The sequence below is a fragment of the Arachis stenosperma genome, chromosome 8, assembly GCF_014773155.1.
Source record: "Arachis stenosperma cultivar V10309 chromosome 8, arast.V10309.gnm1.PFL2, whole genome shotgun sequence".
NCBI classification, from domain to species: domain Eukaryota; kingdom Viridiplantae; phylum Streptophyta; class Magnoliopsida; order Fabales; family Fabaceae; genus Arachis; species Arachis stenosperma.
Genome location: NC_080384.1, coordinates 39,913,997 through 39,986,085, shown reverse-complemented (window position 1 = coordinate 39,986,085; position 72,089 = coordinate 39,913,997). Strand labels below are relative to the sequence as shown.

Sequence of the window (72,089 nt, the reverse complement as noted above, 5' to 3'; positions counted from 1 at the left end):
ACCTTGGGCGCTTTGCAGAAACCGAGGTCAAACATATAACTCGGGATCTGAACAGCAGAGCAGACGCCCTATCCGAGTTAGCAAGTACCAAACCAGGAGAGAACAACAGAAGTCTGATCCAAGAAACCCTCCAGGAACCCTCAGTAATAAAAGATAAACAAGAAGTACTTGAGGTAGTCGGTTTAAACCTCGGATGGATGAACCCCTTAGTTGAATACATGAAATTTGACATCCTCCCTAACGAGGAAAAAGAAGCTAAAAAGATCCGAAGGGAAGCACAACACTACACAATGATGAGAAATATCCTCTATAGAAGGGGGATATCAACACCATTGTTAAAGTGTGTACCGACCTCAAGAACCACCGAGGTACTGGAGGAAGTACATAGTGGGATCTGCGGAAACCATCTCGGAGCAAGGTCACTAGCCAGGAAAGTAATCCGAGCCGGATTCTATTGGCCGACCTTGCAGAAAGATGCCACAGAATTTGTAAAAAAATGTCAACCATGTCAAATGCATGCAAACTTCCACGTGGCTCCACCAGAAGAGCTTATCAGTATCACTTCTCCATGGCCTTTTGCAAAATGGGGAATGGATTTGTTAGGTCCTTTTCCCCAAGCGCCTGGACAAGTCAAATACCTGATCGTGGGAATAGATTATTTCACAAAGTGGATAGAAGCAGAAACATTGGCCACCATCACCGCTCAAAGAAGTCGGAGGTTCCTCTACAAAAATATCATCACAAGATATGGGATACCTTATTCCATCACTACGGATAATGGAACCCAATTCACCGATGCTACCTTCAGAAGCTTAGTAGCCAGTATGAAAATCAAACATCAGTTCACCTCGGTGGAGCACTCACAAGCCAATGGGCAAGCCGAGGCAGCCAACAAAATCATACTGGCAGGACTAAAGAAGAGACTGCAAGAAGCAAAAGGGGCTTGGGCTGAAGAGCTCCCTCAAGTGTTATGGGCTTACAGGACAACACCCCAATCCGCCACTGGAGAAATACCCTTCCGACTAGTCTACGGTGTGGAGGCAATGATACCAATAGAAATCAATGAGCAAAGCCCAAGGGTAATTCTCCACGACGAGATCGGAAACATACAGGGGCACAAAGAGGAGCTCGACCTGCTCCCCGAAGTCCGAGAAGATGCCCAGATAAGAGAAGCAGCGTTGAAGCAAAGGATGACTACAAGGTACAACAAAAAAGTCATTCGAAGAACATTTGCTCCAGATGATTTGATCTTAATCAGAAACGACATTGGAGTCAACAAATCAGGAGAAGGAAAGCTCGCCGCAAATTGGAAGGGACCATACAAAGTCAATGAAGTTTTAGGAAAAGGTTATTATAAAATAATCGACCTGAACGGCACTGAGCTCCCGAGGTCGTGGCATGCTTGTAACATGAAAAGGTACTATAGTTAAAAGCGAACTCTACTCCCTGATGTACTCTTTTCCCAACTTCATGATTTTTTTCCCAAAAAGGGTTTTTTCTGGAGAAGGGTTTTTAACGAGGCATCATAGTAGAGGCTAAGGGAAATAGATTATCAAGACCCTTAGTAGCAAAAAAGGTACCTCCCCGATTAATAAAGATCTTTTTTCATCTACGATATCTCTTATAAAATCCTTTTCATTTTTTATTTTTAAGTCTTTCTACGAAACGCGCCGACTTAAGCTCGACAAAACGTGAAAATCCCATGAACCGACCTAAAAGGTCGTCAGGATAAAACGACGAGGTACAAGTCGGTGTAAAGAGGTTATAAGAAGTCGATCGTTAAAACTCGGGAACAAATCCGACTCATAAGTCGAAACGAGATCCCGAGTAGAAAAGCTCGGAAATACTTCGATCCATAAATCGGAATGAAGGACCGAGTAGAAGAAAAACGCATCGCAAAAATAACCTAAGTCATAAGAACTCACCAAAACTAAGTTGAGTATGAGGGATAACGAAAAGAGATAGGAAAACCTAGGAAGAAGTTTAAAGGCTGTCCTAAAAGCCCTTAAACAAAAAAGCTCAGAAAAACGAACAAGCAAAAAGAAAGGTTTTTCAAGAAAAGGTCAAGGGGAATTCAGAAAATCATACACGCATAAGGTAACTTAAACCCTTATCCAAAAAAGGGTATTTATTTTGTTAAGTTAAAACCCTTATCAAAAAGGGCACGCATAAAATATTTTGTTTACGGCCTCAAAGGGCCAAAGAAAATTGTTCAAACCAGAAATAAATAAAGAGTTTAAAAAATGGGGGCCCACAGGCCGGACCCCAAATAGCCACAAGTCATTTTTTAGGAAGATCACCACCACCGGAATCAGGAGGAGCGCCACCAGAGGTATCCATGGGAGAGGAAGAGATAGGAGGAACTGCTGAAGAACGCGGAGCGTCTTTGGAATGAGGAGGAGACTCAATAATCCTCTGCCCCCGAGTCTTCAATTCTGACTCGGAAACAATTACGGGGGCAGGAGGATCCACGATGGCACCATCAATAACAACTTTGTCAGGATGTAAAGGAGAAAGATCCAAGTCGGGAGCAATCACCCTGACTTGCTCCAAGAAAATCCTCCAAGACTCCTCGGCGCCATCAGCAATTGAGTCCTCCAACTCATCATATGCCTTCCGAGAATTCAGCAGATCATTCTTCACAGACACAAGATCCTTGAATAAGCTTTGATAGCTGGCCTGCGCCGTTTTCCTCAACTCCATCTCCATGTTGTACTGGGCCTGCAAAGCCTTCCCTTTCTCCCGGAAGGTATCTCTCTCCTCCCTCAGCTTGGCAATCTCCTTCTTCAACTCTCCCTCATGCTCCTGATATGAGCGAAGCCTTCCCTCTAGCTCCTCGACCTTTGAGGTCGTCCCTAAAGAGCTGAGGGGAGCCTTCTCAAAGATATCCAAGAGCTTGCCAAAAATCCCCGCCGCCTTGAGACTCTCCTCGACCATCGTGGTAAGGTGGCCCCGAACAGACATATCATCCATGCCTATACGAACATGGGGATAGATATTCTTTCGGACAAACTCAATAGCATCCGCCTTAACCTCACCAGAAGCACCAGACTCCAAAGTCTTGCGCTTCTTTGGATCAGGGGAGGGTCGGACAACGGGGAGCGACTGAGGGGGAGCTGAAGAAGAAATTACGATAGGCTTGGAAAGAGTCCCAACATTCCGAGGAGGAGGAGGAGGAGAGATAACCCTGGCACCACCGGTCCGAGCGCGAGACTTGGCCTTGGCCTCCTGGACTCTTTGGAAAGATTCTTGAGCATTTGTCTTAGCCATTTCTGAAAAAGAAAAACAATAGCTAAAGAATCAAACAAGTCGGAATGATCAGTTGATAAGTCGGAAATTTAAAAACAAGAAAAAGCTACCTAGCTGCGCCTGGACAAAGGTCGGAGACCCTTGGAGAAACTTCTTAGTATCCAAATATGGGGCCCTCCCCCACACTTCTCGGAGGAACCCCACAATGGCAGCCTCTACTTCATCCAGGTCGTCCAGACCATATTTCTCACAAGGGGAGGCCTCCAGCCAATATAAGGGAAAGCGAGGAGAAGAGCTATCATCCAGAAAAAAGGAGTGGTGACCCTCTACAGCTTGCACTTTGAAAAAATAATTTTTGAAGTCATGGAAGAATTCGTCAAAAAGGGTGAAAATCCTCCGACCTTGTATGGCTCGGAAGGACACCCATTGCTGTTTGTTGTTTAGCCCACTAAAGGGCTTAGTCATGTGGAAAAGAAAAAAGAAAATCCTCAAAGAAGTCGGGAAGTCCAAAGCTTGACTAATAAATTGATAAATTTTCAGAAAACCCCAAGAGTTGGGGTGAAGTTGGGTAGGGGCAACTCGACAGTGGTGCAAAACAGACATTTCAAAATCCGAAAAAGGAAGGAAGACACCCAGACGGGTGATCATACATTCATACATAAAGAAAAAATGAGAAGACGCCTCATTGGCCCTCCCAAAGCAAACCCGGTCTTCTGGACCCGGGACTACCAACTCATACTTCGGCTCATCATCCTCAGAAACACAAATCCTGTGGTGAGTACGAAGATGAGTAATAAACTCCGCATCAACCAAAGGTTCCTCTCCTAGGACTGTGACATCAACCCATTGAGAAAGAGCCTCTACAGAAGACATTTTCTAAAAACACGACGAAAACCTACAAAGGAAAAAGGAAAAAGAATCAAAAACGAGAGTCCCTAAGGGGATACGAAAGCCTACAACGTCACTTCTCCCTCTCCAAAGAAAATAAAAGCATGCAATCACAAAGCATGTCATAAAAGTAAAAACGCTAACCTTTATCCGAAACCGAAGGTTGAAAGAAGCAGAGGTCTCCGAATGCAAGAATGAAGCACGAACAAAGCAAGAAGAAATTTGAAAAATTGCAAGAAACGAAAAAATGAAAGAGAGGGAAAGTATTTATAAACATACTAAGGGGCATAATGGTAAAAGCGGGGCAGTCATTAATGAGAATGCACCGTTACCAAAGTCTACGCACATCCCTAACGGACACGACGCTTGATTAGACGTAACTGTCAGAACCGAAGAGACACGAAAAGTCACGTCGGTTTCAGAAAATCACGTCGGTCCTCCAACAAGTCGACTACGATCCCGAGTAAAATACTTGAACCCAAGTCCTATAAAGATCTTGGGCTCAAGTAGGGGCACTGTTCATACCCTGGCCCAATAATAAAGGCCCAGGTCCAAATAAGAGGCCTAGTCCAGAGGATCGAGCCTTACTAAACACCAACCTTCACACTTAGAAGTCGGTGTCAAACCCGACTTACTCCCAAGAAGTCGGGACGGAGAATAGCTGGCAGATAAGCACTCATTCAAATGATTAACTGCCCCTAAAATCTCTCTAACTACTTTAATCAAGCCATATCCTAACCTCCCTAAGATAATGGGACGGTTAACACCTAAAAATATGGCACTACTCCAACGGTGGTTATTGGCTCACCACTACAAATACACTGACACCCCTCAGGTATCTCTAAGCCCAATACTCTCTAGACCTGCTCACACCCTTGCTAACTTAGGCATCGGAGTGTCTTTGCAGGTACCACCCCCCATTCACTCACGAGCACCAGTCGGAAGGAGGCTCCAACGTGCATACCAGCTCGGAAGCCACCATACGCGGACGATTGGGCCAACCAAAGCCATCCATCTTATTAATCTCTGGTTACCCATCGTAACAGATGGTAAGATTGTTGTTCTAGGAGGTGATTTTAGACAGATACTTCTGATGATTTTGAAAGAAAGTAGACACGATATATTGTATCTGCTATTAACTCATTCCATCTGTGGTCGTTTTGTAAGGTTTTGAAACTGCATACAAACATAAGGCTTCTAATGTCTTCTTTAGATCAAGATGAAGGTGAAATGAAGAGATTTACTAATTGGATACTTGATGTTAGAAATGGAAATATTGGTTCTGTTGTTGGGGATGAATCAGAAATTGAAATTCCAGATGATCTATTGATTACAACTACTGATGACCCTCTCTCTTATTTGGTGTACTTTGCATATCCAAATTTATTGCAAAATATGTCAGATTACAGGTATTTTTAGAGTAGGGCAATTCTTGCACCCACGCTTGAGAGTGTCGAGAAGGTAAACGATTTTGTCTTAACAATCTTTTCAGGGATGGAAAAGGAGTATTTGAGTTCTGACACAACATGTCAAGCTGATGAGAATGAAGATGTACAACAAGAGTGGTTTACACCAGAATTCCTAAATGACATCAAATATTCGGGACTACCCAACCACAAGTTGACTTTGAAGCCAGGAGTTGCTGTAATGCTACTGCGAAACATAGACCAGCCTTCAGGTTTATGCAACGGGACAAGATTAATAGTTAACGAACTTGGCAGCAACGTAATTAGAGCAACGATAATGACTGGTAGAAATATTGAAGATAAAGTGTACATTCCAAGAATGAACTTGATCCCTTTCAGATTCAGGGTTGCCATTTAAGTTCCAACGGAGACAATTTCTATTAACAGTATACTTTGCAATGACCATTAACAAGAGTCAGGGTCAATCATTATCACATGTAGGGCTTTACTTACCAATATCAGTATTCACCCATGGACAACTTTATGTTGCTTTGTCAAGAGTTAAGAGTCGCAGTGGCCTCAGGGTTTTAATTCTAGACGAAGACGGCAATCCAAAGTCATCAACAACAAATGTCGTGTTCAAAGAAGTTTTTAATAATATTTAGGTAAGAATAATATTATTTTCATTTTAATAGCATGTTATGATTTACACTTTTGTATAAATATATAACTAATTTATCTATAATTCTGTTTTCATATTTGAGATGAAATGTGTAACAAGAAGCACAACATCATATGCCAATTGGTTTTCTAATGAAGTTAGTAAGATACTAGGTTGTCGATAAAATTTTATTAGCCTTTTGATATAAAATTTAGTGTAAAATTGACTTACTATTATTACAGTTATATATGTTATTATTTTTTCATAGTCTCCCTCCTTATGGTTCAAGAATATTATAGACTTTAAACTCTTTTATTTGCTTTTTACTTTGAATAAAGATAAAACAACATATTCAATACGTTTATTATAAAACAACATATTCAGTACGTTTATTTAATAATGACGATAATCGTATTATACTAAATTCAAAAAATTTATAATTATAAAATATTATTTTTAATTTAACATGTCAAATTTAAATATAAGCCCATATATCGCACGAATTTAATACTAGTTTCTATAGATAAATTCAATTCTTTATATTGTATTCTTAGAAAGCAATCAAATTAATCATAGTGATATAAGAAAAAATAACCTTGCTTATTTTGGTCTTTATTTGAGATAGATGTAGATTCTCTCAACTGAAAGCAAAAGCTTGTGATAGGCAATAAAATTGGTTTGACTTGTATATTATATGGCTTAAGTTGTAGTAATAATTGATTCCTAATTAGACTAGAGACACTCGATTATTATAGTGGTTTTTCATTGGATGCACCTTCTGAGAACCAAAACCATGAATAGTGGATAATACAATACTTGGTTCCCATTCCCTCCGACATACACAATTTGAAGGGCTAATAGAAGAGCACACCAAATCACAAATGCACACGCCATCAATACCGCAACTTCGTTCAAATTAAAAGTGTACATGAAAATTTGAGAACCAATAGATTATCGACTTTACAATAATACTAATGCAATCATGGTTTCTTAGATGCGGTATCTTGCTATAATCTTCTTCCATTTTGATGTCAATGATTAGTGTTACTCTTTTTATGATTACTAATATTGTGCGACTTAGTTGACATTGTAGGTTGGATATATTTAGGATGCGTTCTTAATTGACCGATTCGAATCCTACTAAATATATTCATTGGGAGAAACGAAAAGTTTAAGATTTGAATTGTTGTTGAGAGAAATATTTACATTAATCAATTGTAATTTTAGTACGATTACTAGAGAGAATTTAGATATTCTAAAAGTGAGAAAATTGATAAAATAAAAGATTAATTACAATTGAATTTATAAGTTTGATCATATATGAGTTTTTCTATCTTAATTTAAAAATGATTAATCCCTCACTTGATCATTCTATTAACTTTTTTTTTATTTTAAATGATTTTAATTGATAATTTTAAGAGTTAGCTCGACACGAAGTTTTTTTTGAGTTTGTGTCTTTTTCATTATTGAGCCTCTCAAGTAAACCAAAAAAAAGGATCATAATTAAAATTTTTGTTAAGGTTAAATTATTTTATTAGTGTTTATAAATTTTTTTAATTTATAATTAGATTCTTATATTTTAAAAATTTTTAATTTAGCTTTTACACTAATTTTAAATTTGTAATTAGATTATTTTTGTTAACCGTTAACACATCTCATTAGAAGTTTGAAACGAAAAATAAGAGAGCAATTATTTAAAGAACCAAAATATTATTTCTTTTTTTCAAAGATCATTTTTTATATAAATTAAATCTTTTGGGGGATAAAATGGTAGTTTATTCAAATTAATATAATAATAGCTCAAGGCAACACAATTTAATCAAGTAATAGAATAAAAATGCAGCAATAAATGAATAATCAAAGAATTCAACGAAACAGTACACGAAATGACGGAAGTTATAAGGTGGTGGGTATATTCCCCTGTAATGCTCCTTCTCTCTCTCTTCCCCTGGATTACTCAGCCCAACTCCTCTCTCCTTATCAGCCTCTTTTGTTGGACTGTTTGTGTTAATAGGTTTACCTTTTTTTTTTGGCAGACATTTTCTTTTCCAAAGATTAGCAAATACATTTAGTCCCTAAACTTTTTAAAATCTTTCCATGATCCTAACGAAAAAGACTAATGTATCTCTGATTTGGCCGTTATGAAAGCACACATGACATTGATCTTTTTAAAATAGGACATATGCATCCTCCCACTCCAAAACGACACCGTTTTTACCAAGAGCCCTCCATACATACTCTAATCCTTCTATGTAATACCTATAACCCCATATCACTCAAAGATATACCAGAACCCTAAGAAAACAAACAATCAAATCCATGCCACGTGTGCTTCCGTAACGGCCAAGTTAGCACAACGGAAGCCATGTCCGACTTTTCTATTAGGTCCAACAGAATCACTGAGTAAATTTATCCAGGCTTTAAAGGAGTTAGGGACGTAAATGTATTTTTTAATTTTTAAAAACGAAAATGTCCACAAAAAAAAGGCCAATGACCTATTTATCCTTTTCTCTTTATTTTATTTTTCAGACGCACTATGTTTTAAATGTACCGCTGCTCCATGCTTCTCAGTCAACTTATCACATACAAGACTGTTCACTTCTCTATTCATAAATTTTATCCAGTTAGTCAGTTACACTGAAAATATAATGCTTACAGAATTATTGTGTTGCCTAACAAAGACGAATTTTCCGAGATACAAGATATATATACATACATAATGAGCATTTCCCACATTCTGCGTTATAAATTCATTTCAATATTACAAGGTCCCAGGCCCTGAACTCTACTCAACTCTCAAATCTGATTGAGCAAAGTCATTTTCTCCCAATGTTTTCAGATCACATGCATTCTAAATTAGTCCTGGTAAATATAAGAAAAAGGTTAATAAAAAGAAATTCCAGATAATCGGATGAAGGTAGACTATGTTCCAATAAAACCATATCTCTTGTATTTTAGCAAATTTAATTAATTATGGGCACATAAGAAGTATCAATTTATCACGTACCTCGATTGATTTCACTTCTGCAGGTACCTCGGACTCTGAGTTCCTTGCTTCTGATTTTTCATTTGAATAACTATTGAACGCAAACATTAATGTTAGAACAATTGCAAAGACTTTTACATGAATAAGAATGCAGGAGAAGCTGAAAATGTTTTACAATTATTTTAGATAGCTATGGTTAATCAGCCTCAGATAAACTACCAACACAGTTTCTCATGAACAAGCAGTGACAGAATAAAGGTGAATTTTCTGGGATTAAACTTTCAGACCTAACTGTTGGACCAATGAAGCGAACTTTAAAACAAGGCCAGAGGTATGAATATTTTGGGAAAATGATGTGGCAGGTACCACTAGTTCACTTCCACCATAATGCTTTTCATTATATCAATTGTAGCATATGGAAACTTCTATATAAAAAATATTCCCCTAAAATAAAATGGGAAAGAAGAAGTCTTTTTGAAGAGCACTCTAGAGCTTTCTTTGAGGATGCACAAGTGGAAGATTTTTATGGAAAAAAAAAGTTTCCAATGGCATTAAATTTAAGAAAACTTTAAAAATCTTCCACTTTTGCATCCTAAAGGAGTGCCCCCAACTAGTTAGCACTTAGCAAAACCAAAAAATCATCTTAGTGTCCTCAAATTTTGTCCTAACAACATTCATGAATGAAAATTAAAAAAATGCATGGCAGTAAAAATTGATGTTCAAATTTTAATAAATAATAATCAACTATTCAAATTAAATAGATGTCGACATACGTTGAAAGTATGGTCACCCAAATGAGCTCTACACAATCCACCCAAAGAAGTCTTTGCTCAACTGGAATTACACCATAAGTGATGAGATGAGCAAATGGCCACAGCTTCCACCCAGCCTTTGTAAGAAAATAAATTTAAGAATGAATTAGAACAAACATTGAAAAATCAAGTTTGTTATATTTCTAATTCCAAAGTTAGTAATCATAGCATGAACGGTTAGAATAAAAAATTAGTTCACCAAAATGAACATAAGAAATGTTTTCAATGCAACATATGAAAGATGAAAGAGGAGAAGTTTCTCTTACAGTCAGCATGGGGAAAAAGGTGGCCTTCAATTCGTTAAAAATGCTGATAGGAGAGTCAAGACGCAATAATGCAACTACAGTATAATAAATGCTGTTCCATACTGCAGACCACGCTGTTTGATCAAATGCAACTTTGGCAGGAACCACCCACCATTCTTTGTAAGGAAATAGCTCCTGGTTTGGATAAAAATGAGAATAGCCATTTATCAGTGTATCATTACCATGAAAGTTAGCAATTGAACCACCAAATCACAAATTACAAGATACGGCATCATGGTTTACCTCACAAAACTGATAATAGTAATGAGAAAGAGAGCCATGCAGAGTAAACCCAACAAGCCCTGATCTGAACATCCTAGCTCGGTCAAACTCAAAAATAGGTTTTCCTTCAAAGCACTACAATCATTGCCAAATGATTAAACCAACATTACCAAAAGGGTTGCCCCTTTGGCCAAATTAAGGCTCAAGTTTACATGAATTATACAGAGACTCACCTGTGCAATCCAGTCCCCAATGGAATAAACAACACCACTGATCACCATCTTTGCAAAAACTGGATTCGTCTTAAGAACTTCCTCATAAGCAGACCAATTATGCTGGGGTGCATACCGTAGTATCTCAAAAAGCGTCCATCCCTAAATGGCATCCAAAAACATGAGTCCAGGTAGAAAAAAAAAATCATTTCTTTGTTGTTCTTCACATCCAACAAGTCATTTTAATTCCGAAATTTCCACAAGAAGAAACCAAACTCATCCCAAAGTAAAACCTTCTGATCTCAATTGAAGGAGAACAACTGCTTCAAGTTATTTCTCCTAAACTTGTAGGACTTAGTAAACTTGAATCAACTAGTTAACTCGATCATTTGATGAACTTGGACTAATTCACTTGTTATATTCTCATCAAGTTTTCATTATAAAATCAAAAAGACAATCTAATTCTATTATTCTTCCAAATTTTCAACTTCACAAAACGCACATACTATACTAAGCATTAACAAACAAAAAACACTGAACTTTCAGCTTCAGCGTTTACTTACGTGCCAGTAATCATGATCAATGGTGAGGAGCTTGGTGATAGCGAAGGTTCCGGCGGCTAGGACAATAGTTGCATTGATGGTTCTATCCATAAGCTTCTCCATGCTCTCTTCAGTCTCATTCCCAATTGAAGAAGAAGTCGAAGCAGAAGAAAACCCTTCCAACGATAACAAACCCTCGCCCGTTCCGAATCCACTCACCTGAGTCGCCAACTCGCCGTCGCTGCCTCCGCCTTCCACCTCCGCCCTGCTCGCCGCAGCTGCTCCGCCCTCCTGCTGGTCCGTAATGTCGCCGCTCTGCACCGATATCACGTCTACTTCCTCCACCGACGAATTCACCGCCGCCAAAATCCTCCTTTTGTTTCCCGAGAAAATTGGATTCCCTGAGAATCTCGACGCCGGGAAGCTCTGCAGCTTGGTGCCGGCCAATGATTTCGATTTCGATTTGGAAACCGGTGAGAGGAAACTGCGGGTTGGGATGGCGCTGTGAACCGAAGCCATGGCTGAGTTGGGAGGCCGAGTCAACCGAGCTCAGCTCCAAGTTTCGCCGGCAACTTTCTTCTCCGAGTTCGGCGTACTGTGAAACGCGTGCGTTTAATAGTGTTTTTGGTGATCCTGTGTGTCGCCTGTTTAGGAGGTTTGGTGCGGATTTGAGAGTGTTGTGTCACTATTGGTTATTACTATGTTTCGTGCTTCGTGGTTTGAGTTGAAGTGTGTGATTGGTTGGGATTGAAGGGGTGTAGAATTATACAATGGGGGTGTGATTCATGAGAATTTATGTTCTGGTGATTGGAGAATACGTTGTTATTACTCATTGGTGAATGGCGTCCACATGAAAAAGGTGGATCCATTTGATATCAGAATAATTAATTAATATACCCTGCCAAAAACAAAACAAAAAGAAAAACAAAAAAACCGGCACAGTTGGGTGGGAAATTATTTTTCATATAGAAAGTGGTAGGGGTGGCAAACGGAGAAGCCGTCATGTCAAGCGGAAAATTCATTTTTTGGCAGGTTGGTCCGTTCTGTTTCGTCTAGTGAAACGGTTTTAAAATTTTACTCCATTTCGTTTAATTGTAGATTGATAGGTTAATGGGTTAAATTCGTCAAATCTCTTCTTTTTTTATTATTAATTATTAAATAATATATAATTTTATAATCATTTTAATAAATTTATAATTTTTAACAATATAAAAAAATTATAATTTTTATATTCACAAACATTAAAATTTTTGTAATTATAAATATCTAATAAACATAATTATAAACCAAGTTCTCATCCAAAACATAATTATAAATATTGTCTTAAAAGCAAAATAAACATAATTATAAATATTATCCCCAAAACAAAATAAACATAATCCAAAACATTCAATTTTCATCTTCATTTTTTTGTAAGTTGGGTTGGAGAAAATTGGGCTTTGGCAAAAAAATTGCAAAAATACTCTCTTGCCCAAAAAACACTAAGCCCCGCCCAACCAAAATCCATAGTTTAAGCAGTACGAATTAGGTGGATTTTTGCTATTTGGCGGTCCCAATTTCTAACCCGTTCCGTCTTTTTTGACGGGTTACGCGAGTCGATCCGGCGGATTTAGGTTCGTTTGCCACCCCTAGAAAGAGGAGTGGTATATTTGTCCAATATTAATAATTGGGGTGTTTTGCAGAGTAAAAAAACACTGACATAACATGCAGGAAATGTGTTACTGCAGCATCATCAAAGATTCGTCAAAGCGTAAAACAGGTGTCATTGTCAGAGCAACACGCAGGGGCGTATTTCACCTTTATGTGTGTAGTTGGGAGAATATTAGAGTATTCCCAAAAATGTTTAGATGGGAATATTTTATTTGTATGTTTGTTTTAAATATTAAAAATATATTCTTAAGTAATTTTTATTCGCTTGAATCAAAATTCCACCAATTTAATTCACATCTTCTCCCTAGTTATCTTTAATTCAACGAGAATGGAATGTGTATAACTAAAGAAAAAGATTAAATTATTCTTGTTAACCTAACCCTAACCCTTCCTCTTCAGGTTTTTTTATCTCATTTCATCTTCAAACCAAACTCTATCAAAGCCTTTTTTCCATGAAAACTAAATCCTAGCACAGTCTTTTTCTCCCAATTCATGGAGGCTCCACCGGCGTCAGCATCGCCTCGTCGTCGATTTGGATTTGTACGACCACTGAGCACCTCATTCTAGAAGGAAAATTCACTTTAATCGTTCGTGTTCGTGTTCATCATCATAGCTCATCTCCGTTCGTATTTGCATTTGTGTTCGTGCTCGCGTCTGGCCTCTCTACTCAATCTGAACTCAGTTGCTCGTGCATTTTTCGCCTCCGTGTCTGCTCGAGTGGTGATTCCTGTTCGTGTCGCCTCGTTCGCCTCTCTCCCTCCTCGCGTCTCAGCAATAACCATAAAAAAGAGTTTAATTTGTCTTTTGTAACTTTGTTCATTTTTTTCAAGTACAAAATCTTTTTCTTTAGATAAGAATTTTAAACTATTAGTGCTGCATGACTTTTTGTTAGAACTTGTTGTTTGATATTGTTTATGTTTAAATTTTTATTTTTTATTTTTTGTTTATATATTTTATTGTTGATTGGTTTGTGACACTAAATAAAACATGTGATTATATTAGATGCAAAGGAAGTGTTTGAGCATAAATTTTATATAATATTGGTCTATCTATATTGCTGTTAGTTTACATGATTTTTTTTCTTTTTTTGCACATTCTGATTTTTTAATTATTGTGGTGCATATAGTATCATAGAATATATTTGTTGGTTTGTTGTATACATTTTTTTTTAATTTGTTTGAAATTAGAATGTGATTTCATTTTCAGTTCTATCATGAAGAATGTTGTACTTGGTTGCATTTATACGTAATGAATTGAAATAAAGATTTGTTAAGAGAAAATGTGTATTATGTGTATTGATTATAGTTGCCATATATGATTATAGTTTAGGTAAAAAAAAAAAACTAAGAGTATTAAAAGAGTGCACTTATCTTGTGTATCTTGTGTTTGGGTTTCACGCTGAGTATCCATATATTATTCTGTTTTAATGTGTTGACCTCATTGTAGATTGTTATATCAGAAAAAAGGTATATTAGCTTCTCCATTACTCATGCTCTGGTTTTATACTTCACTTATATATCATGTGTTTCGAGATGTTTTTTTGGCTATTAATTTTATTTTTTAAATGATAGAAAAAATTTATATAAAATAAATAAATAATAAAGTCTTTTAATTAAATATTTTAATATTTTTTTTTTTTAATAGAATAGATTTTAAATACAAGATGAGAGTTATTGCCTGCTTAATTTTACATTTTAAATTAATGAATGACCTTATGATTAATTGTTGATGATTTACTATGTTTTGATTATATTGAAATTGAAAAAAAGAAAAGAAAATAAAATAATAATTACAATAAACAAGTAATAAGGGATATTAGTGTCGATAGGATTATTTATTTTCCTGATCTAATATGTATAGAAAACACAAAAAGGGTATTTGGAGTATTGAAAACAAGATGAAAAATTTTAAGGGGAATGTCATTTTATTCTACTAAGACTCAAGGAAGAGTTATAACTGCATGTTACTTTTTGCATAATCGCATTAGAAGAGTGATGGTTGTGGATCTTATTGATGAGATAGTAGAATAAAATATGTTTGGAGTATATGGTAGGATGATTCACCATATTGAGACGAGCAATGTTTGGGGTAGATAGAGGGATCAACTTGCACAAAAAATGTGAAACCAATAGAGGAGAAGACATCATGCTCTATAATTGTGTTAATTTTTTATGTATGAGGCTGTCTATTGTAACATTGATTTCATTTTATTGATGTGTTTGTGTTTTTGTACAAGAGTTGTGCATGTATGCCTGTTAGTAAGTTTTAACTTTTGCGACTTCTTTGTAACTTTAATTTAGATAATAGTAAAGTTTTTTAATACATATATGGTTAGAATCACTGAGATTTATTTTATGTAAGTTCAACTATGGATTATGAGACAAATTATGAATTATGAGATTTTTAGAAATTTAGATAAGTATTTTGTGTTAATTTTAATTGTAATAATGTTAATTTTAATTAAACATATTTATTATTAGGAGTATTTTAGTAAATTTAAAAAATTTAGAATTAATAATAATTTTAACTAAAGATATTTGATATTAGGAGTATTTTAATAAATTTTAAAAAATTTAGAATGAATAATAATTTAACTAAAGATATTTGATATTAGAGGTATTTTAGTAAATTTATTATTAGAGATATTTTTGTAAATTAAAAAAAAAACTCAAAGTTAAAAAGTAATAATATTTAATTAGGTTTATATTTAATTTTTAGTCATTAATATTTTAATTTAAATGATTAAGAATAATTTTAACATATTACATAATATGACCAAAAAATTTAAACTCAACTAAATAAAAATTTATTTATTATTAAAATTATTACATAATATTCCAAAACATTAAATTTTATAACTAAACATAAAAATCTTATATACTAAGTAATTTCATTCTTAAACATTATATTCCTAAAAATAATAATAAGAAAATTAATCTTTGAACCACATGCCCTTAGACTTTTGTAGAAATTTCTTAGAGTTTTAGCCATAAAGTAAAAATTTCAGCAACTTTTACAACACGAAAGACATATTGGTAGTGTTTACATGCAGGAACAGCTCCTTGTTTTGAGAATACATGATGCAGAATTACAAACTTTTTAAATTGAGCTCATCCCCCCTCCACCTCTTCTCCCTCCCTCCTTTTTTCTTGTATGTAGAGGTAGAGAGTGAAGAATGAGCATTGAGTGAGTTTAGAAGAGAGGAAGTGAACAAGAGGGAAGGATTCCAACAGTGAACAAGAGAGTTACTTATTTCTGAAAAAAGAAAAGTGGAAAATAGTTTTATACATAAAAAAATTATAAATTTATATTTATTAAAAATAATAGTTAATTATACAGTAGCAAAATAATATATTATCAATTATTTGAGTCCCTGTACATGTAAGTTTATTATTTTTGTTTATTTATTGTATTTAAAATTTATTAAATTAATTAATATTATTTTTAATGTTAATATGATATCATGATATAGTATTGTTATTTTAGCATTATTATTTTTATTTGTATTTAATATTATTATGTTATTTGAATTTTAATTATTAAATTTAATAAATAATATAAATATTAAACAGTAAGTTTTTTTGGATAATATTTTTATTTTTCTATTATAATATTATTTTATTTTATATTTATAATTAATAAAATAAAAAATTATATAAATATAAATATATGATTTTTTTGAATTTTTGTTATAATATTATTATTTCCTTATTAATAAATAATTTAAATATTAATAAATATATTTTTTCAAATTTTTGTTCTTATACTTTAATTTTTTGTCGCCATAATATGTTTTTATTTTAATTTGTATTTACTTAACTTAATGAATAATAAAAATATTAATAAATATTTGATATTTACGAAAATAAATAAATAATATAAATATCAAAAAAAAGTTTTCTTTGGTTGTTTGTTATAATAATTATTTGAGGATAATAGTATTACTATATTTTTTATCTTATTAAAAGTAATAAATAATATACATATTAATGAATAAATTTTTTATTTTAATTTTTATGTATTTAAACTAGTAAATAACTATTGTAATATAATACTTTTTGTTTTAATTTGTATTTATTTAAACTAATAAATATATTTAATTAATAAATATATTTTGTTGTACCAGCCTAACATAAATCTTATGGTTCGTAAACTTGAGGAGACGTGGAATTCGATGGTAGCTGACGCTTTACGAGCAATGAGATTCTACCACGTCTCGAAAATTGGAGAGATCAGAGGACATTCTTCCTTATTAGCTGCTCTCATGAAAAGGTGGAGGCCAGACACTCACATCTTTGTATTGTCAATGGATGAGGTTACCGTTATATTGAAAGACATGACACATATATTTGGCCTACCGATTGATAGAGAGGTTGTGAACAGTTCAACAAATAGTAGTCATGACTTCTTCATCAGCCAAAGCATTACGATTTTCGGTGCAAACCCGTTGTAAGTAGTTCTTCTAAATCTTATATAAAGTTGACATGGGTTCGTCATATCAGAGATAGAGAACCATTGGACACTTTAGACTCTATTTAGAAATATGCCAGGTTTCATATCTTCTGTTTGTTGGGTTTGACCCTCTTCGCAGATAAGTCGACAGCCTATGTCCATGCGAATAGTATCTATCACTGCTTTGCGATTTTCAGCGGATCCACACTTACAGTTGGGGACAGCATGTTACACGCATCTTTACAGTAAATTCTCACACGAAAATCTCACTCTCTCATGAGTATTTTGTATAATCTCACCATTGTGATACACTACCAAATTTAAAGTACCTTACATCACACCACAAATACACTCAAACAACTCTCCTCTTTACAACAAAATAATAATGAACTTCGCCTTATATAGAATGAGCACCCAACACGCAAGTTGCATGTTGTAATACTAACAAATCATTCTGATACACATGTACATCACCATGTGTTGGAAACACGCTTTTACATGCTGAGTCAGCATACTTCCACATGTTATTTTTGCCCTATTTGATATGTCTATTTATTTACAATTATATCAGATATTCTTCTATTTCCAACAAAAATACTAACAATATTTTTATATAAAAAAAATCATTCTAATTGGGTCTTCCAACCGCGATGAAAAAATGACGAATTTTTTCAAAATTTTATATAAAATTAATATTAAATTTCTAATTTTTACAAATTTTTTTATTTAGCTTTTTAGATATGAATCAAGATTATTTAGAGTGAAAAAATTGATAAAGTAATAAAGTGAAAATTTAATCATTTTTAAATTAAAATATTAAAACATATATTTCATAAAAATAATAAAATTAATGATAATTAACTTTTTATTTTACTATTTTATAATTTTTACTTTAAAAAATTTAAATTCTTTAGATATAATAAAATTATACAAATAAAGATAGTGTTGTAAAATAAATAAAAGATATACTACATATAAAATAGAAATGTATAAATAGAAGACTCTAGTATTAATATAATTAGTTCAATAAAATTATTCTTATATATATATGCAGTAATAAAAGAAAGAGAGAGAAAAACTATTAGTAGTGAATCAAGAGAGAAAAGAGTATTTTATTACTTCTATGTATCTTCCCTTTGTCTCAGTACATGTATTTATAGGCACATAAAGTTTACGTTTCAAACTTCTTCATTCTAAGAATTTATTTCTTTCGACATAGGGAAAATGTGCCACTCATAAATGGGCATCCATGATCCTTATCCATCCATGTCACAACACTTCCCCTTGGATGACCATTTAGAGTTATTGCCTTGTTAAAACCTTACTAAAGAAAAATCCAATGGGAAAAAATTTTAGTGAAGGAAAAAGAGTATAATATCCTTTGTGATGGGGACTGCCTTATTAAAAATCTTGTCAATAAAAATTCAATGGAAAAAAAATTTGACCAAAAAAAAAAGAGTACAGTCTCCCCCTCTTGCCGACATCATTTAATGTCTCGAAATTGGTGCATCCCAATCTCATGTACCAATTTTTCAAAAGAGGATTTTGGGAGTGACTTTGTAAATAAATCTGTTAGATTATCATTTGAGCAGATCTGTTGGATATCAATAGTCCCTTGATTTTGAAGATCATGAGTGAGGAAGAATTTGAGAGAAAAATGTTTTGTTCTATCACCTTTAATATATCCACATTTAAGTTGAGCAATGCATTATGTATTATCTTCAAACAGGACAGTTGGAGCTATCTTATGATCAATCAGTCCACATGATGACTGAATATATTGGATAAAACTCCTGAGCCAAAAACACTCGTGACTAGCTTCATGTATCGCTAGTATTTCGGCATGATTAGAGAATGTTGCAGCAATAGTCTATTTCGTGGACCTCCATGATATAGCTGTACCACCATATGTGAACAGGTATCCTGTTTGAGATCTCCCTTTGTGTGGATCAGACAAGTATCCAGCATCTGCATAGCCAACTAGTTGTGACTTGGATCCATATGGATAAAACAATCTCATATCAATCGTTCAATGAAAATATCGAAAGATTTGCTTGATTCCACTCCAATGTCTTCTAGTTGGAGAGGAACTATACCTTGCTAGTAAATTCACCGTGAATGATATGTCAGGTCGTGTATTATTAACAAGATACATTAGTGCTCCAATGGCACTAATATATGGTACTTCATGACCTAGGATATCTTCATTTTCTTCCTTAGGACGGAATTGATCCTTCTCCACATCCAAAGATCTTACGATCATTGGAGTACTCAAGGGATGTGACTTATCCATATAAAATCTTTTCAAGATCTTCTCTATGTATGTTATTTGATGAATAAAGATCCCATTTTTTATATGCTCGATTTGCAAGCCGAGGCAAAATTTAGTCCTTCCAAGATCTTTCATCTCAAACTCTTCTTTTAGAGTTTTTATAATTGTTGGAATCTCTTCAGGAGTTCCAATGATATTTAAATCATCAACGTACACAACAATTATAATGAATCCAGATGCAGATTTCTTTATGAAAATACATGGACAGATATCATCATTCTTGAATCCGTTTTGACCAGATACTCAGTAAGACGATTATACCACATTCGTCCAGATTGCTTTAGACCATATAAAGATCTTTGCAATTTAACTGAGTATAATCCCTGTGAATTTTCATTGGATGGTTTAGATATCTTTAGTCTTTCAGGGACTTTCATATAGATATCTCGATCTAATGAGCCGTATAAGTAGGCTGTTACCACATCTATTAAATGCATATGCAGTTTATGATATACAGATAAACTGACCAAATAACGCAATGTTATCGCATCCACTACAGGAGAATACGTTTCTTCATAATCTATACCAGGCTTTTGTGAAAAACCATGTGCCACAAGTTGGGCTTTGTAGCGCACAACTTCATTTTTCTCATTTCGTTTCCTCACAATACCCACTGGTATCCAACAGGTTTTACATCTTTTGGTGTATGGACTATAGGTCTGAAGACTTCACGTTTTGCAAGTGAGTCTAACTCAGCCTTCATGGCTTCTTTCCATTTTGGCCAATCATTCCTTTGTCTACATTCTTCGACTGATCTTGGCTCAAGATCCTTACTTTCATGCATGATTTTTAATGCCACATTATATGCAAATATTTCATTGACAATTGTCTTATTTCGGTCCCATTTCTCTCCTGTAAAGACATAAATTATCAAGATCTCGTCATTTTCACAATTTTCAGGTACCTGAACGTCTTCTGGCATTAAAACTATATCAGAATTTTGGACAACTGCAGGTGTCTCTACTATGTTTTCTTCAACAGAAATAGTATTTACCTCTTTTCTCTTTCGAGGATTTTTGTCTTTGAAACCGACATGCCTGCCACGCTTCTGGCATGTATTTGCTTCGGTGGCAACTTGTCCTAATGGGACATCAATTCGAATTGGGGCATTTTTTGCTGGTATATAAGATTTGGTTATCTTCTTTGTATCGGAAAATGCATCAAGCAATTCATTTGCTATTCTTTGCAAATGTATAATCTTTTGAACTTCTAGTTCACATTGCCCTGATCGAGGATCTAAATGCATCAAAGATGATGCATTCCAATTAAGTTCATTTTCATGAAGTTTATTTCTCCCCCTAATGTTGAAAATTTTGATTCATCAAAATGACAATCCGCAAACAGGGCTTTAAATACATCTATAGTTTGTATCTCAAGATACCTCACTATAGAGGGAGAATCATATCCAACATATATCCCTAATTTTCTTTGAGATCCCATTTTGGTGCGATCAGGTGGTGCAATGGGAACATATATCGCACACCCGAATATTCTTAAATGAGAAACATTTGACTGCTGGCCAAAATCTAATTGCATAGGAGAGAATTGATGGTAACTCGTTGGCCTCAAACGAATAAGTACTGCGGCATGTAAAATAGCATGCCCCAACCGAGGTTGGAAGATTTGTTCTCATAAGTAAGGGTCTAGTAATCAGTTGGAGGCGTTTAATAAGTGATTCTGCTAACCCATTTTGTGTGTGAACATAAGCTACTGGATGTTCAACACTTATTCCATTAGTCATACAATAAGCATAAAAAACTTGGGAAGTAAATTCACCAGCATTATCAAGACGAATTACTTTGATTGGATTTTCTGAAAATTGTGGTTTTAATCGAATAATTTGAGCCAGTAATCTCGCAAACGCCAGGTTGCGAGAAGATAATAAACACACATGTGACCATCTCAAATATGCGTCTATTAGGACCATAAAATATCTAAAAGATCCACATGGTGGATGAATAGGTCCACATATATCACCTTGAATCCTTTCTGGAAATTCAGGGGACTCAAATCCAATCTTTACTGGTGATGACCTTAAAATTAACTTCCCTTGAGAACATGCAGCACAACAAAATTCACTAGATTTAAGAATCTTCTGGTTCTTTAGTGAATGCCCATGAGAGTTTTCAATAATTCTCCGCATCATGGTTGTTCCCGGATGACCCAATCTATCATGCCAAGTTATGAACTCATTTGGGCTAGTAAACTTCTGGTTTACAGTGGCATGTGATTCAATTGTACTAATCTTGGTATAATACAACCCAGATGAAAGTAAGGGTAACTTTTCTAATACAACATTTTCATTTGAATCATGAGTTGTGATACATAAGTACTCATGACTTCCCTCATTCATAGTCTCAATATGATATCCATTTCGGCGAATATCTTTAAAACTCAACAAGTTTCTTAGAGACTTGGTAGACAATAGTGCATTATTTATTATGAATTTTGTTCCTCCGAGAAACAAAATTATAGCTCTTCCGGAACCTTCAATCACATTGCCTGAGCCAATAATAGTATTAACATATTCTTCTTTTGACACAAGATGGGTAAAATATATAGTACTTTTAAGAATAGTGTGCGAATTTGCACTATCCGCAAGACAAATATCTTCAGAATATGCCCTTACCATTTTTCTTCAAAAACAAATGATAATAATAATAAAATGAGTAGAAGTGCATGCACAGTAAAATTATTCACATGAATACTTAACAAATACATACATATATCAAACTATTCCATCATTGATCAAATAGCCAATATTTCCTTCAGAATCCTTAAAGAAATTAGATACATCATAATGAGTATTTTCATCATTTGAAACAAAATTTGTTTCCTTTCCTTTGTCATCCTTTTTCAAGGATACTTGATAAAAATCAACTAGGTGCCTTGGGGTACGACAGGTACGTGACTAATGACCCTTTCCACCACAACAGAAGCATTTATCCTCAATTGATATACTTTACCCATTGTTTCTTTCTTTATCTCACTTTTGGTGAGATATTTTTTTGTGAACATAATTTCTTTTCCTTCCATAATTTTTTTTGTTATCAAAATCTTGTCATTTACCTCTTCTGGGGTTATGATTTGCCGCATTTGTTTCAGGAAATAGGGCGGGCCCAGCTGGGCGCGCTTCATGATTTCTCAAAAGTAACTCATTGTTGCGTTCAGCAACAAAAAAGCAAGAAATTAACTCAGAATATTCTTTTTCTCGATACTGCTGCGAGCACATTCGAGGCATGGAAGATCGAGAAAATTTTCTCTAACATATCGGGCTAGAGGAAGTATCATCATCTTTTGATAATTGTACCTTTTAAGGTCTTTTCACAGATCTACATGATCTTTTAATGTGGGATATTCATTTTTCAATCATATGTCAAGATGACGACGAAGGAAAATTATAGCTTTGGTTATATCCTTTTGGGACGTATTATTTTCAGCCTTAATGGTATCTCCAAGATCTATTGAATCAAGATGGATTTTAACATCTAGTATCCATGATAAATAATTATTTTCAGATATATCAAAAGCATTATATTGAAGATGAAAGAGATTCGACATAATAAAAATTTATTTCCTGAAGTCTTCATAAAATTTTGTTAGAATTTTGTACTGATAACGTGTTGTAAAATAAATAAAAGATATACTACATATAAAATAGAAATGTATAAATAGAAGACTTTAGTATTAATATAATTAGCTCAATAAAATTATTCTTATATTTATGTGCAGTAATAAAAGAAAGAAAGAGAAAAACTATTAGTAGTGAATCAAGAGAGAAAAGAGTGTTTTATTACTTCTATGTATCTTCCCCTTATCTCAGTACATGTATTTATAGACACATAAAATTTACATTTCAAACTTTTTCATTCTAAGAATTTATTTCTTTTGACATAAAAAAAATGTGCCACTCATAAATAGCCATCCATCATCCTTATCCATCCATGTCACAACAGATAGTAATTAATATTGTTTAAAGAATATCTAGATACATTAATTTTTACAAGTGTCAATTCTTATTCAAATTAACGGTTATTTATTTTGGATGAAAGGAGGTTATATTTTTTTTTTATCCATTGAACCCCATTGAACCCTTCAACCCGACAGGTAATTCGTTGCAAATTAAAAAAAATTATTTAAAAATTTATTATTGTCATTAATCAATAAATTATTATATATACAATAATAATAAAAGATGTTATATTTTTAATAATAATATCATTATAATTTTTTTTGATAAATTATAAAAATACTAAAAATTATTAAAATTTATTATTTGATCACTAATTAATTATTAAAATTTAAAAATATAAATAAAATATATTATTAAATTATTAAACTAAAATAATTAAATTAATATTTAAAAATAATAATAAATTTTGATATTTTTAAATTTTTTATTTTTGTAAAGTTACTCCTAGCAAGAGTCAGAATCTCTGGATAAGTCCAGCGACGATTCCGCCATGTAAAATACAGTAACCGATGGGAGACACAGTGCATGTACGTAACATCATTAATTCATCATCATAAATAGGTCATTAAGCTTTGATCCAACGTGTCGCTGTGTCAGCGTAGACTACACTAGAATAGAAACAACTCACTTGAACTCGAAGATTGTAGAACAAAACAAAATCATAACTTTCTTCAGAGTTCTATCAATGATAAGATCATTTTCTGTTGACCAAGCTTGACACCGGCCAGCCATTCAAATTTTTAAGGTTATGGCTAAACATATATATAAATAAAATTAAAAATAAAATTAATATTTTTCTCGGTGTTTAATGCTTGCAACAACAGTAGATCCACGTTTTTAATTTTGTGAAATAGCCCAATAATAATTTAAGACCAGGCCAACTGCGTAAAATAAATACTGAATAATCATTGGCAACAAAAATGAAAATAGGATCACGTGAGGCGTTAGCTTAATGAGATATTTTGGTGTCTTTTAGGCGGGTTTTGATCATGAAAAAAAGGCAAAATAAAAATTAATAGGGATTCTAAGTTCTTTGTAGCTTGAGTTAATAGAAAAATTTTCATTGTGTGACAGATTTAAAAAAATTTAGTAATGAGAATAAAAATATAATAAAATTTAGGTATAAATATTTTTCTTTTTGTTTTTCACGATATTTAATAAGTAAATGATTAATTCGTCGTGAATTTGAATTTCATTTAAAAGTTTGTTATTGGCAAATAATAAATTACCACACATACGAAACGGAATCTAAACTCCAATACTTACTTAAACAAACGACTAAGTTCCATTTAAAAGTTATATCTTTCACTATTTCCAAGCTTTAAAAGAGTGGCTGTATCTAACCTTATTGCCACATTTTAAAAGCGTTGTCGTATCTCTCGCTATTATCAAGCTTTAAAAGCGTAACTGTATTTTTCGTTATTGCCACGCTTTAAAAGTGCGGTTATATCTCTCGTTATTTTCATGCTTTAAAAGTGTGGTCATATCTCTCACATACAGGCAGGCTTTTAAGTGTGGCAATCTTTAAAAGCATGGTAAAAAATAAAACGTGGCGATAAATCACAAAAAGCGTGGCGATAGAGCAATCGGCATGCTTTTGAAATAATCATATCTGTAAGCGTGCCAGTTGCTCTATCGCTACGCTTACAGATGTGACCCTTTCAAAAGCATGCTGGTAGCTCAAAAAGCATGGTGAAAAGCCTTTGCTATGCTTTTCAGCTTTTCGCCATACTTTAAAAGTGTGGCAATAGAGATGTTTTCTTGTAGTGTTGGTTGAGGCGAAGCAATGGATAAAGACCAATATTTTGAAAATTAGATTGACTCAGTCGGTCAAAGTCAAACCAAAAACCGTTCAAGAAAATGATTCGAGTCAATGCAAAATTAGCCTACAACAAACTAAGTAAGAACAAAAAAAGGTAAAAAATTGGTCGGTCGACCAAATCAGTGACCAGCTGGTTTTTCAAACTTGCTCTAATCAACACTGTCACTCATTTGCTCTTCAAAAAAGAAAATGAGTAAAGTGACAAATAAATCCTTGATGATTTATTTTTCGGACATATTAGTCTCTAAAGAGAAAAAAATACCAATAAAGTCCTCTAAAATAATAAACATAGACAAATTAGTTTAAATTAAGACATTCTATCTTAATCATAGAGGGTAATTTGAAGGTAGTGTGTCTATATTTATTATCCAAAAAAAATTTATTGGTACTTTTTTTTTCAAAGACTAACCTGTCTAAAGTATAAATTTTCAAGGGTTTACTTGTCACTTTACTCAAAAAAAAAAAAAAAAAAAAAGGGAGAAGAAGAGTTAAAAATTGAAACATAGAAATCTAGAACTCCCAAACTTCTCAAATCTCATCTTCTACTTCATTCAACTTTTTCAGAAGACCAAAACTCTAATCCCAGCTAGCCACTGCCATTGCCACTGTCATTGCCTTTCCTTTGTCGGCGCACTGTTTTTATCAATGTCTCACCTTAATTCGTCACCTTCGTTGCATCATTCCCTCCTTCTCACAATGTGAACAATAAAGAGTTAAAAATAATCTATGCACATAGTGAACCTTGAAGAAAAACATTTGCAACATGAACTCTTTAAGAATGAGGAATGGTGTAAAAGAATGAGAAAGAAATGCGACATAGAGAGAATAATGAAGATGTATGTTACTAATTAGATGAAAATTTATATGCAGTTATTTTCACATAAAATTTATAATTAAAAACTGATAAATAATTTGACAAATTTAACTAAATTATTATCTAATAATTTTCAACTATTAACATTACATGAAGATAAATACATGTGAATTTTCACCTACTAATTATTAAGAAAACTTTTACTTTCTCTTAGTTATTGGGCCAGGACCATTCCTTTGTTTCTTGGCTCTTTCTTATTTTATTTGTTATTGCTGCAAAAGAATAACATTAGTAAAGAATGACATTTATTGGTCTGTAAGTATTGTACGAGTGAATGAAAGAAATGGGCATCGTTGTCCCAGTTTGCCAAAAAGAAAAAAACAAAAAATTTAAAACCTTGTACATTTTAGTTACCAAAAAAATTAATATTCAATAATAAAAAAGTTTTATTTATGTAATATTATATTATTAATTGTTATGTATTATTCTTCCAAACAATTCTATTATTATTATTATTATTATTATTATTATTATTATTATTATTATTATTATTATTATTTGTAACAATATTACTATTAACTGACATATTTTTTATTATTTTTTCCATAATATATAATAAGTAACACAATAATTTTGTACATATTAAAATATTTAATATATTATTTATAATATAATTTGATTGAATTTCAGGTAAATAAATTAGATTTCTAAATCTCTGAATTGGATTTTTAATATTTTAATATCTAATTTATTTTTCAAAACCTTGTTTACATGAGATTATAAGATTTTGATTGGTATTCTACTTTTAATTTATGTATTTTTTAGATTTATGTTAGAATAAATTTATATTTGTGTGTGTTTATTTACAATTTAATATATTAATTTATTATAATTCAATTATTTCGACTAAATCGCAGTTGAACTTATAAACTAATAAATCAGTAACTAGTGCGGTTCAATAATCAGTTCAATTTCCAAAACCTTGATAAATAACCTTAAATATTTTGCGTGAGAATATATATATAGTGTGTAAGTTTGTGATGTAATAACTAAAATGGGGGATTTTTTTATTTAAAATAAATAAATACATAAATTACGGAAATACATAAAATATGAAGTAATTACATAAATGCGTATCGTTACACATTTTAGATGCTGAAGGGTGAAGTGAAAAATAAGCATATCTCGGTGACTGACACCCCGTACTGTGACGATACAACGCCGTGACATATCTAAAATGCAGCCGAGATACGCTTGATTTTGGAACTGGATCTCAGTATCCGAGATACATGCAATACGCATAATTCTAGTCTTAGCATCCAAGATATGCTTGGATGCATGTATAAGGCCACAGCAGTCGAGATTGTCGTTCATTTGAATGGTTTTTAAGAATTTTATGAGTTTCTAACCACTTAAGTTTGAGTTCCTTAAGTACATATCTCCCCCCCCCCCCCCAACAATATATTTGCGATGAAGACATTAATAGACTGGATGCTACTTGGCACATAGTTGGAGTTTTGAATTTTGAGGTTAATAGTTTTTTCGTGTTTTATTTTCAGTAAATAATTAGTTTAGATGTTTAGACTCTAGTAACTTGGTTAATGTGCTAGATATTTTGAGTAGGATAAGTTAGAAGTTCTATATTAACTTAGTTAGGTATAGTATATTTTTATAAGTAATTGTAACTAATTGTAACTAAAATTAAACAAATAAAATAGCTAACGATAAATTAATACGTTAGTGAAATTAAATAAATATATTATTTAAATAAAATATTTGTGCCATCAGTTTTTTTTTGCTAAATTTATCGTTGGATTGAAGTCATGTAGAATACTACAGTCAGGTTAGAATAGGCCAACATAAATGATTTATTTTTTACATATTGCTTGATTGTCCTCTCTTCAGTTAGTATTATGAATATTAGCAATAAAAATTATATTCGTACCGAATACAACATTTTAATAATATATTATATTTTAATAAACAATATCGTTACTCGGTTTATGATTTTCAATAATAGTTAAACATAATTAATGATTCAGACTGGATTAATATGCGAAAGTAAATATTATACCTGTTGTGGAGACCACGGTTACTATTGCCACGCCGTGTGACCTTGGGTCTCCTTCACCGGACAGCCTATTGCCTTATATCAGGAAGGCGAGATTTGGGCATGCAGTAGGATTGAGGAATTTCATGTTTGACAATTTTTTATCTCTGTATTTGTCGAGCGATGGAGGCCTGAGACCCACCCCTTCCACTGTCCATGAGGTGCGGTTAGCATTATGCTTCAAGATGTTGCTTATCACCTTGGTTTGCACACTGAGAACGAGCCGATTGGGAGTTGTACTATAGACTTCCAGAAATACCATGGACACCCCATGTGGAAGTGGGTTGAGAATTTACTTGGCGCCAGGCCGCCACCACAGCCAGCAGGAGGCAAGCAGGTGTTCGATCTGAGGATAACCTGGCTGAGGGACAGGATTTCACACATTCCATTTGGGATAGCTCCAAATACACTTCGTAAGTATGCCAGGTGCTACTTAATGATGCTTATCATGGAGTTTCTTTTCACGGACAAGTCTACTACATTTGTTCCTTTGAAATAGCTACCGTTGTTGGTAGATTTCCATCGTTGCAGCCAATTGTCATGGGGTCTACACTGCTGGCACATATGTACCACTCACTATGCACCGCAATAGGACGTGATGTGACCAACATTGCGAGTTACATGCCACTTATTCTCTCCTTGATCTACCATAAGTTTCCGTCATTTTGTCTGATGGGATATGACATCCTTAGATTTTTACTTGCAGTTAGGTATGTACTCATTGAAATTAATTTTTAATTTAACAACTAATGGATTGTGGATACAACTTAATTATTGTAATTAATTAATTTTTGTTTGTAATTTTTTATTATGGGTAGGTTAGCAGGATTAGGGCAACAAAGTTGAGATCGCCACGATGGCAGGATCCAGACTCTACGTTGTCGCATTGATAGCCTCACATTTGATCAGGTACAACGTGTTTTATTTTCTACATTATTTCATGCATTGGTATGTCGTTACTAATTATTGTACTTTAACGCGATGTGGCTAGTTTCGATGGACATTATACGAGGATCTCCAGCTAGCTTAGATTGCACTTAACGACATCCATCTCATTACGCAGCCGAGTAGAGACGATCTACCCGTTGCCTTCCGTCGCATGGTGGGGTTAGGCTTTAGCCATACACCGTACCATGTGGACCACATCTTTTCGTCCGGTATCGATGAAAACTCCATCTCATAAACCTTAAATACAGAGGCCATCTTATAAACGGGATCGACGAGGTGCCCCCACTCGATGCTCACAGCTGCACATGCTGCCAGTGCGTGACGACATGGGTAATGCAAAGACGGGAATAGTCCACAGTCACATATACACGCGTTAAGATGAATGCGGTATGAAGTCTGGGACCATCCATCCACTGGCTCCACTTCCTCGACACTGAATACGGATGCCCTACGATCACAGTGGGTGGCTTGCATCATCGGCAGACTCTCTTTGTTCTTCTCTATAACTACCAACAGACGCTGTGAGTATATTTGTTCACCCTGTAATTGAGCACGTGCTTCGCGGCCTTTGCGCTCGAATAACTGTTGCAACCTATCATAAGTTGCCCTAACAATCGTAGCTACTAAAAAGGTTCCTCGTTTTCTTCAACACCGCATTATACATTTTGAAAGGTTCATTGTCATGTGACCATACTGATGACCTTCATCACAATGTTGAAGTCATTAATCCTTCCTGAAATGAAGAGCCCAATGCAACATGTCATGTGATAAGAAATAGAAAGCATCCAAGTACCAATCACAACCCTCCTTACTTGGACTATACGCTACATTTATAAGGTACCTCTTACCATCGGCCGATTTGAACTATGAATTGAAGTTTCAGACCATGTGACGTATGCAATAAGCATGATATGCTAAGGGAGGATGCCATCCACTGTGAAGTGTATTTAGGGTAGTGCAAATGGCCTGCGATCTATCTGATATGATAAGAAGTCCACTATGTGGAGTAACATGCTGTCTCAAATTCAAAAGAAAAAATGACCATGACTCGGTTGTCTCAGACTCGACTAATGCAAAAGCTATGGGTAGAATGTTATTATTACCATCTTGAGCCACAACAATTAACAGCACGCCCCCGTACTTTCTGTATAAGTGTGTCCCATCCACATATACAAAAAGGCTTGCAATGCTTAAACGCCTCAATGCAAGGAGAGAATGCCTAAAAGACCTTATCAAACTGGCTCCACTCTCTGTTTACCATGTCCCCGTCGTAATAAGGAACAACAACACAGTCGTGGATCGTATCTGAAAAGCATTCCTGCAAAGCTTGTAAGAGGCCAGGTATCTTGTTGTACGACTCTTCCAGTCACTATAAATCTAAGCAATCACTTTCTGCTTTGCCATCCACACCTTTCGATACGATGGCTTGAAATGGTAACTTTGATGCACCACACTTTACAACACTGGGATAGACATCGACGGGTCAGTCTTTATTATAGGTAAAACAACCTTGCAAATCAAACTACTATCCAACTAAGCATGGTCCTGAGATATGATTGGTGCCGAATATGTGTGTGCTCCACCAAACCTACGCACATCCCTACAATATTATTCGTGGATGTCAACATTCAGTACAACACATAATTAATGTAATAGATTTTGTTTTCATCCAAAATGTGTAAAATATACTAATAGTTCAAGTTCTAACATAGTGCCACACGAAGAATCCATGGACAACTATTGGTGAATTGCTTGCAACGACAGTGGTATTTAAGTTTATCCGACTCCAAAATTCTGTACTTTGCATTTCTTTGAATTTTGTAGTTCTTCATCATCATCAGAATAGCATCATGGATCCTAAATCTATGGCCAACCCAGAATCCCAGCCCACCATCGGTAATCCTCCCCTTGGCCGGCATTAAAAGGATTGTCTAATTGCATTGCATCCAAATTCAAAGTGTAATAATGACTAGAAACTTCTGACAATTGAGGAATAGACAAAAGGGGAGGCGGGAGAAACCGAGCACCACCACCGGTGGGAGTCTCCAGCACATACTCATAAGAGGAAGAAGTCACACTGGATGACCCACACCCGGCAACATAATCTGAATGCCCTCGTCGTCCTTGTCTTCTTTGGCACTATCATGAGGCTGGGCGTAGTGGATCAGTGTTGCATCCAGCAGGACAACTTGAGGACTCGAAGGGGACGACCCACCGCCAACAACCACGTCATGCACTGCAGCATACCACTTCATCACATGTTATGGCATTAGGCATGCATGTACGTCAAATATTACCCTCACATGATGATCCCTATCAATCCAGAATAACCTGTTAATAAATCCACCACTCGAAAAGTGTGCAAAAATCTATATGCAACCCGCCCAACCTCCTTGGTACCTATACCCCCATGTTGCTCAGTATGACCGTCTTTAGCGAATGTAGGGTATAAACTCAGTTAGTGCGCAACATCACAGTTGGATCAGACTAAAAAATCACTCATTCATCACCGTTTTTTACTATCCCATTAGAATAAACCACAACAAAAAAGAACTGATTATTCTCCATGAGAACAAAAACAGAAAGAGAAAGAAAAGATTGATTTGTGAAGAGATGGTTGAGGATGGGAAGATATAAATAGAGTTATTCTCCAAGATATCTAGCGTGTAGAGACACCTAAACTATATACATATATCTTGGATGCTGAGACCCGAATTACATGTTTGACCATATCTCAGATGTCGATACCAGAATTACAAGTTATGCACGTATCTCAGATACTGAGACCCAATTATGAGTTCAAGCTTATCTTGGATGCTCAATATCTGATCTATCATGTCACACATATATCGGGTGCACCTTGGATATGTCACGGTGTCGTATCGTCACAGCACGGGGTCTCAGTCGCCAAGATATATATGCTTATTTTTTACTTCACCTTTCAGCATCCGAGATGTGTAACCTTATTCATTGATGTAATTACTTCATATTTTATATATTTTTAATTTATGTATTTATTTAATTTACATAAAAAAAATTCAAGATTAGGGCTATTCCATTTATCTGACAAAGAAAATAAAAATAGAAGAATATCAAATGACAAAGTGAGAAGCATTGTATTTTTATTTTTATATTTTATTTATTATATTTTATATTAATAACTCAAATTTAGAATTTATAATTTAAGATTTAGAATATAAAATTTAGATTTTAGAATTTAGACTTCAAAATTTAAAAAATATTGTACTTCTTATCTCTCTCTCCCCACCCTTCAAACAAATTGACATTTGTCCCGCCAAATTTACCACTAAAAAATTAAGCTCTAAAATGATAAAATTTGTTAGGTAGAATTCAACTTCATAATAATATACACAACAATCTTATTTTACAAAATTTGAGTTTTTTTTACATAATCTATCATTTTTTGAAAGGGTATTTTTTTTAGTAAAATTGTATGGTTTTTAACAAACAAATAAAAGTATCTATTTATAACATCTTAAAGCATATATCTAGAAAACAAGATTAGAAACCAAATCTACGTGTATATATAATTCTCTTAAATTATAAAAAAGAAGATAAATAAGTCTCTGATTTTTTGCTCCACGGACATTTTCATCTCTGACAATTTAAAAATATTTTAAAGTCCCAAACCTATTTAAAAGTTGGACATATGCATCTCTTCGTTCATACGGATCCGTCAAACCCAATGAAAAAGTCTGACATGACTTCCATTGTGTTGACTTGACCATTATGGATGCACACATGGAGAAAAAGTTTTTAAAACAGGACAAATTAGTCCCTTTCATCAAAATAGTGCTGTTTCAAGCTGGTTTTGAACTCTGTCCTCATGATCTGTTTGCTATCCTGAATGGCAGCCTAACTCGCCCATTCTTCTAGAAGCCTTTGTCTCAGCTTCTCCGTCGAGATGCCCACATTGTCCAATGACGCCGTTAGCTCGCTGTTCGAGATCCTTGGGAGTATTTCCTTCACCACTTGCAACACCTCCATCCACGCCGTCCAATCCTCTATGTCTGCTATCAAGTGCATGCTCTTCGTTTCCGTGAACATTGAAAATCTCTTATTATCGGATTTGCTCTCTCGAATCGTCGAAACCTACACCCAAAGAAATTCACATATAGAGATAATCATTAAAAAATATAACAAAGAGATTAAAAATTTAGTATGAAACTTAAATTAGAGCGAAAAATCGAAAAACCCTTGAAGTGGATTTCCCCAAAGGGCTTTTGATGATGGTGTTGAGATTTGAAATTGCGTTGCAAAAATATTGTACAAGCTTATTTGATTCAGAAACATTGACATTATAGCTTGTAAAAAAGAAATAGCGAAGTAGAGTTGCTGTAGAAAAGAAAAAAGTAGGGTAAGGATGGAGATGGGTCTCTTGGAATTGGCGGAGGAAGGTGGTGGAACGGCGAATGGATTCACAAAGGAATTATTGTGCGAGTTTTTTTTTTTTTTTTTGTGCAAAACATTGACATTGTAGCTTGTAAAAAAGAAATGGAGAAGTGGGGTTGATGCGGAGAAGTAGGAGAGAATGCCGTCTTGGAGCACAAACCACCGTGGCCTCCATCCTTCGCCATAATTCACGCCCACTTGCATAGTATTCTCGAGATTTCATTTCCGATGAGGTCGTTGATCTTCACATCAGCCACCACCGGTGGCAGCAGTTGCTCCTGTTGCTATTGTTGCTGGCTCTCCTGCCCATGGTTGTTGTTGTTGTTGTTGTTGCCACCACCAGTAGAATGGTTGCTTTCATAACTGTAGTTGAATCGGATATGACATAGGCGGCAGGGAGAAGAGGCATGGTGAAGTCCACGAAGTGAGCTGCGGGTGTAGGTTTTACTGGAGAAGACGAAAAACGACACCATTTTAAAGAAGGGGGACTAATTTGTCCCGTTTTAAAAACTACTCCTCTACGTGTGCATATGTAATGGTCAAATAAGCACAACAGAAGTCATATCATACTTTTTTGTTAGATCTGACCTACTCATAAGAATGAAGAAGGGGGATATATTCTAATTTTTAAAGAGGTAAAACCTTAAAAGTCTTTTCAAATGTTCAAAAATAAAAATTTTCGAGGACAAAAACTAAAAAAAAACTATTTATTCTTTTTTCTAAATTACAAATTATTCACATTGTTGTCCAAATTAAGCTAATTTTTTTAATATAAAAAAAATTGTGTGTTATCTGTGATAATATTCACTGTTGTATTTTTCTCTAATATTATATTTATCTTTTTAATTTTAATTAACAAATATAATCCTTAGATTTTAGTGATAACAAATGTAAAAAAATCTGATGAACGATTTTATGAAGACAAATTTAAACTTTAGCGATACATAAATATATAGGAAGATCCAATTTGTGTTGAGGTAATATATCCGAGATTTGTATATATCACCAAACTCCAATAATAAAACTGAAAAATATCACTGTGAGGTCAATATCAAAAATGGCTAAATTATTCGGAGTAATTACTTTTATTTTTTTTTGTTTATTTATCCGTTAATTCTTAAACTTATGACAAAAATGCATTCTCATTTCAAACTAACAATCTTTTCAAAAAAGAAAAACTGGTCTTATAATTTATAAATTTAGAAATTAACCAATTAACAAACAAAAATAAAAAACTAAAATAACTTCCATTGAAAAAGAATTTGGATCCAATTTAGGTTTTCCTCATTTTTCCCCCTTTAATAGAAAAGGAAGAAAACAATAATAAAAAGGGAATGAAATGAAATCTGAACTATATTAACGGTGGGATACTGTGATTAGGTGTCGGAACAATCATTTGGGGTACACCGCGAAGCACTAGATCTTCGGTCGTGGCCGTGAACCCAAAGCAAAAGCCTTTCTCTCTCTCTCTCTCTCTGAAACACCCCGTACTTCTGGAGGAACGAAACTCCATAACCATCGAAGAAGCTTACTCTCACTCACTTCACTTCACTACACTCTCCTCCGTTTTCCAATTTCCATGGATCTCTGCTGAGTGCTGATTCTGTAGAACCTCCCTTCCGCAGATCCATGGCAAACTTCCTCGCTCAGTTCCAATCCATCAAGAGTACCTCCGATCGCCTCGTCATTTCAGGTATTCCTCCAAAATAGGGATCTCCTCGTTATCGCTCTTTGCTTAGCATTTGATCTATTCGTTTACAGAGCTTCTTAGCAAATTCGAATTGCGCAATCCTAAAAAAGTTCATTTTTGTTTCACTGATGGATCAGTTTTTTTGGTTGGGAATAAATTGAATGAAGCTTAGTCACAGTTCAGTTTATATTGTTTGTTTTGATGATCATGTAAATGGAAATGTATCTATATTTGGCTGTTCTATGTGCAAGGAACTTTGGAGAAGTGAAGTTTACAACATTAGCTTTTTGTGTGTGAAAGATTAACGGCTTTGGACTTTAGTATGATAATTGCTAAGTTGTCTTAACTTGTTCTCATTGGTTTGGCTAACTATCATGTATGAAACAATTATGCTCTCAGAAATAGGCTATCATTGGTCTGGATGTGACTGGATTTATGTTCCTCATTGCTGCATCATTTTCTTAAATATTTTTTCTTATGATTTTTTTTTTTCATTTTTAGTCGAGGATGTGAGTGACTTGTGGCCGGCTGTCAAGCCTGCTTTTGAAGCACGGTTGCCGTTCAAGCAGGGGTCTTTGAATAACAAGACACGGAACCCTGTCTTAGTCGAGAAGTTGCCAGCTGAGTTCATATTAACTACAGATTCAAGGCTACGGAGCCGCTTCCCTCAGGAGCAGCTGTTATTTTGGTTTCGAGAGCCGTATGCAACTATTGTACTTGTTACCTGTGAGGTAATGTGCATTCCTGTCTACTGCATGTTTTAAGGTCTAGCAGAAAGCTTCAGTGATATTGTAACGCCTCAGGTTAGTTTACCATGTTTCATGGCTAATTGATGAGAATGTACTCATTGTTGATGAGATAGGGTGCTGTGGTAAATGAGTGGACACACTAGCTAGGATATAAGAACATTTATTAAGGAGAGAGAAAGCTCGAATAGGATCTTCTGTAAAAAATATGATAAATTGCGTTCTTATCTTAGGTGGTTTGGTCAAGTGAATAAAAGACATGTATAAGCCCCTTTAGAAATAGAAGATCAGATGGAGAGTAGCTGAATAGGTAGAGAGTAAAGGAATGGCTTGAATTTCAATGGCTTGTTTATACACATGATTAACAATAAGATGTGAAGTCATCTTTTGGTTAATGTAGCTGAAATCAGCTATTAAAAAACTTTGTTGTTGTAGTCATGGATTTGTTGACTTGTTATGGATGCTTTTGTATATAACCTAGCAAAGATACTTTTGTTGAATATATGAAAGAAAAAAAATGCAAAGCATACTGGTTCAATTACCTATAGCAAATTGAGAATTTTATTGGGTCCATGTATTTGTACATTTCATAGCATCACATAGAATGATACATTCTTTTTATGGTATATAGTTTATTTTGATACCGTCAAATTCAACTCTTACTCCTTTCCTTTTTCGTTTTCTTTTTTTTTTTGGTAGGGGGGGGGGGGGGGGGGAGTTAACCATAACAATGTGTAAGTCTGCCATTGCTATAGAACACATATTCTTTGACTAGGTGTTATTTTTAGCTGTTGGATGACTAGCATCTTACCCGTTATCATAGCCTTATTTATTAGGTGGGCTGGAATTTAATCCTAACTGATCCGATCATATATATTGTTTATGACAAGGTAGTGGTGGGTGTATACTTTGTCCAACCCTTAAATCCAAATAGTTTTAGTGAAGGGCCATCATTCTTAAGGTAAAACCATTTTTTTAATCCTTGAATGGTTGAACCTAACAATTTCAGCTTTAGTATTACTAGTACCCTAACAACCTCTTATATCTTTTATATAAGATTTTTGTAGGCGTTGCAGCCATGTAGTCACTATTGTTAATCCATTTTGGTTCATGGTATATGTCTAATATCACTTCCCAATTGATCTCATTTCCATATTTAATTGTTGTTCGACTTAAAGATTATATCTCAAATCCTGTTGGGTTGGTTCAACCAGATGTCTATAGCTAGTTTGTTGCTTCTGGGAAATGTTGGGAGAGTATTGGGTGATACAATGATTTTTTCACTTTTCTGGGAGTTTTGAAAATGACTGTGAGAGCAATAATTGGAAACAGAATAGAAATATATTTATAGATACAATGATCTTTTCCCCTGTATTTTTTGGAAGTTCTGCAAATGCAGGGAGAGTAAGTATTGGTACAACGATACTGAAGTTTGTTATAAGGAACTTCCTTTCCTGGAGTTGATGAAGAATTCTGTTGTATTTCTCGCATGATAATGCTGAGCGTTACTTCATGTGGGAAAAATAGAACATATCCAAATTATCAATCATTGGAATTTAAATTTTTTTATTCATTTATTCCTATCATTTTTCATTGCAGTTTTCGAATCTAGTGTGTAGGTTAACTCTCACTTTCTCTTGCCAGGATCTTGATGAGTTCAAAACCATCCTCAAACCACGTCTGAAATTAATTGTCCAAAATGATGAGAGAGAATGGTTTATTGTATTTGTATCTAGAGCTCATCCAGCAAATGATAAGGCAAGCGCAATGGCGAAAAAAGTATATGCCAAACTTGAAGTTGAGTTTAACACCAAAAAAAGAGAACGGTAAGCTTCAAAAATTAGATTTGCAATCTTATATTGTTCACTCCTCGTTCCTGCCAAAAATATTGAATGGCTTATCAGCTATATCAGTCTAAATTGATTTTTTCTTACTCAAGGTTTTCTCGATTTTTTTTTTCAAAATGGCATATCAATGTATAAAAATAGGCTTGGAGTATAATTTTGAGGGTTAACCCTGTTGTTGCTTTCTATGGCATCATTCTGCCATATTTGTATCTGTTTACTTATTTCTTTGTAAATTTGATGGTAAAATTAGAGAAAGCTGTAAGGAGCAGTTTTACCAAAATTAGAAACAGTAGTCGTTCATTCAAGCTTGTATTCTTATTTGTTTCTGAAATACAGATTGCTTGGTTATTTAAAAAACTTATTTTCATTCCCTTTTGATGCTTTTTAACACTGGTTGAATCCCATTTAGATGCTGCAAGTATGATATACATTTGCCTGAATCAAATTTTTGGGAAGATCTAGAATCAAAGATAATGGAGTGCATCAGAAATACACTGGATAAGCGTGTACAATTTTATGAGGAAGAGATAAGAAAGCTCAGCGAACAGCGGCTCATGCCAGTCTGGAACTTCTGTAATTTTTTCATTCTGAAGGTTGATCCTTTTGTTATGAATTATGGACATCAGTGCAATAAATGTTTCTTAATGCCCAAGCTATTCATTTCATAGCCTATGGTTTCTGCTGCTTCTAAAAAATCCGTGTTTTGTCTTCAGGAAAGCTTGGCGTTTATGTTTGAAATGGCACACCTCCATGATGATGCCTTACGGGAGTATGATGAACTTGAACTCTGCTATATTGAAACAGGTGCATACTGCTTAGCTTCTTTTGTTGCCGTTGTTATCAAGATAATGTTTAGCTAGCTGTTTTGTGCTTTAGAAGCCTTTGTGGAACATTACAGATTGTTTTGATCCAAATTACGGACTGAATGCAGTTAACAACACTGGAAAGCAAAGAGACTTTGGAGGGGCAGACCATGGTGACGATCAAGCAGCATTGCTTAATCCAGGAAACAAAGCTTTGACGCAGATTGTTCAAGATGACTCATTCAGGGAGTTTGAATTTCGACAGTATCTATTTGCCTGTCAATCAAAGGTTTGTGCTAACTAAAACACTTCTATTACACGAACCATGTACATATTTTAGTGCCTCAGTTGGAAAGCAGATTTAGATTGATGTGTCTTTGCTATTTAGCGTTTATACACTTGGCTGTCTCTTAGTAGTGCAATTTATTTAATTTAAAATGCATTTCATAGTCAAACTAAAAGCAGTCTATTGTATGTCTTTAGAAAGTCACTAACTTTTGTAACTTTATATCACACTCCCTGTTTCTCTAACTTTGATCTGGGTGTATCTGCTTATTGGATGTGCTTTTCATAGTTACCTTATGTATATGGGTTTGATCCCACAAGTACTTTTAACAAATATGATGATAGGACAGCCTGCAACCATATTTTATGCTTATATAGAGTTCTGCATTTGGTGAACCTCCTTTAAGTTTTCTTAGAGAAGTATGACATGGAAGTTATTTCATCATTTAATGTTAAAAAAGATTAGTGATTAACGCTCAATTGCAACTTTGGTCCGTAAAGTTTTATTGATTTAGTTTTATTTGAGTTCTCAATGGCATGGGTTGGATAGTAACCTGCAACACAATGCTTAATCAGATTCCCATTACATTTAGTGACTAATTATTTGATTACCATCACATGGCTCACAACTTTAGTGTAAGTTTGCAGCTCTTATTCAAGCTAAATTGTCTATTTGAGGTTGCATCAAGAGGTTATTCGTTCATAATAAGCTTCTCAAAATCTTTGGCACTGCATGAGGTATTTGATTCTCTAGTTCATAATCTTTTCACCGGTTGCGGTGATTACTAAGTTATTTCAGTTGAACCATACAATTCTGTTCTATTTGTCTTGAATTCTGTATGATGTTTCTTTTCAGCGTATTCTGCCCTTTTGCATGCGTGAAACCTGGGTGGTAACTGCTTGCTTGGCTTTAATTGACGCAATACTTTCTAATTATAATGATGGACTTATGGCACCTGACATAGAGAAAAGGTTCTTTCATCTTCTAGGCGACCTATATTCGCTAGCAAGAGTGAAGGTAGATGCATCATGTTCTCCTTTTTGACCCATATTAATATTTTTTTTTGTCCAGGTTGATTACTGATTACACTGATATTATGCATCGAACCATTGTTCACTAGTCCTGCTTTCTGAATTTTTTATATGTTGCAGTTCATGAGGCTTGCCTATTTAATTGGATATGGAACTGAAATTGAAAGAAGTCCTGTCAACAGGTACATTTCATACTTACGTTATCTTGTTGTGATCAATTTTGATTCTATTAGTTAATAATCTAATGCTTATTACACCACACTTGGCTAGATTCCTTGTTTTCATTGTTTGATGATGATTTGTTTCCTTGTGAACAGTGCTGCTCTCAGCTTGCTATCTTGGCCTAAGCCAGCAGTTTGGCCTTCAGTTCCTGCAGATGCCTCAGCAGAGGTGCTTGAGAAAGAAAAGGTAATTTGTAACCATTTTTATCACATAACAGAAGATTGTATTACCCCGTGAGTATAAACTCAAGAAAATATTATTAATTGCTTATTGCATCACTATACTGCTTTATCTTTCTCAAGGTTAAGTATTTCAATTGAAGGTTAAATTTGACGCTATTAGCCATGAAAGATGAAATTATCCTATCCAGAGCGGATATAATTTTATAGATCACAGTCATGAAATTTCAGCAAACTTATTCATCTGATCTTCATCGGTGAAAAAAAAAAGTAATTTTTACTACTGGGTCTGTTACTCTGCTTAAGATTCGGAGTTTGGGACTTAAAATATTTTCCCTTAAAAATGCATACATTTACCCAAGCGAAAGGGAATAATACACCATAAAACAAAATATGCCTATTTTTGTCATGCAGAAGTTTCAATTCCACATTTTTCACAAATTCTGTTTCTCGTAATACTTGCTCGGAGGCTTCTTGTCATTTCTTATTATCTTAGTATCATAGAAAGTGCCTTATATTCCCTTTAGTAGAGTTAGAACTTTACTCAAAAGTAGAAAGAAAAGAATAATTTACTCATAAAATGTTTTCCAAACACATTTTATTTGTTGAAGCTATTATTATTTTCCCGAGATTTTTATGTATGCAAGTTCGCTTTAAATTATATGATTTTGTCTTTGCAGGTGATTCTTCAAACTACGTCTAGAACCAAGCCTTTTGGTATCCAGAGGAAGCCCCTGCCTCTTGAACCTACTGTGCTGCTGCGAGAGGCCAACAGGCGGAGGGCTTCACTTTCAGCTGGAAATGCATTTGAAACATTTGATGGTCGCCAGGGTATAACCGAAGGGTAATGAATAATGTATTTTGTTCCGAATGGACTCACTTTCATTAATCTGTACAGAATTCCTATGTTGCTGTAACAGTTTAGGTTTTATCACTCTGATTTATATACTGACAGATCAGGTTTTGATGCATCCACAAGGATGTCGCCATCACAGAAAGTACCTCCAAGTTCCATACCACGCACTAATTCTTCACCTGGAAACTTTGATGGCTCAATTGACCGGCCTATGAGGCTTGCTGAGATTTTTGTTGCTGCTGAGCATGCTTTGAAGAAAACAATTTCCAGCCAAGAACTGTTGAAATCATTATCATCATCTGAGGAATTTGAGGTACCATTATGGGCTGACATATAGTTGTAAGCTCATTGAAATGGCTTTTTAGGATCCCTTAAGAGAGTTTCCCATAATTTATATCCATTTCTCTGATTGTTCAGCATTAATTTATAGTGCCATATGGGTATTCTCTTTGTTAATTTTCTTTCATGTTATTGCCAGCAAAAATATTTGGAGCTAACTAAAGGTGCCGCTGACAATTATCATCGTTCCCTGTGGAAAAGACATGGAGTTGTCCTTGATGGTGAGATAGCAGCTGTCTCCTTTAAGCATGGGCATTTTGATCAAGCTGCAAAGTCATATGAGAAGGTTTGTGCACTTTATTCCGGTGAAGGATGGCAGGACTTGTTGGCTGAGGTCCTCCCTAATTTAGCCGAGTGTCAGAAGATACTTAATGATCAAGCTGGTTACTTACTATCTTGTGTGAGGTTACTCTCTCTTGATGAAGGATTGTTTTTGAATGAAGAGCGTCAAGCTTTCCAGTCAGAACTTGTTCGTCTTGCCCACAGTGAATTGAAAGACCCTGTACCTCTAGATGTATCATCATTAATAACATTTTCTGGAAATCCTGGACCACCGTTGGAGTTATGTGATAGGGATCCTGGTACCCTTTCTGTTACTGTTTGGAGTGGTTTTCCAGATGATATAACTCTTGATTCAATTAATCTTACGTTAGTGCCAACATCTAGTGCTGATGAAGGTGCAAAGGTATTTCCTGTTGGGCATATTAATTTACTGATTTTATCAATAGTATGGAAAGCCTGCTATTTTCCACTTAACTCCACCAAATAACTCAACTATTTTAATTATTATAGGCATTGCAGAGTTCTACACCTAATGTGTTACATCCTGGTCGGAATACTATTACCTTGGATCTGCCACCCCAGAAACCAGGATCTTATGTTCTTGGAGTTCTTACTGGGCAGATTGGGCAGTTGAGGTTTAGATCTCATAGTTTTTCAAAAATAGGTCCTGCAGATACTGATGATTTCATGAGTTACGAAAAGCCGGCTAAACCTATTTTGAAGGTAATTTACCCTTTTAACAGGAAACAGGGTGAAAAATGGTAACTGGTCAAATATCGGATAGGCATGTCTTTATCCATGTTATATTCCTATACCTTGCATTGATGCTTTCCTCTTACCACACCTACAAAACCTGGACTGGTTTTCTACAGGCTTTTGTTATATAATCTCTTTGCTTTGTTTTAACTAGAAAAATGGGTTTGCATCAGTTAATAATTCCATTTTTTCCCCTTTTAGGTGTTAAGGCCTAGAGCTCTGGTTGATCTTGATGCTGCTGTTTCCTCGCCTTTGTTAACAAATGAACGTCAGTGGATTGGTATTTTAGTTCGACCGATAAATTATTCCCTCAAAGGTGCTGTCTTGTATATTGATACTGGCCCAGGGTTGGAGATTGATGACTCGCATGTCATTGAGATGGAAACCTATGCTGGTGTATCAGAGAATGATGACAACAAGGTGCAGAAAGACGGTGTTCAGATAGACTCTTTAAATTATGAGAAGAAGGTTGAACGCTTGACTCTTCATAATGGAAAAATTGAGTTTCCAAGTTGGGCAAGTGACTCTCCTTCTATTATCTGGGTTCTGGTTCGAGCCATGAGTGACATGCTCAGCAGAGGATCATCATCAGGTGAAGATGGTGATAGAAATATCTTGATGATTCCATCCATGTGTAGTTTGTATGTAATCATATGTACTTATTTTGGCTATTTTTTCCAGTTACAACTAGGAGAGAGAGCATTGTAGATGCCATGAGAACAATTGCTCTGAACCTTGAATTTGGAGTATACCACAATCAGATATTCGAAAGGTTTTTCTACTTTCCATCATTCTTTCGGTTTAATCATTATAATAGATCTTACAGCTGTTGACTATAAGTACCATGCATAGTGCTTCTTTTTATGCCATTTGTTTGTTGATGGTGTGTTGCCTTGATATTCAGGACCCTGGCAGTTCATTTTACATATCCTTTCTATGTGACGACACGTGTAACCGATAAATGCAATGATGGTACATTGCTTTTGCAGGTATGAGTGCATTTTTTCATGATTATTTGATTCCTCTTGATTAGGTAGCCCAATCATTTTCTGAAGTTTATATACATACATACATACATACATACATACATACATGAAGACAGAATATGTCAAATATTGCAAAAATATGATCTTTATATCTTTAAAAAAGATGTCAAATTTTGTTTATGTAAGCAACTTGCCATTAACGTTGCTATCAGTTCATCTTGTTATTTTCTTTGATAAAACATAAAATGGTTCTGGTTTAGGTTATACTTCACTCTGAAGTAAAGGCTACACTGACCATATATGATGCTTGGCTTGATCTTCAACATGGATTTATTCATAATGGTCAAACTGAGGGTAGACCTAGTTCAAGCCTCTTCCCACTAGTCATATCTCCTACTTCCAAAGCAGGAATTTTGTTTAGTATCTGCCTTGGCAAGACAAATGGAGAAGGTAATCACATCTTTCCTGAGACTGGTGAAATGATTTTAAATTAACACTAAAAGATATGACAAATGACATGAAGAATACTTTTATATGTCTTAATCTATATTCAACAATAAATAGTTTCCAGATTTGGTTCCTTTTGGTTAAACCTTTTTTCCCTTTCTTTTTTTCTTAACAAACGTCAGCTTTTCCTATTGTAAAAATCAGTTTTTCACAAGCTTGTATAAATTTTATAAATAACCAAAAAATTCAAGAAAGCAGTTTTCACCGTTTCTGAAAATAAAAAAACAATAGAGAGAAAAAGAAGGGGGGTAAGCTAAACAGAATAGCTTATGGTTAAAATAAGTTTTCATCCTATTTCTCTACTAATCAAATTGTAAAAGGCTTTATTAATAATCAAAACTAAATGCCTCCTATTATTTGCAAACTTTGAAGCATGGACACTTCGTTGAGTTCTTATGTCTATGTGTTGGATACATTTTGAACATGACACTTGTTCGACACTTCAAATGCCTCCTATATTTGCAAACTTTGAAGCATGGACACTTCGTTGAGTTGCTATGTCTACGTGTTGGATACATTTTGAACACGACACTTGTCCGACACGTCTTTCATGTCCAATTATCTCAGTAAAAAATATTTCTTTGAACACACCATTGAATCTTATGCTTGGCCTAACTTTTTTGAAATGATTTAGAAATAATGTGTTATTAATTATTAATACAAAAAATGATCTAAATTGCTTTATATACTTAAAAAGGACATTAAAAATATTTAATAATAGTTCGTACAATCAATAAAATATAAAGATATTACTATAATGTATCTACAAAATTCTGTATGTTCTGACCTGTGTCTAACAAAATTTTAAATTAATGTGTCCATGTGTCCGGTGTCATGTCTAGGCTTCATAGTTTGCAAATGACGAGCAGTATTGGTATGGCAACCTTATTCACATTTTATTTTATTTATGCTTTTCCTTAAAGGTATTTTACACATGGACTGATGGACAACAGAGGGGTATTTCCCGAGAACGTGGCACTATGAGCATACATTTTCATAATCTTTTCAATAGTAAAATCAGTTAAACATATGACTCCGTTTTAATGGATTTTTTATATTTTATGATCCTGGATTTCAATATTATGGACTAACATCTACCAGATTTTCTCCTAATAGTATTTACCTTTCAATTACAGTATCCTGATTTCTTCAATTATGAACTAATGTGACTATTCAAAACACAAAAAACTCGTCTATTTTCAGAAGACAGAAAGCAGCAAGAAAGCATATTGAATATCAAATATGGAATTTCTGGTGATAGAACAATTGGAGCCCACCCTCCTGTCATGGATGAATCTACTAAAGTTGATGGTGCCAGACAGGAGTTGATCTTCAAGAATGCAATTACTTTGCAAAGGCCTGTGCTTGATCCATGCTTAGCTGTTGGTTTTCTTCCTCTCCCTTCAGATGGTCTAAGAGTTGGGCAACTAGTTAAGATGCAATGGAGGGTGGAAAGGTTAAAGGATTTGGATGAGAAAGAAGTTCCTGAACAGAATGTAAGTCCAAATAAAAAGGGAGAAGTATTGGTCTATGTGTTCAAAGTTGTGTGATTGGTTTGACTGGATCCAGGATAAAATTCATTCTCCTTTTATTGATTCCTTACCTAATCTTCTCTTTAACTTTCCAAATATGCTAATTGAACTCTCACTTTGTTGTATTCTTCCTTCAACTCATTCAAAAACCATCAAATCAAACCATATTTGGTTTTTGTATAGATTAGTTTCAACACATCTCATTCTGTTTCAATGCTAAAATAATATATATATATTTTTAAATTGTGACAGGATGAGGTTCTATACGAGGTAAAAGCGAATTCTGGAAATTGGATGATAGCTGGGAGGAAACGAGGGCATGTGTCGCTCTCCCCAAAACAAGGTACTTGGATTCATTGACTTCTATTGAAATAATATTTCTCTAAACTGAGAACAACATATTTTGCATCAAGACATGATATTCTTGTTGGAATTACTTTCAATCCAGTATGCCATTTTTGATATTTGATTTTCTTTCTTATCATGATAGGTGCAAGGATAATTATCTCAGTATTATGCATGCCACTGGTGGCTGGCTATGTTCGCCCGCCTCACCTTGGGCTACCAGACGTTGATGAAGCGAATGTAAGCTGCAAACCTGCTGGGCCGCATCTGGTTTGCGTTTTGCCCCCAGCTCTGAGCTCATCCTTCTGCATTCCAGTCAATTCATGAGCTCACCGGTCAACGCTATTGTTCCACAGAAGTTTTATGTAGTTCGTGTCATCTTAGTGAAATTTGAGAAAACTTTACATAGTTTCATTAGTTTGTGCCAAGTAGGAAAGTGTAACATTTTTTCCCTATGATGTTTCATTGCATGAGAAATCTTCATAGTTATATTTGTGTTTTCTGATGGTGTTCCAGATTATTAGTCACAATCCCGGCGCTTGTACAGTGGAATTTTGTATAATATAGATACTTGGATCAAAAACATTCTTTTTGTCTCAATATGATTCGAATTGCCAGGAATGATCAACATTTAGAAATTTATACATTTTTTTGTGTTGCAAGATTTGCCATTAAGTGATGACGAATTTAGCACTTTTTATGAGTGGCTTTCCCTCTTTTCACATGTAGCTTTCGTTAATAAATTAAGGTATGACATAAATCTTCCATTCACTGAATAGTCTGTGTAATCAGCAGGTATGGAACTATGGATATCAATATCATAGGTAATTAAGCGTTCGGAAATTGGAATTCATTTCATTATTGCATACTGAAGTAGAGTAATTGAAGTCAAACTGCTGAACCGTTGAGGGCAAGCATAAAAAAAAGTAGATAAATGTCACAGTCTATCTACTAAAAAGAAAAAGGTCCCACCGAGATTTGAACTCGGGTTACTGGATTCAGAGTCCAATGTCCTGACCACTAGACCATGGGACCACAATTATTACGATGGATAGGTTGTAAAATAATATCGTATATATTACACTTAAAATAGATCCTTGCTTTCTAAAACTTCGGATCGAAAAAAATGAGATTGAATTCTGTGTGTGAAAATTTGTAACGTAAGCAATAAAAAAATTAATTAGGTGGTTGGAATGAATGAAAATAAATAATTAAAAGATATTCTGTTAATTTTACTTTTTGTTAGTAGAAGTATAGAACAATATATTTTAATTATACTCTCAATTAGATAGGGTAAGAATATTTTATATGTTTCAAAATTTTATAATTTACTATGAACCTGATTTTCTTTTGGTCATGGAAAATGCATAGAGTAAATAAAACATTTTTCATAGCAGTAAAGAACCACGCGGGGCCATGATTTAATGAGTTGGCTCTCAGTCTCAGCTTACCATAATCAATTAGCACCTATTGCCCCAACATACAGGTTTTGAATCAGAAAAATATTATATGTATTGTTTTTATATACATCTGTTCATACCCTGGCCCAATGCTAAGGGCCCAGGTCCAACCAAAAGGCCTGATCCAATAGGTTAAGCCTAGCGAAGCACCGACTTCCACTTAAGAAGTCGGTGCCAACCACGACTTAGTATGAAGAAGTCGGTTATGAGATTAGCTGGCAGATAAACACTCATTCAAATGAGTAACCGCCCCGAAAATCTCTCTAACCACTTCATAAAGCCATATCTTAACCTCCCCAAGATAATGGGACGGTTAACACCCTAAAGATACGGCACTACACCAACGGTGGTTATTGGCTCACCACTATAAGTACACTGACACCAATCAGGTATTTCTAAGCCCAATACTCTCTAGACCTGCTCACACCCTTGCTAACTTAAGCATCGGAGTGTCTTTGCAGGTACCACCCCCCATTCACTCACGAGCGCAAGTCGGACGGAGCCTCCCGAGTTGCATATACGTCCGGAGTTCTCCTCCTTCATACGCTTGGGCCATCAAACGTCATCCGTTGCATTTATCTCCGGTTACCCACCGTAACATTGGCGCCGTTGCCGGGGAACCGAGAGATCATCCATCGATGGCGGATAGATCCCACGAGGAAGTACATGCGGAAACGGATTCCGAAGAAGAGAATCTGAACGCAGGTAACGACAATGCGGATGTAACTCTCCACCAGGAAGTTAATGATCAGAATAGAGAGGGCACCTCCGGGGTAAAAAACCCGAAGGCTAACCCCTCAGACGAGCGAGAATCGGGAAAAGGTGGACCATCCCACATAACTGAATTAATGGGGTTAGTCCACAGTCGCTTAGAACAATTGGAGCAAGAACGGGAGAAGCAAAAAGAAACTGAAAGGTACCTCAAAGAGGAGATGGAACAGCGAAAAGAGTTAGAAAGAAAACTCTTACAGCTAGAATCCTCCCTCAAGGGTCACAACTCCCGCGACGACCAAGAAGATCAATTTCCGGGTGGAGAGGATCCCTTCAGCGAGGACATAATGAGGGCAAAAGTTCCAAGAAACTTTAAAAGCCCCGATATGGACCTCTATGATGGGACCACAGACCCAAAGCATCATCTAAGCAACTTCAAAAGTCGGATGTATTTAGCTGATGCCTCCGACGCTACGAGATGCAAAGCGTTCCCGACCACTTTATCGAAAGCGGCAATGAAGTGGTTCGATAGCCTCCCACCAAGATCAATCACCAGCTTTGAAGACCTCTCAAGGAAGTTTTTGATGAGGTTTTCAATTCAGAAAGATAAGGTAAAACATGCACCGAGCCTCCTGGGAGTAAAACAGGAGGTCGGAGAGTCTTTGCGAGCCTATATGGAAAGGTTCAATAAGGCATGTTTGGAGATCCAAGACCTGCCCACAGAGGCAGTCATAATGGGGCTAGCCAACGGGCTCAGAGAAGGTCCCTTCTCACAGTCCATATCTAAAAGGCACCCCGTTTCTCTAAGCGATGTACAAAAAAGGGCCGAAAAGTACATCAACATGGAAGAGAATGCAAAATTAAGAGACCTGAGCTGGCGACCTGGACCCCCTCCCTCATCTAAAGAAAGGGAAAGGGAAGTCAAGAAGAAGGAAGAACTCGGTCTCGAAAGGCCCAGAAAATATCACTCTTATACTCCTCTCAAAACCTCTATAGTGGATGTATACAGAGAGATTTGCCACACTGAAAGGCTGCCACCCCCTAGACCTATTAAAAACAAAAAAGGGGGAAGCCGCAGCGACTACTGTGAGTACCATAAAATATATGGTCACTCCACCAACGACTGTTACGACCTCAAAAATGTGATAGAAAAGCTGGCCAGAGAAGGTCGGCTTGATAGATATCTCATGGAAAGGTCGGACACTCACGGGAAAAGAAAGTGAGATGATATGGATAGAAGAGATCCACCACCGCAGACTCCAGAGAGACATATTCATATGATCTCGGGAGGATTTGCGGGAGGGGGCCTCACTAAATCCTCTCGCAAAAGACATCTCAAAAGAGTCTACCAAGTCGAGGAAGAGACACCCGACTTCCCCACTATCTCATTCACGAAAGAAGATGGGCAAGGGATAATTCCCGGGCATGATGATCCCGTGGTGATAACTATGATCCTAGCCAATGCCCATCTCCACAGAACCCTAGTAGACCAGGGAAGCTCGGCGGACATTCTTTTTAAGCCCGCCTTCGACAAGCTAGGGTTAGATGAAAAAGAGTTGAGAGCCTACCCCGACACCTTATATGGATTAGGGGACACGCCGATAAAACCACTAGGATTTTTACCCCTTCACACCACTTTTGGAAAAGGGGAAAAATCAAGGACTCTGAGCATAGACTTCATAGTCATCGATGAAGGGTCAGCATACAATGCCTTAATCGGCAGGACTACTCTTAATCGCCTGGGAGCAGTGGTATCTACTCCCCACCTTTGCATGAAATTCCCAACCCCGTGAGGAATAGCAACGGTGAGGGGAGATCAAAAATTGGCAAGAAAGTGCTACAACGAAAGCCTAAATCTGAGAGGAAAAGGCAAAGAAGTCCACACCATTGAGTTAGGCGGCACAAGAACCAGAGAGGAGCTGCGACCCCAACCGGGAGGAAAAACCGAGGAGATACAAGTCGGTGAGGAGGAAGGAAAAAACACTTACATAGGAGCCAACCTAGGGGAAACCCTAAAACAAAGGTTGGGAGAACTCCTAAGAGCTAATTCCGACCTCTTCGCATGGAAGGCTTCCGACATGCCCGGGATTGATCCCGAGCTCATGTCCCACAAGCTCTCGGTTTTCCCAGGGTCCCGACCTGTACAGCAAAGAAGACGCAAGCTCGGCCCAGAACGAGCCTCAATAGTAGAAGAACAAGTACAGGCGCTCTTGGAAGCCGGCTTTATTAGAGAGGTCAAATACCTAACGTGGCTAGCCAATGTAGTGCTAGTCAAGAAACAGAATGGCAAATGGAGAATGTGCGTCGACTATACCGACTTGAATAAGGCATGTCCTAAGGACCCTTATCCTCTACCGAGTATTGATACCCTGGTGGACTCCAGCTCGGGGTACCAATACCTGTCATTCATGGATGCCTACTCGGGATATAACCAAATCCCGATGCATGAACCCGACCAGGAGAAAACATCGTTCACCACACCAAAAGCCAACTATTGCTACGTGGTCATGCCATTCGGACTAAAGAATGCAGGAGCCACGTATCAAAGGCTGATGAACAAAGTGTTTTCCCCCCATCTAGGGAGCCTAATGGAGGTATACGTCGACGACATGTTAGTAAAAACCAAGCAAGAAAACGACCTCTTAACCGATCTCTCACAAGTCTTCAACACTATAAGGTTGCATGGGATGAGACTAAATCCCGCAAAATGCGCCTTCGCAGTAGAAGCGGGGAAATTTCTAGGCTTCATGCTAACACAAAGAGGGATTGAGGCCAATCCCGACAAATGCAGAGCCATCCTAGAAATGAAGAGCCCGACTTGTTTGAGAGATGTTCAACAGCTCAATGGCCGACTTGCAGCCCTCTCCAGATTTTTGGCGGGATCGGCACTGAAATCACTTCCTCTATTTTCTTTATTGAGGAAGGGATGCCAATTTGAATGGACTTCGGAATGCGAGGAGGCATTCCAAGAGTTCAAAAGGTTCCTAAGTCAACCTCCTATCTTAACACGACCAGTACCGGGAAAAGACCTTGTCCTATACCTATCCGTGGCAAACAGGGCTGTCTCATCAGCTCTGATCAGAGAAGACAAGGTCGGGCAACACCCGGTTTACTTTACCAGTAAGGTCATACAAGGCCCTGAACTAAGGTACCACAAACTAGAGAAGTTTGCCTACGCCTTAGTAATAGCCTCACGAAGGCTACGACCTTACTTTCAGGCTCACACAATAAGAGTCCGTACGAACCAACCCATGAAGCAAATCCTCCAAAAGAGGGATGTTGCAGGGAGAATGGTTCAATGGGCAATAGAGCTCTCCGAGTTCTATCTGAGATATGAAACTCGGATAGCAATTAAAGCCCAATGCCTCGCCGACTTCGTTGCAGAATATGCAGGTGAACAAGAGGAAAAGCCGACTACATGGGAACTCTATGTAGACGGATCCTCCAACAAGACAGGGAGCGGCGCAGGAATAATATTGGTAGATAGAAAAGGAACCCAGATAGAGGTTTCCTTAAAATTTGAATTTCTGGCTTCGAACAATCAGGCAGAATATGAAGCCTTGATCGCCGGATTAAAATTAGCAGAAGAAGTTGGTGCTACAAAGGTGATGGTATACAGCGACTCACAGGTGGTCACCTCCCAAATAAGCGGAGAGTATCAGGCAAAGGACCCCAATATGAAGAGGTACTTGGAAAAAACCTTGGAGCACCTTGGGCGTTTCGCGGAAACCGAGGTCAAACATATAACTCGGGATCTAAATAGCAGAGCTGACGCCCTATCCAAGTTAGCAAGCACCAAACCCGGAGGGAACAACAGAAGCCTGATCCAAGAAACCCTTCAAGAGCCCTCGGTATCAAAAACAGAGGATGAACAAGAAGTACTTGAGGTAACCGGCCTAAACCTCGGATGGATGAATCCCTTAGTCGAATACCTGAAATTCGACATCCTCCCCAAAGAGGAGAAAGAAGCTAAAAAGATACGACGGGAAGCACAACATTATACTTTGGTGAGAAATGTCCTTTACAGAAGAGGGATATCAACACCATTGCTGAAGTGCGTACCGACCTCAAGAACCACCGAGGTGTTGGAGGAAGTACATAGTGGGATCTGCGGAAACCATCTCGGAGCAAGGTCGCTGGCCAGGAAAGTAATCCGAGCAGGATTCTATTGGCCGACCTTGCAGAAAGATGCCACAGACTTTGTGAAAAAATGCCAACCATGCCAGATACACGCAAATTTCCACGTAGCTCCACCAGAAGAGCTCATCAGTATCACTTCCCCCTGGCCTTTCGCAAAATGGGGAATGGATTTGTTAGGTCCTTTTCCCCAAGCACCAGGGCAAGTCAAGTACTTGATCGTGGGAATAGATTACTTCACAAAGTGGATAGAAGCAGAACCATTAGCCTCTATCACCGCTCAAAGAAGTCGTAGGTTCCTCTACAAAAACATCATCACAAGGTATAGAATACCTTATTCCATCACCACAGACAATGGAACCCAATTCACCGACGCCACCTTCAGAAATCTAGTAGCCAGTCTGAAAATCAAGCACCAGTTCACCTCGGTGGAACACCCACAAGCCAATGGGCAAGCCGAGGCAGCTAACAAAGTCATACTGGCAGGATTAAAGAAAAGGCTACAGGAAGCAAAGGGAGCTTGGGCTGAAGAGCTCCCTCAAGTATTATGGGCTTATAGGACAACTCCCCAATCTGCCACAGGAGAAACACCCTTCCGACTAGTCTATGGCGTAGAAGCCATGATTCCAATAGAAATCAATGAGCAAAGCCCAAGGGTAATTCTCCACGACGAGGTCGGTAATATACGAGGACATAAAGAGGAGCTCGACCTGCTCCCCGAAGTCCGAGAAAGTGCCCAGATAAGAGAAGCTGCGCTAAAGCAAAGGATGACTACAAGGTACAACAAGAAAGTCATTCGAAGAACATTTGCTACAGATGACTTGGTCCTAATCAGAAACGACATTGGAGTCAACAAATCAGGGGAAGGAAAGCTCGCCGCAAATTGGAAGGGGCCATACAAAATCAAGGAAGTGTTAGGGAAAGGTTATTATAAAATAACCGACCTGAATGGCACTGAGCTACCAAGGTCGTGGCATGCTTGTAATTTAAAAAGGTATTATAGTTAAAAGCGAACTCTACTCCCTGATGTACTCTTTTCCCAACTTCATGATTTTTTCCCAAAAGGGTTTTTTCTGGAGAAGGGTTTTTAACGAGGCATCATAGTAGAGACTAAGGGAACAGACTATCAAAACCCTTAGTAGCGAAAGAAGGTACCTCCCCAATCAATAAAGATCTTTTTCATTTATAATATCTCTTACAATATCCTCCTTTATTTTTCTAAGTCTTTCTACGAAACGCGCCGACTTAAGCTCGACAAAACGTGAAAATCCCATGAATCGACCTAGATGGTCGTCAGGATAAAACGACGAGGTACAAGTCGGTGTAAAGAGGTTATAGGAGTTGATCGTAAAAACTCGGGAACCAACCCGACTCATAAGTCGGAACGAGATCCGAGTATGAAAACTTGGAAACACCTCGATCCATAGATCGGAGTGTAAAACCGAGTAGAAGAAAAACGCATCGCAAAAATAACCTAAGTCATGAGAACTCGCTAAAACAAAAGTTGAGTATGAGGAATAACAAAAAGAGATAGGAAAACCTAAGGAGAAGTTTCAAGGACGCCTCGAAAGTCCTCAACGAAAAACAAACAATCCAAAAAGAAAGGTTTTCAAGAAAAAGTTAAGGGGAATTCAGGAAAATCAGAAAAGCATACACGCAGAAGGTAACTTAAAACCCTTATCCAAAAAAGGGGCATTCACCTTTGTTTAAAAAGCCCTTATCCAAAAAAGGGGCACCGAGCAGAATATTTTGTTTACGGCCTTAAAAGGCCAAAAATTGTTCACACAAACCAACAACAATGAACAAGTTTAAAAAAGGGGGGACTCACAGGCCGAGCCCCCATATAGCCAAAAAAAAAATAATAAGAGTCATTTCTTCAAGGGAGTAGAGGAATCACCACCAGATTCAGGAGGGGCGCCACCAGGACCAGTCGGAGGAACGGAGGAAGAAGTCGGAGCATCTTTAGAATGAGGAGGAGACTCAATAATCCTCTGCCCCCGAGTCTTCAAATCTGACTCGGAAACAACCTCGGGAGCAGGAGGATACACGATGGCACCATCGATGACAACTTTATCAGGGTGTAAAGGAGAAAGGTCCAAGTCGGGAGCTATAACTCTGACTTGTTCCAGGAAAATTCTCCAAGACTCCTCGGCGCCATCGGCAATTGAGTCTTCCAACTCGGCGTATGCGTTCCGAGAATTCAGTAAGTCCTTCCTCACGGCCACAATATCTTGAAATAAGCTGTGGTAGCTGTCTTGCGCCGTCTTCCTCAGATTCGCCTCCAAAGAACATTGGGCCCGCAGCTTACCCTCCTCCTCCTTCAGGTGATCCCTCTCTTTCCTCAACTTATCTCTCTCCTCCTTCAACTCCTTCTCATGTTTTTCATAAATAAGAAGCCTCCCCTCCAACTCCTCAACCCTCGAGGATGCCCCCAAAGAGTTGAGGGGAGCCTTCTCGAAAATGTCCAAAAGTTTGCCACAAACACCTGCTACCCTGAAACTCTCCTCAGCCATGGTGGTGAGGTGGTTTCGAACAGAAACATCATCCATACTGATAAAAGGATAGATGTTCTTTCGGACGAATGCCATAGCATCCGCCTTAACCCCACCATCAAAAGAAGAAGAGCCAGACTCAGAAGTCTTGCGCTTCTTCTTCTCTGGCTCAGAGAGAATTTGGGCAGAAGGGGGTGGTCGAGACAAACTTGAGGAAGAGATGACAATGGGTTGAGAGGGAGTGCCAGTGTTCTTAGGAGGAGGAGGAGGAGGAGGAGAGGTGATCGCCCTGGCACCACCGGACCTAGCCCGGGACTTCGCCTTGGCCTCCTGAATCCTTTGGTAGGCCTCCTGAGCGTTCTTCTTTGCCATATCTACAAAAGAAAACAAATAACAAACAATTACAAGAAGGTAGAATGCAAGTCGGCAGAAACAACTCGGAAATAAAAAATGCATGCACTACCTAGCTGAGATTGAACAAAAGTTGGTGTACCCTGGAGAATTTTCCTGGTATCCAAGTATGGGGCCCTTCCCCACGCTTCTCGGAAAAACCCCACAATAGCCGCCTCCACCTCGTCCAGGTCATCTGGACCATACTTTTCACAAGAGGAAGGCGGCGACCAATAAAGGGGGAAGCGGGGAGAGGAATGCTCATCCAGGAAAAAGGGGTGGTGACCCTCTACAGCTTGAAGTTTGAAAAAGAAGTTTTTGAAGTCGTGAAAAGATTCGTCAAAAAGGGTGAAAATCCTCCGACCTTGTATGGCTCGGAAGGATACCCATTGTTGTTTGTTGTTTAGCCCACTAAAGGGCTTAGTCATATGGAAGAGAAAGAAGAAAATCCTTAGAGAGGTCGGAAAGTCCAGAGCGTGGCTTATAAACTGATAGATCTTCAAAAAACCCCAAGAATTGGGGTGAAGTTGAGTAGGGACAACTCTACAGTGATGCAAAACAGATATCTCGAAATCTGAGAAAGGAAGAAAAACACCCAAACGGGTGATCATACACTCATACATAAAGAAAAAATGAGGGGCCGCCTCATTTTCTCTCCCAAAACAGACCCGGTCTTCAGGACCCGGGATTATTAGTTCATATTTTGGCTCATCCTCCTCCGAAGTACAGAGCCTGTGATGAGTACGAAGATGAGTGATGAACTCAGCATCGACCAACGGTTCCTCCCCAAGGACCGTAACGTCAACCCACTGAGAAAGAACATCTACGAAAGCCATTTTTTATATAAAGAAAAGTGGCAGAAACCTACAAAAGGAAAAAAGAAAAAGAAAAATCAAAAACACGGTCCCTAAAGGAGAGGGATACAAAACCAAGAATCTACAGGCCAACCTACCCACTCACAATACAAAACATGCAAACACAAGGCATGATATGGAAGAAACCAAACTAACCTTTATCCAAGAAATGAAGGTTGGAGAGAGCGGAAATCTTCAAGCACAAGAATGCAGCACAAGCAGGGAAAGGAGAAGTTTGAAAGATTGCAGAAACGGAAAAACGAAAGAGAGGGAAAGTATTTATAAATAGGCTAAGGGGCATAATGGTAAAAACGAGGTAGTCATTAATGAGATTGCACCGTTACCAAAGCCCTCAATCCCTAAATGATCCCTCAACAGACACGACGCTTGAATTGACGTAACTGTCAGAAACAAAAGGTCGCGAAAATCACGTCGGTTTCAAAACCCGTGAAAGTCGGCTACAAACCCGAGTTGAATACTTGCACCCAAGCCTTAAAAGGATCTTGGGCTCAAGTAGGGGCACTGTTCATACCCTGGCCCAATGCTAAGGGCCCAGGTCCAACCAAAAGGCCTGATCCAATAGGTTAAGCCTAGCGAAGCACCGACTTCCACTTAAGAAGTCGGTGCCAACCACGACTTAGTATGAAGAAGTCGGTTATGAGATTAGCTGGCAGATAAACACTCATTCAAATGAGTAACCGCCCCGAAAATCTCTCTAACCACTTCATAAAGCCATATCTTAACCTCCCCAAGATAATGGGATGGTTAACACCCTAAAGATACGGCACTACACCAACGGTGGTTATTGGCTCACCACTATAAGTACACTGACACCAATCAGGTATTTCTAAGCCCAATACTCTCTAGACCTGCTCACACCCTTGCTAACTTAAGCATCGGAGTGTCTTTGCAGGTACCACCCCCCATTCACTCACGAGCGCAAGTCGGACGGAGCCTCCCGAGTTGCATATACGTCCGGGGTTCTCCTCCTTCATACGCTTGGGCCATCAAACGTCATCCGTTGCATTTATCTCCGGTTACCCACCGTAACAACATCTCTTTTGTATATTTTTTATTTTTAATAATAAAAAGTATTTGATAAGAAGTAAGACAAAATAAAAAAATTGTCTTTAATACTATTGAAAAAAACAAAGAAATATATAGAAAAAAGTGATGCACGCCATTTCCCATCTTTGAATAATATGTTCACGTGTTACTGTGTTAGGCGTTTGTGTGAGCCTCTCATGAATGTTTGGGTCACCATTCTTAAATTGAACCCAAGAAACTAACCCTACATTAACATAGGCAACTAATTTTTCTTGCTATGATGGCATGATGCCATGAGAGGCACATAGCAGACACGTGCAAATCATGTGATGCATTAATGGAATAGAAATGGAGCATCATGAGATTAAGAGTGAGTAGCCACATGGGGAAAATGGGACACCACATTATTGGTTCAGCCTTGGCATTGATTAATTGACAAGTGTGCTCACTCACTCACTCACTCTGTGCTACAATTACTAATTAAAAATCCAAATGTATATATTATTTTTTCAAAAATATAAAAAAATTTACATTAAATTTATGCACTTTGTTTCACATTTTAGGTACTATATATCTTTTCTATGGAAAAGACTTGGCTTGGACACAAATAATGATGCTACTATGTCCTTCAAAAACAGAGTCTCGTCGAAATGCATATACTTATAGGATTTGTTGAATCAGTTTGCCGGCAAAAGTTATGGGATTTAAATAATAGTTTAAAGAAATAGTTTAAATAATAAATGCTTATATTAAAAATAACTTATAAATAAGTTATTTTGTGTTTAATTTTTTACTTTTAAAAGTACTTATTTTAAGAGAAAAATGATAAAAAAAAACTTTTTATTATAAAAAAAGTCATTTTTTTAATTTCTACTTAAACACTAAAATAACTTTTTAAAAAAATACAATTTTATTTTAAAAATTGTAACAGACATTAATACTACATCTTTTTATAAGTTAAAAATAAAAAAAAGTCACTTATAAACCTAGCAAAACGGGCCCTTAGTTTCTTACGTTCAATAAATTTATACTTTTGATCAATAAAATTCTAAAAAATGATTCGTATATGATTTTTTTTTATCAGAAATAAGGATGTGTGTATTCAAATTATGAAATTTGATAATTCTTTATCTAAATATGAATGTTAAGAAAATATTATAGGCAACTTCAAGAACGTGGTTACTGAAATGTGACTCGTATTGTTAAAATGATACAAACGAGATCCAAAGGTCGTGTTATGAAATTACTTTTTAAAAAAATTACATTTTTTTAAATTTAAATTAATAAAAAAGATATAAATAATTATATTTCTAACATGCTATTTACACTCTTGACAAAAATTAAAAAAAATGCTAAAATTTTACTAATATAAAAAAATTACTAAAAAATTATTATAACTGACCAATCTCATAAAGATATAACTATTTTTTATAGAAATAATTAATTAATTGCTAAATTTTGTTATACAAATAACAGGTCATTTTTTTAATTTTGATATGAGATAGGAATAGTGTATAACAATATTATTGAGACGTAAGAAGATTTATTGAAATATAATAACTGCATTGAAAAAATTGGATGGTCCGAGTGGAGGGACAGTTATCAAACAATTCGATTATATAAATCAATAGTAAATAAATCGAGCCGTCCAATTTGCATAGTAAATGTCACATTTTGTGCATACAGCGTACTCCAGTCTCTCGACCCACGCCTCTTCTTAACCTTTGAAACTTTCTCTCACTCATTCCTTTCACTCTAACTCTTAGCTCACTCACTCCAAAACTCACCCCAATCCCACTTTTCTCTTCTCTTTTTTCATTGTTGGACAAAATAAGGCGAGGAACAAATGTGCCACCACTAAAATATCAATAATGCCTAGGAGATTAAAAATAAAAGAAGTTAATCGTCCAAAGTTTTATATTATTAATTATTTTGGTTATTTAAATTATATAAGTTTTTATTATTAAATATTTTGATTTAATAAAAATAATAGTAATAATATTAGAGATTAGTAAAAATATTGTAGTAATAATTATTAAGATTGTAGGTATGTATGCATAATATTATTTTATTTTAAATAAAATAAATTTAAAATATTTTTAAATAATTATTGAATTATTTGTTATTATAAATATATTATTTAGATATTTAATTGAGGATTAATAATTTGTTGTTGTGTGTTGTTAGTTAGATATTTATTTAATATATTTTTTATTATATTGTATTGGAAGTGAAAGTTTTGAAATTGTTTGAATATAATAATTAATTATTCTTCATTCTTAATTAGTAGTAATTAAGGCATATTATTATTATAGTTGCATGAAATCGAAACCGAATAATAATAATAATAATAATAATAATAATAATAATAATAATAATAATAATAATAATAATAATTGAATTTAGTGTAATTTAGGTAATGAATTATGTTAATAACACTAAATTTTAAATAGGAATTTAATAAATTATTTATGATTATTAATAAATTTAGTGTTATAAAAAATATATGTATAATAATATTAGAGGTGTTTAATATTTTTTAAAATTATTCTGATTATATAAATAGAAATAATGAATAATAATAATTATTATAAAATATATAAATTTTAAAGATTAAAAAAAATATTTTTAATGTATCTAATCATAATATTAGATTCATTTAAATTTTATTAATTATTGTTAGAAGCTAATAAATTGGACAATTTACTTAAATAAAATAAGTAGAGATCAATTTTACTTGATTCCAACTTTCTAAATACTAAGACCCATATGCAACTTTTTATTTTATCTATAAAAACGGCTACTGTTAGTAGCGGATTAGAGAAGAACGTAAACCGTCACTGACAGTCGTGATTTACATGAAACAGTGTGCCAAACAGAAACCGCTATAGGTAGTAGCAGTTTCTGTACAAGTAGAGTTGATCATAAACAGCTATAGACAGTAAACCGCGGCATCTGTTGCATTGAAAGGGGCACATAGACTTGAGGTGTGTTAGCACATGGACTTGAGGTGTAACACCCTAATATTCAAATCCTTATACTCGAGTCATAAGTCAATGATAATAAGGTGGTACGACTCTCAAGGTGGATTTTTAATACATAGTTATAAGTATAATTGAAAGGAGTATTAATCGAAAAGTTTGAACAGAGTAACAATAAAATCACGAAGCCGTATCACTCACGCATCGACAACTAAAAGATAAAGCGTGAAGTCGAAAGCGATATACAGATAAGGCATTAAGGAGAATAAGAGAAGAACAGTATATAATTATATAACATAAGTAAATATCCACTAGCCGCGACCCATTAAGTTTAGGCCGGCTAGGGTATAGTATAATAGTAGTTGACAACAGTATCTCCTAATCTCTCCCAAAAGAAACATAAAAACCTCTATAGGCAAGTTCAAAAGATTTCAATACATAATATAGGCTTTTCAAAATAAAGGTGGAGAGATTCTAAACAAAATATAAAATAGAGAATATAAGGATCTTCGCCATTCATCAGATGAACCACATCTCACTTCTGAGCACCTGGGCCTGCATCTAAAAAAACAAGAGATATATACGGAATAAGAATCCCCGACCCATGAGTTCCCAGTACGGTAAAAGTGTCAAATAAATACAATGCATTGTAATAAAAACTCACTAAGCATCCTAAACTTCTTTTCACCAAATATTCATCATATGTTCTCGCTAATCCATAAATAGGCAACTGTCATAAGAGAATGCTAAATCTAATTCATCTTCCTCATGCTTCCTAACTTTCTAACTCTCCAACGAATCAGAATCAGAATCATAAGCAAAACTATCACCAGTTATTCTGTCTCAACAATTCTATATCAATACTTCATACCTCACCTGGAGCAAGTGAACTCACTTCACTGCGTATACCCAGGGAGCTCAAATTATCTCATTTTCTACCTAGAGCAATGAAATCACTTCACTGCGTCTACCCAGGAAACTCAAATTACCTCATTCAGAAATCATCATTTTAAATTAATCATATCATTACTCCATCTCAACAAGAACAACCCTCAGCATCAACCGACACCAGTATGAGGGACCTCTCAGTTGTACAAACACAAGTAATACAAATAAGTAATACACAATAAGGTACAAATAGAACAAGTAGCACATAATTAGGTAACATAGCATGTTTGTACAATTTAGCAATCCAAAACAAATAGGCAACCCAAACAAGTCAGACATATGTAAATGATGTATGCCTGCCCTATGCCTGATGATATCATCTGTCGGTTACAAAGCTAACCCGACATGTCCTGGTAGCTAACCATTGGACAGTCCCTGCGAGCGTGCATTCCTAAGCTCAAAATCATAATCAATCAAAATAAAATATCCATGGGGGAGAGCTCATCCAGAAAAGTATAAGTGTCCGGACACATCTTATGATGCAGGGTCAACAGAATCTCGGATCTCAACCTGAAGCAAGTGGAGCCGACCCACTGCATCTACCCAAGAAAATCCAAAACTCAGATAGTTTCACAAATCTCAAATCAACCTCGACTGGGAGCAAGTGGGGGCTAACCACTGCATCTACCCCATGAGTTACAAACCAAACCCGGAGCAAGTGGAATCAACGCCATTGCATTTACCCTGATAGGTATATCTCACCACATCCCGGAGCAAGTAGATCAATGCCACTGCATCTACCCAGGCAGGTGTTTAAAAGCTCAACCTAGAGTGAGTGGAATCACCACTACTGTCGCTACTACCCAGGCGTCACAATCTCTTACCTGGAGCAAGTGGGATGAATCACAATCCTTGCTACTACCCAAGCATCTCAAACATACATTCATTCAAAACTCCATAATTAAACTCATTTATCATAATCCTCCTTTCCCATCTCATACCTGGAGCAAGTGAACAATGCCACTGTCTACTATCCAGGGTCACACATCACATTCAACATTTTCCATCATTATTTATTTACAACATTAAATCATTAATCATATACATATATATACTCAGTCATAATTCAGTTCTTATCACAGCCATCTGACACGTACTATACACAACACTTTCACTATCATCTTCAGCAACTTATACAATCATCATTACTCATCATTCATCATTGATTCTCACTTTACTTCATCCGTAAGTCATCACATGTCCTAGCTTCTTTTTATTACTAGGCATACTATAAAAATTTAGGACTTAAAGGACGAAAATGGAGGCTAAGAAGTCTGAAATTCGGCTTTAAAAACTCAAATTAACTTTTGCTAAAAACGGGGTCACGCATGGGAGTTGTCCACACGCACGCGTGGAAAGCAGAAAAAGGAAGTGACGCGTGAGCATCGTCCATGCTCACGCATGGGAAGCAGAAAGGTTGTGCGACGCGTGCGCGTCAGTCACGCGTACGCGGGGTGCATTTTGTGCTCCTCGCACAAAACCAGCACAGTACCAACGCAACTCTCTGAATTTTCTACTGGGCACTTGCATCAATACAGTGATGCATACGCGTCGACCAGGCACACACGTGAGAGAGTAAAAATCATGAGTAACACGTGTGCGTCGGCTATGCGTGTGCGTCGGAGTACGATTGGAAAGAAACTGCAGAATTTCATTTTTAAACCTCAAACTTCTGCCACACATAACTTCTTCTACAAAATTTTCTTTTCAACCATTTCTAAACCGTTGGAAAGATCGTTGAATAAACTTTCATAAAAATTTGATTTTGAAGAATTCCTAACTCCAAGGACCGAGTTTACAGACCACCGAAGTTGGTCAAAAATTAGTTTTTTACCCAAAAACAGAAATTACTAATTTTTCCAATGTTCATAAGCCAAGTTCATTTTCACTCATCCAAATGACCACAACCCAACCACATTCACATAATTACACTCAACTAAAACCAAAGCTACTTCATCTACACAATTCAATTCAGTTTCGTCGCCTTACACTTCTAAATTCCTAATTTCTTATTATTCCACACTCCTCCCGTTTACTCACACACTCAACATTCAATATCCATTCAATCTCATATGACATCACACAATACACACATCACTTACCTTTCTTACATCTTTTCGGCCTCCGGCCCAAGATTCACGGCCTCCGACCCAAATTCACAATTTAAATGCATATTCCACAAATCAATATTATTTTTTAATTCATCAATTCTCAACACACCAAACCTACAAATTCACACAATTCTCAACCCAATCATTAATTTACATTAGATATCAACTATACATATTAATACTAACTATTTACACAATCCAAACTTAATCGTAGGGGCATCTAGCCTAGGAATTCTCTTCACAACACACGGTACTTAAATAAAACTTAAACCGTACCTCTTGTAGCCAAAATAATTGAGCTTCTTCTTGGAAGTCTCCACCAACTCTTAGCTTCAAGCCTTACCAAGGCCCCACAAGCAATATCAATCATCCAATTGTGTACCAAAATCACCCAATACTCTAACATAATCAATTTTCACACTTATAATCAACCTAGGATTCATGAAATTGATAAATCACAAGGGTTAGAGGTTCCTTACCTTAACTCACGAAATTGGTTGATGGAACTCACCAATAGCTCATACTAGAATACTCCTAAACAACCAAAATCATAAAATTACTCAACACCCATAACCAAACTCGAATTTAAGGCGGAAAATGAAAACTGAGTAGAGGACAATAGGATAATCACCACAAAACTTAAATAAAATTGTAGAGGATGAGAAGAGCGATGCGTGGCCGCAACGACTTGTCAATCGGAGTTTCGGAGAGAAAGTTATGGTGATTTGAAGTTTGGAAAGCTAGGTTTTCTTTCTCTCTTCTCTCTATCCGCCCCACACCCCCTTCCTTTAGGGTTAATGAGCTGAAATGCTCATAACTGATGTTTATATATATTGAGTCTTGGGCCCACTTGGGCCCAGTTCACTTGTTTTAGTCCGTTTGTCCAACTTTGGGCCAAAACCTTTAAGTTTAGAGTTTTAAATCGTATTTTAAATATTTCTATCTTTCCTAATTATAAATCCTAACTTCTTAACCTTATTTACTAATAATCAATTTTTTCAGCTGTAGTACTAGACAGATCTCAGTCGGTATTGCCGGTCAAAATTCTAGTGCGCATTTTTACACAGAAAACTATGTTTTCTGACTCAGAAAAATCTACTGAGTCCAAATATCATATTTAAATGATCAAATTCCAATGGCTAAATTTTCTAACCATATTCACTCCTATTTAATTTATTATTTAATTAATTACAGTTTGACCAGATTTTACATTCTACCCACCTAACAGAAATTTTCGTCCTCAAAAATTAGATATCAAATCTTCATATAAGCTCTCTCAATAACTAATATGGGTTCAACTTGCTACCCCTCCCCGCCAAAGGGCAGACTGGCAGGTTGACGGGCCGGCCCGCCTCTTTTTTTTTTTAAAAATATTTTTTAACTAAATTTTTTCTTTTATGATAAAATTCTAAGTAATAACGATTATTTTATTTTATAATAAAATTAATTCATCGAATTAGTTTTTTAATATATAGAGTAATATCTTAAATTAATTATTAATTCATAAAAAATTATAATTAATCATAATAACTTTTTTGATTGAAATTAACAATAATAAAAATAACATAACAAATAATAAGTCTCAAAGTCTCATATATAACATAATAATAACAAAACAAACACATAATCCACACATAAATCCTACTATAATTAAAACAAAACACCCAACATAATTCATTAATCAACAAGACACCCAAAAAAATCCTTAAATCAACACACATAACTCAATTATCAACTTCTAAATCAATAAAATTTGAATCTGATCCGAAAGTTGAAACACCACCTCGCCTAGCACCTTGAGGATTCACATCTTCACCTTCACCTTCACCGACAATCAGAAGAATACCCAAATTTAGAACAAGATATAAATACTTAAATGTTATATAAATATTAAATTAGTAACTAACAATGTAATTACCATCAATAAAGCCTTTATTCCAATTGCAAGTACAAATCAGAGCCTCAACATTTTTTGGCAACATTCGACTTCTATATTTGTTAATGACATGAACTCCAATACTAAAGGCAGATTCCGATGCAACCGTAGTAATTGGAATACTCAATAAGTCACGTGCCATGATTGATAACTTCGGATAACGACTCATGTAATTTCCACCATTCCAGAACATCTAAATCTTCAAAGCAATCCTTTGACAAAAGTGGCTTCTCCAAGTATGTATCAAGTGGATTCTTTCCATTAAAGACCTCAGCTTGATGGTTATGTTTCATCAATTTCTATCAAAATAGAAATAATCACATCTTGTTAGGATAGAATAATGACAAGTAATAAGAGAATTTAAATATGTTAAACATTACTTACGCCAACAATCGCAAGTCGCTTCTTGCTTGCACTTTCAGGGGTATGCGCCATGGATGAAGATTGAATACTAGGTCCTTTTTGCTTGAACAGTTGGAAGAGAATTCTTGTCATCTTTTTCAAAAAGCTTGTATAATTTCTTTTTCATATGTTCCACCTTCCCTTTTGCAGTCTCAGCATCAATCTCTTCATACATAAGTTATAAAGTAGAAATCTTAAGTCTAGGATCAAGAATAGCACCAAATGCAAGAATAACACTATACTTTTCCCAATAATTCTTAAATTTGTTCATCATCTTTTCTTCCATGCTCCTTAGAAGCTCATCTTCACTTCTCAAACTTTCCATCAAAACACATTGAATATGATAGACTTGTAGAAAATACAAATTCGAAGTAGGGTAAGATGTCCAAGAAATCAAATTAGTAATTTCATACAAGGGGTATAAAAATTCACATATCCTTTCAGCTCTTCCTCATTCATCAATCGAAGGACAATACTTATAAGTATGAACGGTTGCCTTCAAATACTCAAAGGCCTTCCGATAGTTGATAGCACTTTTGAGCATCATGTACGTAGAATTCCATCAAGTAGTAACATCTAGATGCAACCCACTTGTAAAATTCAAATCCTGAATTGGTGAAACACATTCTTTAAACCTTATCATTCTACTTTCGCATCCCCTTACATATTTTACGCTTTTCGTAATCTTATCCAATGCATCATGAGCAATTTTTAATCCATCTTGCACAATAAGATTCAAGATATGAGCATAACAATGAATATGAAAGAACTCCCTATCACACAACAACCAATCATGCATATTTAATGTACTTTTCAAATGGTCTTGGCATGTATCATTAGCAGATGCGTTATCTAGTGTAAGAGTCATAATCTTCTTTTCAATTTCCCATTCATTTAAAAGCTCAAAAATCTTGGAAGACAATTCAAATCCCGTGTGAAGAGGAGGCATATGACAAAAACTAAAAATTTTACTTTGAAATTTCCAATTCAAATCAACAAAGTGAGCAGTTAGGCATAAATAACCCTCTGTAGTGATGGATGTCCACAAATCAGAAGTCAAACAAACTCTATTAGGAATGGCTACTAAAGTACTTTTAAGCTTTTCTTTTTTCCTTGAGTAAATTTTCAGTACATCCTCCTTAAGAGTAAGTTTTTGGCGGTTTTGGCGGTTTGACCCGGCGAGTTTGACTCGTTTTGCCACCCCTATTTTCTGTAATGTGCATTAAGCATAACCTCCTTTAGTGCTGGCAAAAGACACTGCATCATAGTTCAAACAAACTAGAAAATAACAAGTATAAAAATACTAAATATAAAAAGTATCTACAGCTAAAAGATACTAACACTAAACCTACGGCAGCAGATAATAACATACATAGCCGTGATTAAAATAGCAAGAAAAAAACATTAATATAGTAAACATAACAAACATTAAAAGTTAAACCTATGTGATATTCAAGGATACCTTTTGTTGATCGCTAATGAAGTTCCAACCATCGTCAGTATCTCTATAAACTATTTTCAACTTGCCTTTGTCTCACTATCAATTACTGCATACGCAATCACATAAAAATGATTGTTTACATCTTGTCCTACAGCTGACAATAAATATCCCTCATAAAAACTCTTAAGAAAGCATCCATCTAAACATATCAAAGGGCGACATCCAATTTTGAAGCCCCTTTAGCAGGCATATAAGCAAATGTACAATTTATCAAATAACGAAGGAGATTGCGGTATGAGCTCCACTGCCAACAGTGCAGATGAACTTGCATTGCTTCTATATAAACATATAATTTGGATTATTAATTAAGAACGGTAGGAAACACATAACAAAATGATTATTACATATATAACATAAAAATTTTATTATGAAGTGTTACTTTTTGAAATAACATAACAAAGTATATATCTTAGTACGATAAGAATTCGCTTAATTATACTCCTAATGCATACAAATTAAACATTTGAGAATGCAATTTATTTCTTGCTTAAGAATCAAATGATTAAATTTTAACATGACAAACGTGCAGACAATTATTGAACTTGTGTTACTCAAACATTCTCATTGTTTTGTTCCCAATAACACGTAAACACTTGATTGAGATTTTTATTAGAAGATAAAAATTAAAGACTATAACAAAGAATGGTTCTAGTGAAATCTGATATTGATGGTTGTATAAGAAGTGATCATGACATTGACTAGCAAAGAAAGTCAGTGTTAAAGTAATTTAAGCTAATGTTCTCAAATCATTGAAATCTCAGGAAGTGTTACTTTTTGAAATAACATAACAAAGAATACCTGTGTATCTCATTCAGGTAGTCTCGCAGCTTTTCATATTGCACCTTCATGTCACCAACATACTTCTTCCTAGCCATCCAAGTCTTTTGTACAACATTTTGTCATTCAGTATGACATTGTAATCAACTTTCATGTGATCCCATGCCTCTACATGTGTCAAAAGTGGCTGACTCAACAATCTCTTTTTTAGCTTTTCTGCTACCCAATTTTGATTTGACATATTGCTGCCAAATTCTCTTCTACGGGTGTGAGTATGGTAATAAGTCTTTATTTGATACTCACCTGACCATGTGTTCTTTGAACAATATATACGCCAGAGACAATTATGCTTCTCTGATTCACCATTTTTCTCACCTTGATTTGCAATATTTTCATTATCTGCCGCATTAGCTTGTCCTTCTACCTCACTGGCAGTATCTCTATCATTGGCATTAGCTCCACAATCTTTATCCACTACTCCATCATTGTCTTTCTCACCTTTAGCTTCAGACTCATTTGTTGCCACTATCATATCAGCTTTGTCATCTCCACCAGCTTCCTTAGCAGCTTTTAAATTTGCATTTTCTTTAGCTGTTTTTCTTGCCTTTGCCTTGACCTTTTGCACTTCCTTTCCAGGCATGAATTCTCCATGTATACAAGCAGCTCTGACCCTTCACTTATTGTAAAATATCCTCTTACCCTCTGCTATGGTGAAGTCCTTCAAAGCCTGCTTAAACTGTTCAAGTGACTCAAATTCCATGTTCAGCTGAAATTGAACTTCCCCAAATTCTGCACTTGGATTAAACTGATCAAACCCATTTCCTCCATCATCACTTGAGTCTTGGAGTCAACAATTATTCAGACTCATACTCAAATTCAATGTCGATTCAGGTAACAACTCCACACCAAGTTCTTCATCAAGTGTAGCAGATTTTCTGGACTTTGATGCAGTCTCATTGGCACTAGCAGGTGTAGCATTATTTTTGTTATTACTAGAAGTCCCATTAACAACCTTTTCTATTCCAGCAGGCCCATAATCACTCTTATTGGGTCTGGTAGGTCCACCATGACTCTTTTTTTGAACAGATGGTCCAGCTACCTCTTCTCTTCCAATGCCTGTTCTTTTTGACTTGTCATTGCCCTTGTCAACTGGCCCATTAACAAGCTTACCAACTTTTGATTTCTTATGCAAGGTTTTCATTAGAGATTTCTTCTTCCCATTATTCTTCCCTTTCTTACCACCTCCAATTGACTTTTCATCTTCACTTGAATCCGAAAAACCATATCTGGAAGGTGGGGGCTTGTACAGTGCATCTTCTGTAGATTCATACCCATCATCACTATCAGAACTCTTAATATTTGCATCATTGTCAACACCATCATCCTTAGCACTAACCTCTTGTATATCCACCTCCTCAACACTAACACCATCATCATCATTAATGAACTTCGTATCTTCTATCATTGCATGGTCAAAATAGTGGTAGAATCCGTTAGTATCCTCATTTAGCATCTTGTTCTTTTGCAGAGTTCTGATATCTTTGTTTCCGTGAATTGGGTGAAGACCGAATTCTAAGTTAGCAGAAGTAGGATCATACCAATATATTGCCTTGTAGTCATGGTAACCCAAGTCCAAAAAAAGTTTCTTCAGGTCAAAGAAACATATCAAGTCAATGTCCATTGGGAGAAACTTTTTGACTTCTCCATTGATGTACACAAGTACCCGCTTGTTGTCTCTAACAAAACTTTCACCAGGTACCACGTCTTCACTCATCTAAATATCAAAAAATAAAAATCTATCATAACTTAAATAAGTAACAAACACATTACAACAACATTAAAACAGAATCCAATTTTTTAGCATCGACATTGTTAACATTATTATGAAATGGCACAACCTAAATCAATTTACAACTCTGACTTAACCTATACTAACAACACACTATCTTTGATCTACCCTACACAAGACATGCATGTTCGTCATACTTCAATCTTCACCTCCAATTTAATTCAGAAAAAAAATTAGTAAACTTACCTCCAACAATGGCAATATGCACGACACACCACCGTCACCAACCAGTCGCTGTCAAACCACTGTTACAGACTTCAATCAACGTTAATAGAGTTGAGGAAGATGAAGAATTACCTTGTAAAATTTGGGTGAGGGTTTAGGGTTTCAGATAATTTCAATGAGAGAAAGGAAAAGGACGTGCGTTTTTATAGTAGATCCTCATTAAAAACACTGTCGTTTTATAACACTTCCAGGAGAAAGGTTGGGGACTATTCTGTCCCACTCAAAACGACATCATTTAGAGAAGCACTTAAACAACATCGTTTTAGCCATGTGTGCAGGGATCAATGTGTCTTGGAAGCGACACATAGCGTTAAACCTGATACGTCATACTGATCATCTCCACATAAGAGAGAGAGTGTTCGATTAATCAGTTAAATTTGGACTAAAGACATATATAACATATATCTAACAATTTTAACAATTAGAGACTTAATTAATTTTTTTGAGGAACAAATCTATTAGACTACCAAATCCTTAAAGACTTATTTAAAATATTAGTCATTTATTTATTTTTTAAGTTACATAGCAAACATAAGTAACTGTTGTATATTATGATCAAGACATGGCTTATCAAATTGGTCAGCCACAAGTGGCAGCTGCTCAGGGAGAAGGCCAGGATGCAAAACTGGCAAATAGTGTACGGCTTTTTCTTCATCTTCTTCTTCCCCTGCACTGCACATGATGCAGATCAAAATTTTCATTTTTATAGGACCGTCCTGTTTGTACTAATTTAAACGCTAGGATAACATAAATAATTCATCTCATGCCAGAATTTAACATTTTCCATGTCTATGGATGGGGTTTTGTGGGCCTTTCCTTTTTGTTTGGACCTAATCATTCTTTATTGGACCCAATAAATTTTCTCGACATTAACAGAGTCGTATGTAACATTAGAAATTTTCAGGGGAATATTAGAGCAAATCAATTCTCTTGCTATATGTTTGTCTTAGTAATTTTTTAAAATTTTATTTGAAAAAATTAGCTGACCCATATTTAACGACATGTGAAAATATAAACGGCTAAAGAAGATTGATTCATTCTAATTAAGGATCAATATATATAACATATAGACAATATGTTTTTCTTTAGATAACAAGTGTGAAAGATAGTAGTTTTATTTATGATAATAGCTTTATTGAGGACAATTTGAAAGATATATTGTTATATATTAAGAACAGTTGCCCCAAGATAAACTAATGTATCGTATGCTATAATAATCTGATTGTATAAATTCAATTTAATTTTATATCAATTTTATGAATTTTATAAATATGTGTACTCTGTTCCAACGGGAAAATTGAATCCTAAGGCAAGAAACTAGCCCTTTCTACCATATATATTCAATGTCTAATTTATTATTCTACCGTAACTGAACCTAATTAGAATTTTCAATGTTTTTGGTCCAATTGTGAAAAACTTAATGGCAAAGCACTTTTGCTGTTTTGCAGTTTGGTCTATAATTCTAAAAGTGACACACTTTCCATGCTACTTACTTGAAACTTTTAATACATATACATAATAGTAAGATCCAAATTAATGATCTTTTATTATTATTATTATTATTCGTGGAAGAGATAGAGACTGCAGAATTCTTATCACAATTTTTATCAAGAAATATTAGTAATTATTATTTTTTACATTTATCTTATAGAAAATAAATATTGTCACTCTTGTTTTAATAATATTAATTACTTTTTATAAATTAATGCAAAATATATAATAAAAAATATCACAAATGGGGTAATATTATTATGTCAGAAAAGTATAAGTAAACAATGAGAATACTAAACAATATAAATAATAGATATGTCGGATGTTTAATTCAATAGGTATGCAAATGATTATCTTCATTATTTTTAATTGGATGATTATTTCTTTTGATTCGATTTACTCATATACAATTAACAATGACTAAATATTCAATTTATTAGGTATACAGATAATTATTATAATATTAAAATTTAAGATATAATTTAAAGATAGAATATTTTTTATTTTATTAAATTAATTTTAGATCCTATTATTTACATTATTTATAAAAATTATTCTCTACCTACCAAAATT

General features: G+C 35.5%; 3 protein-coding genes, 1 non-coding gene and 1 pseudogene across 5 annotated transcripts; 2 read left to right on the top strand and 3 right to left on the bottom strand.

Annotated features, from left to right (window-relative positions):
* Window positions 1–5,337: 5,337 nt before the first annotated feature.
* LOC130945984 (uncharacterized) lies at window positions 5,338–6,208 on the top strand (annotated as a pseudogene).
* Window positions 6,209–8,780: 2,572 nt separating this feature from the next.
* LOC130945185 (uncharacterized) lies at window positions 8,781–12,088 on the bottom strand. The gene is made up of 7 exons (XM_057873892.1): window positions 11,305–12,088; window positions 10,763–10,903; window positions 10,551–10,664; window positions 10,269–10,442; window positions 9,964–10,079; window positions 9,212–9,281; window positions 8,781–9,066 (listed from the first exon to the last, which is right to left on the bottom strand). Exons 1-7 carry the CDS (start codon window positions 11,800–11,802, stop codon window positions 9,061–9,063), a joined length of 1,119 nt encoding a protein of 372 aa, XP_057729875.1. The 5' UTR covers window positions 11,803–12,088; the 3' UTR covers window positions 8,781–9,060.
* A 21,172-nt stretch (window positions 12,089–33,260) lies between these two features.
* LOC130945983 (oxysterol-binding protein-related protein 1C) lies at window positions 33,261–34,001 on the bottom strand. The gene is made up of 2 exons (XM_057874667.1): window positions 33,873–34,001; window positions 33,261–33,497 (listed from the first exon to the last, which is right to left on the bottom strand). Exons 1-2 carry the CDS (start codon window positions 33,999–34,001, stop codon window positions 33,261–33,263), a joined length of 366 nt encoding a protein of 121 aa, XP_057730650.1.
* A 1,196-nt stretch (window positions 34,002–35,197) lies between these two features.
* Window positions 35,198–46,825, top strand: LOC130944312 (trafficking protein particle complex II-specific subunit 130 homolog). 2 transcript variants are annotated; one of them, XM_057872587.1, is made up of 21 exons: window positions 35,198–35,490; window positions 35,989–36,218; window positions 37,878–38,059; window positions 38,490–38,673; window positions 38,794–38,884; window positions 39,012–39,172; window positions 39,817–39,906; window positions 40,025–40,186; window positions 40,321–40,382; window positions 40,518–40,608; window positions 41,282–41,445; window positions 41,581–41,770; window positions 41,936–42,481; window positions 42,589–42,801; window positions 43,036–43,426; window positions 43,516–43,606; window positions 43,739–43,823; window positions 44,081–44,270; window positions 45,531–45,823; window positions 46,112–46,202; window positions 46,350–46,825. In XM_057872587.1, exons 1-21 carry the CDS (start codon window positions 35,427–35,429, stop codon window positions 46,529–46,531), a joined length of 3,753 nt encoding a protein of 1,250 aa, XP_057728570.1. In that variant the 5' UTR covers window positions 35,198–35,426; the 3' UTR covers window positions 46,532–46,825. The 2 variants fall into 2 exon arrangements, with proteins under 2 accessions (XP_057728570.1, XP_057728569.1); XM_057872586.1 differs by having other exon boundaries at window positions 41,557–41,770.
* A 342-nt stretch (window positions 46,826–47,167) lies between these two features.
* On the bottom strand, window positions 47,168–47,239 carry TRNAQ-CUG (transfer RNA glutamine (anticodon CUG)). Its single transcript has one exon. It is a non-coding gene; the product is annotated as a tRNA-Gln (tRNA).
* Between the last annotated feature and the right edge of the window lie 24,850 nt (window positions 47,240–72,089).

Bases quoted from the DNA above. Each gene is read 5' to 3' on its own strand.
- LOC130945983 (XM_057874667.1), bottom strand. From the start codon at position 34,001: ATGCAAGTGGGCGTGAATTATGGCGAAGGATGGAGGCCACGGTGGTTT. The intron at 33,498-33,872 runs GTTTTGCACAAA...CTTTGGGTGTAG, and splicing joins TTACAAGCTACAATGTCAAT to GTTTCGACGATTCGAGAGAG.
- LOC130945185 (XM_057873892.1), bottom strand. From the start codon at position 11,802: ATGGCTTCGGTTCACAGCGCCATCCCAACCCGCAGTTTCCTCTCACCG. The intron at 10,443-10,550 runs GTAAACCATGAT...TATCCAAACCAG, and splicing joins ACTATTATCAGTTTTGTGAG to GAGCTATTTCCTTACAAAGA. The intron at 10,080-10,268 runs GTAAGAGAAACT...TTTCTTACAAAG, and splicing joins CCTTTTTCCCCATGCTGACT to GCTGGGTGGAAGCTGTGGCC.
- LOC130944312 (XM_057872586.1), top strand. From the start codon at position 35,427: ATGGCAAACTTCCTCGCTCAGTTCCAATCCATCAAGAGTACCTCCGAT. The intron at 39,173-39,816 runs GTTTGTGCTAAC...GTAAGTTTGCAG, and splicing joins TATTTGCCTGTCAATCAAAG to CTCTTATTCAAGCTAAATTG. The intron at 42,482-42,588 runs GTATTTCCTGTT...TAATTATTATAG, and splicing joins GTGCTGATGAAGGTGCAAAG to GCATTGCAGAGTTCTACACC.